Source organism: Ananas comosus, linkage group 11, assembly GCF_001540865.1.
Source record: "Ananas comosus cultivar F153 linkage group 11, ASM154086v1, whole genome shotgun sequence".
Taxonomy (NCBI): Eukaryota; Viridiplantae; Streptophyta; class Magnoliopsida; order Poales; family Bromeliaceae; genus Ananas; species Ananas comosus.
The window spans coordinates 12,103,845-12,175,834 of NC_033631.1; the positions used below are offsets into that span (position 1 = coordinate 12,103,845).

The window sequence follows — 71,990 nt, forward strand, 5'->3', positions numbered from 1 at the left end:
TTCATCACAAAACTAACCAACCTATATATGCACTTAAAATCAAACCCGGCCACAGCATGCATGAGCCATTAAAATTTATGTTTCATGTTTTTTTTTCCTTTTTTTGCTCAACTTTTTTGGTATTTTGAGCATTGTGTGAATGGTTGCATGGTGAGTCACAGGTGAAGAAAGATGAGATGATGAACAGGGCTTCTGAGGCTTGTCAGCAAGGCAAAGAGGAGGCAGGGGGCCTCATGCAGCAGAAAAGCTCATGTATTCTCAGAGAGATGCAATTTATGAGATGGTGATAAATATTTTTGCTGTTCTATTACAGACTGGTGAACAGGTGAAGCAGATGGCGCAGGGAGCAGCTGACGCGGTGAAGAATGCGGTCGGGATGGACGGCTCCACGACCACCTCCACCACCAGAACCACCACCACCAAGCCATGAACTGATCCCAGTTTCATTGTTTGCTTAATGTGCTTCCTCTCTGCTGGGTATAAATGGCTTAAGTTGCTTTACTTGTGTTCAATAATGTAATGTTGCTGCAAACTGCATTTTGTCAGCAAGTTTCTTGTTTTGTTTCTTCTCCTTTTCCTTAGTATGGAGATCATGTAATGGCCTGTTTCGGCCCGAATTTTGCAATGGATTTAGTTTAGTTGGTTTTGCTCTTTATGTAGTTGCTGAGTTATATGTCTTGTGAAAAAGTATTATTGTAAGTGCATAAATTTTACAGGAACCAACAAAAATATTGAACTTCTATAAACCAGTTAAATATATCTAAAAATATTGAACTTCGAGTGAGTAATAATTCGAAACTACGTAATCAGAAACGAAAAGAAAATCAGAACAGCGAACCGATGTCGATGATTTACTAGCACTTATTATTTTTGCAAAATAAATCAAATAATAATATTGGCACAAACAAAACATAGGCTCTAATAGTCTCTACAAACTAGTAAGAATTTGCTGCACTGAAGAGTAAGTTCCTACAACAGCAATAACCACTCCAATCACTAATATACCTACAATTGCCACAAACTCGACGGTACAAATCCTCGCGGCCTTATAAATCTTGAGGTAGCACAAGCACGGGAACAAGACGGTCGCCATGATACTCAGAAACGATCCGATGAACGCCATTAAGTAGGCGAAAAAAGGTATAGTCGATGCCACTACCACCGTGCTCATCACGATAAGAGTTCGTATTGAGAGGCTAGTCGATTTATTGCTAAAAGCGAGACCGAGCCGTTCTTCAATCGCTGTCATGATCGGGGAGACTACGAGAGCATATTTCGTGAGAGGATTGATTAGAGTGGTATATATTGCGATTTTTGTGTAGATTTTTCCTGTAGGAAGGTTTAGTGTTACTTGAGATTGTAGATCCTCGCCGTACATAAGGTACCCCAAAATTGCAGTTAATCCGTAGTTGAGAGTGCACAAAACAGATGAAATTAACAGCACCTGCAATAAAAGAATTAAACAGGAGATGGTAAAGTCCTGTTTCAGATGATTTTAACAATAATCATGTAGTAAATTTTTGGGGATTGCTGGCGATTTTGTATATATATCCTTGTAAAATCATCAAAATGGTTTGGCATTCAACATTTGCTAGGAAAAATGGTTTTGCAACTAAATAAATGAAGTTCTTGGATAACTTCAGGTTTGGCAAGTAATATATAATTAAGTAAACACTTTTTTTTTTTTTTGAGAGCGTGTACTCATTTGGTCCCGCTCCTTAAGCGATTTTTTTTTCTATATAGAAAGTACGAAAGTAGTAAGTACAATAGTAGTAGTCAGACGTTTGATCAACAAAAATGTTTAGAACTTGTGACTCAAATATAAGAAGCTGAAACAAGGACATTCTTAAACTTCAAAAAAGGAAACAAACATAATTAGAAGTTTCTGCTTCTAACCTAGGCAAAAAGCCACAAAATCATATCAACTTCAAAAACAAAAAAGAAATGTTGTGCTTTTGGAAAAAATCTCTATATATGCATGCATATTGCTTACCTTGGAGAAGTGATTTTTAACTCTCATGGAGGTGTAAATAGTAGGAAAAACTGCATGACCAGTGAAGCACACAAAATACAAGCCCACAGATGTGGGAATCCCCTTCAAGTTGAACAAATCCCCCTTGCTCTCAAATCCAGTTTCAGCAACTCCAGCCCATATCAAAGAACCCGTTAAGATGACCGACGCGATAACTCCCCCGGCCGAAACATAAGCTAACATGCCCAGATTCCGAAACCACGTAGACGGTAGGATCAGCGCAGCGGCAACAAGTATAAACAGTTGCTTCCCTTCTATTCTCAACCTGCTTATCTCAATAGTTATACCGGGGAGCAGCTTATCCAAGTTATCCCCCGCGAGTATTAGGAAGCTGATCGCGACGAGGTAGAGCTCGAGATACATGAAACTCGCTATGATGGCCTTTCCTTTCGAACCGAAAGCGTATTCTCCGATATCGGGATAGGTTCTGATTGTTGTATCGGCGTGCATGCACCGCTGGATGAGTATTCCGGTGTAATAGCATAGGACTCCGACGAAAAAGAAGAGGCCTAAGCTGAGCCATCCACCTTCAGAGAGCGCGTACGGCATCGACAGAACCCCGATACCTAGAACCGTTAAACATGCAAATAGTTCATGATCTGCTAACGCATCCAATCGCATAAAACTACGAAAATGATCGAATGAATGTTCTATATATATATATATATATACACACGCGCAGTGCCTATCATCAAAAAGAAAGTTTTAAAGCAGGCTTTCGGATAGAGGGGGAACCTGAGATGGCGTTGGTGAGGTTCAAACAAGTCCTCGAGAAAGACGTGCCATCGTTGTCGCGCGTAGAGAGCTCGCCGTCGGCTTCCTCCTTGGCGGTGAGCCGAGGAAATGTGTCGTGCCGATCATCATGGCCATGCAAGAGAGGTTTCTTTAGGGAGACCCCATGATGATCAACATGATCAACATCCATGATTATGGATACCACATGATCATGGCATGGTGGTGATGATGAGGAGCTGGTATTTGGAGAAGATGATTGGAGACGCATCCTAATAGATACTTGGTGAAATAATTAAAAAGTACTTCTACAAAATTGGCAATGAGGGTGGTAGCTAATACTTGGCTATATATAGAGGAGTCTACACATAACATACACCAACCAATCGTTGACCCGCGACGAACTTTTTTTATTTTGCTCTGGGATTTATGCCCTGACATTAATTATATAATTAATTTATTTTTGTCCGTAGTGCATAATTTGACTATGTTCTATAATTCAGTCCCTGTTGACCGAGAACGTAGAATAGGACCCGATTATTTGACTGGGTGTTTAAGTAATATATATATATATATATATATATAGAGAGAGAGAGAGAGAGAGAGAGAGAGAATTAAGCTGGAATACTATCAATAGCATCAAATTATTGGTGCTATTAATTTTTTAGCCCTTGGATTAAGAAATGTGCGGTTAGGATAATATGGCCCCTTAGGGTTGAGTGGATAGTTGGTTGAATAGTATAATCTAACGAGTAAAAATAATCAAAGGGATTAATCTAACGGCAGAAAGCTTGATAGCACCAAGTGTTTAGTGCTATCGATACCATTGCAGCCGGACTCTCTCTCTCTCTCTCTCTCTCTCTCTCTCTATATATATATATATTAGTGAAAGAGCCCGTACTTCGTAGCGAATAAAAACTATAAGAATAATTAATAATAAGAGAACATCAAATATTCTGTTATGTACCTTACTTGCTACAGTCGCGAAAGGACTCTCACTATTGGTAACAAGGATGAAAATGACGACAAGATCACTTCGGCCGCGGCGGAGGAGAGAGATGGGTGCACATTAGTAAGAGGAGGGAGGGAGCCGACAGTTTATGAGAAAAGATGAAGGAGAAAGAATTAATGAATTAATTGGAACCGAAAAATTTGATGGAGAAAAAGTTTGGTAGTGAAAATATTCAGATGTATTAATTAAAAATATTAATTGAAAGTTTGATGAAGAAAAAGCAGAGGGTCAAGTGAAGGACAACTTGCCATTGAAACTTTGATAATGGAAACATTTAGATGTATTAATTAAATACAATAATTGAAAGTTTAATTAAGAAAATATAGAAAGTCAAATGATGGTAAGAGTGAAGTGTTAATATACAGAGGATGAAGAATAATTTGCCACATGATAAAAAATATTGAAGATTCATGAAAATTAATAGATTAATAGATAATAGATAATAGATAATAGATATACACACACAACTTCAAGTACTCAACAGTGTCCACTTAATTATTAATTAACCTGTAGATCCCAATTAATGTAGCTTATATGATTTTATACGTTCATGTGTTTCACAGCTGATAACTAGTAACCTGTACCTTTCCATTAATATTTTGAGTGTAACATGTTGCTCACATGTTAAATTTTAAACGGGTTAATTACACCAGTAGCCCCCAATCTTTTCATTAATTTTCACTTGGGTCCCCAACCTTTTTTTTCTACAATTGAGTCTCTAATCTCTTGATTTTATTACAATTAGGTCCCAACTGTTAAAAAACCTGTTAAAATTAACGGAATCACCACGTCAGCGCCTATTTGGCATACTTTTGCATGTTAATTTAGGTTTCTAAACTTTGCACATTTTTTACTTTAGTCTCTAAAAATAAAAATTCAAAATTTTAAATTTAAAATAAAAAATAATATTAAAATTTTTTTGCAATCTGCTGACACAACGCTACAATGGTGCTGACATGGTGCCACCGTGGCGCTGACATGGTGCTGACGTGGGCATTTTCCGCCAATTTTAACACCTATCTAACGGTTGGGACTTAATTGGAATAAAATCAAGAGATTAGGTACTCAATTGTAAAAAAAAAAGGTTAGAGATCCAAGTGAAAATTGGTGAAAAGATTGGAAACTACTGGTGTAATTAACCCAATTTTAAACTATATATGGATATGTTTTCCTTAATTTAAAAAAATATGATGTCCTTTCGAGGAAGGAGATAGCCGAGAAATCGTGGACAAAACTGAGCCTAATCAACGAGACATAGACGTTGACCAAAATACGGAAACATCTATTTCTATTTCTTTACATTAAAGGAGTGTTTGGGGGGACCTTGGGGTGACACGTGTCCCTCCAAACCCCCCTTTACTCTCTCTCCCTCTCTCTCTCTCTCTCCATATATATNTATATATATATATATATATATATATATATATATATATATCAAAATTTAAAATTTGATACTTTCAAAATTTTAAATTTTAAATTTCAAATTTAATTTATAATATTTATTTTCAAATTTTAAACTTCAAATTTTAAAATTTTAAATCTCTAAACTCTATGAAATTAATTAATTAATTAATTTTATTAATAAATTCATTGTATATAATATAATTAATTAATATTATTAATAATACACGTAATAAATCGCATAATAAAATCTAATTTGATCGATGTATAAAAAAATACATAATTTAAATTTGAGGAGTAAGATTTTAGAAATATAGTGCGTATGTGTATATATATAATTAATTTTATTAAACAAATTCTTCCATTATTTTATTTTCCTTCTATTTATTACGCATAAATCTTTATAAAATAAGTTGTCGTTTTAATAAATTTTATTTAAATAAAATTAACTATTAAATTTTAGTAATTGGTCGATTAACCTCAAACACTCTATGAAATCATCTTTCCTAGCTGGATATTTAGTACAAGATAAGTATCGATTAAGAAGCGTACGTACACACTCAACATTAATGTTGTTATTTTATTTGTTTGGTTTGAACACTAAAACAAAATATATTTTAGACGATATTTTATATTTTTTAGCATTTTGATATGTGCCGATATCATGATTAAGTGTCGCCAATAAATATATTTTTATTAAATACTGACAAAATTTTTTTGACACTATATTAAAGTGTCTTCTGACATATTTTACTTAGATGACTCTTTACTCGACACTTTCACAAGCGTCGGAGTTATTTTTACCAATGTTTTAAAGCGTCGCTAGTTATTATTTAAAGTATCATTAAATGCAAAATTTATTGCGATATAACAAAAAGCAAAAACAATGTGCTTATTTTCGAGAATCTAACATGTTTCTCATGGAAAAAAAAGAGGGACACACACTGCAGGATACATATCCCATTCAATATAGAGTGCCTTTCCTTGAGTGTTTGAGGTTAATTTTATAGTCATAGTCATTGGTCTTTTTCATAATGGACAAGTCATCTATGAATTTTCTACTTAATTATAGTCATTTTCCTTTCCTTCATTTCCAGTGGACAAGATAAAGCAAAACAAGATCATTTGTAAGTTAGTGTACGAGAATTGAACCAAAGAATATATATAAACCCTTATATATAATTCATATTTTTAAATACAGAGCTTCAGGGTAATCACTACAACAAAAACGGTCTATAGCGACACTTTTAAATGTTGGTACATGTCAAAAAAGTGCCGCTAGCTAAAATAACCCACACTTTTAAAAAGTGTTGCTATATGTGGGGTCGTTAGGTATATAGTGACAGTTAAAGAGTGTCGTTATAACCTAAAAGAGTGCTGCTAATTTACCAACACTTATTTAAGCATTTAGCAACCGCCGAAACTCTATCGCGTTGGCTGCGGTAGCAGATGAGGACGACAGAAAAGGTTCTTCGTCTAGAATTTCAGTGGATTAAGTGAAGAGAGAAGAAAAGATGGTAATTGATTTTTTTTTTTTCTTTTCTGTTTGTAATCGGGCAAATGGACTGGGTGTGATGGGTTGAGTAGAATAATCTTTTATTTTTTGGTTGGATTGGGCTTTATATTTAGGCCTTAGTAGATGTTTTTTTAAGTTTTAGTATAAATGAGACACTTATTCAAAAGTGTTCCAAACATGTGTCCTTATAACCTAATTCTGTTGTAGTGAATACTTTAAATTAAGAGAAAAACATGGGAGAGCTTATCGATCCAGTTTGTTTGAAATTATTCAAACAAGATTTTCTTATCCTTTTGGTAGCATTTAAAATAGTATTTTCTCTTTAATTATTTGCCTTGATCTAATTACACTATTTTCTTTTCCATGAAATGGCTAAATATATCTTGATGTTGGATTTTTTTTTTATGAATGAAAAATTCATGCATTATGCATGCTTTTGTTTTAACTTTTATATTATTAGTAAAATAAAAACTATTGCATGACTCATTTAATAACAATTTTTCCTTCTATATTAGATAGAGAAAATCCAATCCCCAGCGTACATGCATGCATGATAACGTAAACGGTGAAGTAAACGGTCAATAAAAGCATGCTAGCCATATATAGTAAACAAATAAACGACCAATTTAACACGCATGGTTTTGATATTTCACGAATGGATAATGTTTATCCATCACACTCTTCACGATTTTAATATTTGGTAAAAAAAATTTTAAAAAAAAAATGGCAAAAACCCTCATCTTTTGCTTTTATTTCCCCATAATTCTATTAAAAAAAATTTATTGATTAATATATAACAGGCAATTCCTTATATACTCCTTAAAAGTTTCAAATTCTTATATTTACCTTGTTTAGAAACCTAATATAAAAAATATATTTTTAACATACCAAGTTTTTTCAGACATACTTCTAGAGTTAAATTCTACTAAGTCAACGGTTAGAAATTATTTATGTGAAATTACTATTTTGCCATTTTAAATTTATCCTTCTATTATCACTAATTTTTTATATTTGCCGTTAAGTTATAGGAAAAAAAAAAATTTAAATTTTTTTCGCTTTCAAATATACTCTTTTATCATCACCGACTTTTCTTATTACACTTAAGTTAAGAACAAAAGAGATATTTTGGACTCTTTTTAACTCTCGTAGAAATCTAATCCGAGTTTAATACGAGATGATTTAACAGATACTAACAATGGGATTATTTTTGAACAATGAAAAAATATACGAGAAATATATTTGAAATAAAAAAAAAGAGTATATAAGATATTTCAAAAGTTTTGAGAGATATGTAAGTAATTATAGCAAAATGTAACTATACGCTTTTCAATTTGCTCAATTTCTAGAAGTTGATGTCTTCATAGGCTCCGGCCCATTCTCTCCATGTCATAACAAGATCCGGCCCACCCTAGCCCCTTAACTTCTTTTTTTTTTCTTTTTTTTTTTCTTTTTTTTTTTTTCCCCTAGTGTTGGGAATCCGGTACTCGCCCCGATACCGGATCTCGTGAATCTGCAACCCGCTCTGATACCGACTGCTGTGGATCCGGTATCAATTGTTGGGATTCCGCAACGGAAACGTCAAATCGGGTTTTACCATAAACCCGTCTCCTCAGCAAAAGCTGATACAATCATAAAAAAGAGAAATACCAAAACAGAAAATATGCGGGTAAAATAAGATTCATTAAATAAATGAAGATTACACCTGACTCCTCTTCTGCAACAAAGTAGCTACAACCCAAGCCCTCTTTCTTGAATCTCTTCTATTCTTCTCTCGTCTTTTATAAACCTAAAAGACAATCCATCTACGTGCACCCGTGCACTAGGTGCACAAAATAACTCTCTCTTTCTCTTTTTCTCTCTGGTACGACACCCCAAGTGCACTTTTTTCTCTCTGCCGTACTCCTCCAAAAAAAAAAAAGACTCTAATGCATTATATATAATGCTCCAACTAGAATGTACCCAATTCTAGTATATTTAGGATTTCTACTCCAATTAATATCTAAATCTATCTTAATTAATCTCTAGTAGATTTATTTAAATATTAATCCTAATCTAGTTAGGTTTATCCTCTAATTAATATATAAATCTTAATTTATCTCCAACAGATTTAAATATTAATTATTATCCAAATAGGATTCAATAACAAATCTAACCAAATCCTAACAATCTCCACCTTGGTTGGATTTGTAATCTTCAACCGTCACGTCGAGCTCACCATGCAAGCTCCATCTTGAGCTTGTCTCCTCCGCTGGATGTCGCCGCATCCGCTGCTCCGTCTCGAGCGACTGCACCTCCGCGAACTTGTGGAACCCAAACCGTCTTTGCTTCCGTTCTGACTGTGCTCCCCTTCAGAACGTACAAGTTCCCACGCTTGTTCGCCTCGCACACGACCCGATCTCGTTTTCGGACCCTCATAGCTCTACCTAAAGCCGAAATACCGCAACCCTTCGAGTCCAATGCGCCTAACGAGATCAAATTTCGCTTCAATCCAGGAACGTACCGCACACCTGTCAGCGTCCTCACGACCCCATCGTGCATTCGGATCTTCACCGTGCCGACTCCCAAAACTTTGCACGTTGTGCCGTTCCCCATTAGAGCTTTTTCACCTTTGATCGCCTTATAGGTTGCAAAAGACTCCTTCTCCGGGCATACGTGAAAAGAACACGCCGAATCAAGCACCCACGCGTCATCCGAAATTTTCGCACCTTCGGTCACCGCATATAGCACATCAGAATCGAACATCTCCAACTCTGCCGTCTGTGCCGTCGCTGATACCGTCTCGTCCTGGTTCACGACAGTTTTCTTCTTCTAGCGCTTTAACTCCTTCAGATCATCCTGAAGTTTTCGACTGTTGCGCTTTATATGCCCTTTCCTGTGACAGTAAAAGCACTCCACCTCAAATAGCGGCTTCTTCTGTCGATCTCCGGTCGCTGATGTTGTCGGCTCCTTCTTCGCTCTCACCACCAAAGCAGTATCATGTCTCTACGTGCTGGACTCCTGAGTCATCTTCCACATCTCGTTCGAGAGAAGCGCCGCCGTGACCGTCTCCACGCTTATGGTCTCCTTGCCATAAAGCAACGTGGTCACCAGATGCTCATATGTCGCCGGTAGCGAAGATAGTAAAATCAGCGCCTTATCTTCGTCATCCAGATTGACTCCGATGCTAGTCAACTGGGCCACCACCTTGTTGAACTCGTTCAGATGATCATGTAGGCTTGCCGCTTCCTGCATCCGCAGCGTAAACAATCGCTGCTTCAGATATAACCTGTTCGTCAAGGATTTGGTCATATACAGATCTTCTAGTTTCTTCCACAACTTCGTCGGTGTCATCTCGCTGGCTACGTTGTAAAGAACCTCATCTGCTAATAATAGATGAAGCGTACTCAGCGCCTTCCGCTCCATTTTCGTCCATGCCGCATCCGTGACCTCCGCCGGCTTCGCCTCCTTCCCGTTCAACGTCTCGTCCAATTCTTGCTGTACGAGGATCGCTCGTACTTTAATTTGCCACAATCCGAAATTGTTCTTGCCGTCGAACTTCTCGATTTCGAATTTCGTGGCCATCTTCGTCGATCTTTCCCTCAGATCGGTAACCTTCGGCTCTGATATCACTTGTTGGGAATCCGGTACTCGCCCCGGTACCAGATCTCGTGAATCCGCAACCCGCTCCGATACCGACTGCTGTGGATCCGGTATCGATTGTTGGGATTCCGCAACGGAAACGTCAAATCGGGTTTTTACCATAAACCCGTCTCCTCAGCAAAAACTGATACAATAATAAAAGAGAGAAATACCAAAACAGAAAATATGCGGGTAAAATAAGATTCATTAAATAAGTGAATATTACACCTGACTCCTCTTCTGCAACAAAATAGCTACAACCCGAACCCTCTTTCTTGAATCTCTCCTATCATTCTCTCGTCTTTTATAAACCTAAAAGACAATCCATCTACGTGCACCCGTGCACTAGGTGCACAAAATAACTCTCTCTCTCTCTCTCTCTCTCTTTCTCTCTGGTACGACACCCCAAGAGCACTTTTTTCTCTCTACCGTACTCCTCCAAAAAAAGACTCTAATGCATTATATATAATGCTCCAACTAGAATGTACCAAATTCTAATATATTTAGGATTTCTACTCCAACTAATATCTAAATCTATCTTAATTAATCTCTAGTAGATTTAAATATTAATCCTAATCTAGTTAGGTTTATTCTCTAATTAATATTTAAATCTTAATTTATTTTCAACAGATTTAAATATTAATTATTATCCAAATAGGATTCAATTACAAATCTAACCAAATCCTAACCGTTAGTTCAGTGCCTAAATAGAATTCAGTGTCATTTCATCTGAATTCATTTAGAAGTTAAATTTTTAGTTTGGATTAAATTGGAGTTTACTTCAATGCTATTCCGTTTTGCTGTTTGGTAGAAGACGAATAATTATTTCAACGTGATTACTTTTTCTATTTTATCCTCGATATTAATTATGGTTTAATAAGGAGTGTTATAGGGTGGTTTCGATAAATAAAAGTAACTAGTAGTAAATTAATTAATAACTCTTACCAAATCCAATCTCAAATCACGTTAGCTGGATAGAATTTTAATTAGTATTATGAGAAATCCCACCAAATCCTTCCAAATGAATTGAATTTTTATTAACTTATGATACCAAATAATGTTATGGATTTAGGAAATTTAACTAGAATTCTAATTTTTTTGAATTCTAGAATTTAGGGCCAAAGTGGCTCTATGAGCTATTGATTAATTAGTTGTTAATTATTCCAGTTTCATTTTATACAAAGTAACTAAAAAAAATAATTTTAAATCATCAACGAATTTGACAAGATTTCCTATTAAATCAACCGATCAAAATCACTCATTTAAAAAAAAATAAATAAAAGATAAGTAGGTGTCAATCAAAAGGGTCCTTAATTACCATTTAGAGGGTTTCCATGCACACATGCATTTTTACCGTCCAGGTTTACAAAAGGCTAACAAATAAAACACATGTTAATTTAAAAAAACATAATTAAACTAATAGCAGTACAACATTCAAGCTAAATATATAAATATATATATAGAATTGGGCATTAATATACTAAGTCATTGGTGCTATTAGATTTTCAGCCCTTGAATGAAGGGATGTGTGGTTATGATGATAGTCCCTAGAGAATAGTTTGATCTAATAAATAAAAATGGTCAAAAGAGTAGATCTAAAGGCGGAAAATCCGATAATACCAAGCTCTTGGTCCTATCGACAGCTTAATACTATCGAGTTTTCTGCTGTTAGATTTATTCTTTGGTCATTTTCATCCGCTATATTATACTATTCAATCAACCATGCACTCAACCTTAGAAGACCAGTATCATCCTTACCAGAGACCACTATCATCCGATCCTAATCGTAAATTATTTCATCCAACGACAGAAGACTCGATAGCAACAAGTTCTCTGTGTTATCGATAGTATAGCAGCCTAATTTTATATATACAATCAAACGAAATAAAATATATATTTTTTAATAAAAAGGTAAAATATTGCGGCTTCATTCAATAAGAAGAGTCACATAAAAGGTTACAATGAGTTGACACAGAACTAACATATATAGACATATACAAGTGCAGACCCTACAATCATTGGCATTATTATTTGTGGGAAACTCACTGATTGATCGCAACAAAAGTAGTACGAGACATATTCAACAACCTAAATTTTCTAGCAACCTAAAAACCATGCATCATGTCATGATACAATAAATCACTGCCGCCGCCGCAGCGATCGTCGTTATTATCAATTATAATAGGCAGCATTTATCGGCGGTAAGACTCCGTCGAGAATTTCAATAACCAAATCGCGAGTCGTGAGCTGCGGGAAGTGGCCCCCCGCCTCGATGATCTCCAGCGACGCCTCCCGTATCTTGCTCTGCATGTACTGCCCGACGGAAACGGGCACCGCAAAGTCGTCGGTGGTTTGTATGATCGTGCAGGGCACGTCGACCTCGTCTAGAACATCTCTGTGGTCGCCGAGGAAGATGGTTCTTGCGACGGCCAATGCGACATCGGGCCTCATGGTGCAAAAGCTTCGACCCAGCATCTTGATGAAGACCGAATTGTTTACACCGATCGCGACCGGCACGAATTTCAGAGCCCAGTCCTGGAAATTGGTTTCTATGCTTGAGAGTATTCCGTCAACATCTTCTTTCTCAAACCCCCCTACATAATCTTCCGAGTTCAAGTACCTGTTGGCATGCAATTATTCTGGTGATTAGTCACGAGGAGGTAGATGTGGAATCATGCCCAAAATTTTATTTATTTATTTATTTATTTTTTATAGATGTGTAAGGTTTTATATATGTTGTGAAACAATCTTTGTACTCTAAAAGTTTAAGTTGTTAGAGAACGATATTTTATATATATACTTTTCTATTTAATATTCTTCTTCATGTCTGGGCTCGAGACTTTTCGTAGGCCCGTGACATGAACTTTAATTAAATGGGAGGAAATTAATTATGTCAGGAACCTGATATGATTTGAACTCAGGACTTTCTGCTTTGATGCTATATGAATAATTTTCTTTTTCATGAAAAATTACCGAAACTGCTTTACTTTTTGAGCCTAAAACACAAGTTCACTGGCTATCTCTAAACCAACAAAGTCTAAGTTTAATTCCTTTTTGTTCTAAAAAATTACAACTACTCAAGTAAAGAGCCAAATTAGACACGTAATAACATGCAATGAAGTTAATGATATATAGGTACATAAGGCACCTATTCTTCACACGATTTTTGGTGTCGTACTAACAATTGTAAGCCTACTAGAATATATATACATGAAAATTATACATGTGTATATATTTGATGTGAGAATATTAAGGTGAGAAACATATATCAATCAAATTCCATTCCAGGAAAGAAAACTAGTCGTACCAAAACCATATTAGACGTATCATGAATCGATTTTAAGGGTGGCTAAAGAAACAGGTAGCCAGAACTAGTGCTAACAAAGTACAACTACAATCACCTCGGGGACGCTGCGATGAGCACGAGGTGCGCAAAGAGATCCCGCCTCTTAATCGACGCAATGCAACCGATCATTCCCGCCATGGAGTGCCCGATGTATACGGCGTCGTTAAGATTCCTCTCATCCATTAGCGTGATTAGATCGTCCGCGTAGGCGGTGAAGGAGTAACTAGAGGGGTCGACGTCTGAGCCATTGCCTGAGAAGTCCCAATCGAAGAGTAGGATTCGATAATTCTTAGACAGATGAGGAACTAGGCCGTCCCAAACCGCCTGGTTCCCACCGTATCCATGCGCGAGCACTACTACCTTCTCCCCGCTCCCTACCATCGTCACATTCGTGCTCATAGCCGCCATGAGAGACAGACAGATAGGCAGACAGGTAGATAGAAAAATAGAGGAAGAGAGGAAGGGGTTTTGTTGTTGGGTATTAGAGGTGCTTGGACTACGTACATATAAGGAAGTTGGAGGCTTTAAATATTAATTGGTATGAAAAGTTCAAAAATGGGGAGCTAGCTAGCTAACTAAACATGTTGGAATTGGTTAATGTGTGGTTGTGAGAAATGCCCTTCTTATACAACCGAGAGGTATTGCATTAATATACATGACTCTTACCATGTATTTTTTAGGTATTGCATTAATATACATGACTCGGAATTTTGTGTTGTAGACATCAAGTTTTGTTTCTCCTGTTTGGATGTTTTATGAAACCAACGAAGGTGAATTTAATGGGCACTTTTTGAGGAAAATACACGTGGAATATGAGCAATTAAATAAGAGGAAATGATATATAGGACATTGAGATACGAAATCTTTTGAAAGGATTGTTAATTAGTGGTTATAATGTAGTTAAAAATGAACTTTTCTCTATCTCTTTTATATATATATATATATATATATATATATATATATATATATATTTGTTTTAAGATGAAGCTTATCTCATTTGAGCTTCTTTCAACGTCCAAAAAGGTCAGGCGATGACACGAGCAACAAGGAGAAGGAGACAAACCGCGAAAAGGTAAAATAAGTGCAGGTTCTGTTCACATGTCCTTGAACAAACAAAATTTAATCCCTTGGACCTGGTCCTCCATGGACCATTCTTCTAGAACTCAATTTTCTCAGGCTCTAAAGCGAAAGGTCTGTTCAAAACTTTCAAACTTAGAATTTTAGTACATTCTTTAATTTTATTGGTGTTCTCCGATAGCATACCAATAGATCAATTCACTTAATTTGCTGACAAAATTTGATCACAGTTAGCAAGTTGAATCTCTCTCTTAAATATATATGAATCATCTAATATCACTTGGCAAAAATATATATACAAACTAGTTTTTTGCTAACATGGCGTAATCTATTATCGCAAATTAAATAGATTTGAGTCGATTAAAAAAAGAGGAACAATCAACTTACGATATAAAATCTAATAGTGTACATGCACATAGAGATAGCCTCCTACGAATTTCGGCTGTGACTCAGCTCAACTCGGCCTCTGTTGCGCCAACACACGGCAGTGAACATGGTTCATAGAAAAATTTGTCCAATAGAGGTGGTATAAAGAAGTCGTCGGCCACATGGTGTACAGTAGGAGGAGTCCAAAAGTGACCTTTTCGCGCATTCAATGTCCACAGACACCATACTTTTATTAAATTAGCTGCATAATAAATAAATCTATTTTTTTTCATTTTTTAGTACCACTAATAATTAATTTAATTAATGTTGGCTCAACTATACATTGGAGGATTCTTCAATGTTTACCTCTTACGTGTCATAATTTGGAAAATGACATGAGGGCCCAGCGCATGCCAGATTCGCATACCAATTTGACTATTGGGACATGTAATTTTGTTGCTATAGTTTTTTTTTTTTTTTAATAAATAGATAGCAAACTATCTGTTTCATTCATTAAGAAGAAATAAACTAAGCATTACAGGGTAAAAACAGCTGGGGCCTCCGGAGAGAAAGTAAAGATAACAGAAGAAAAGATTAAGAAAGCAAGAACATTAAAAGAGAAAAAAGGAAGAAGGAAAACGAAACACGAAACTTGGAACCCAGATGGTCAGAGGTGCTCGGACCACCCGCACAACAAAAGTTTCAGCCTTTCGGAAGACTGGTTAACGTTATATAGCTTTGCCCTAAAAATGGTGTTATTTCTTTCCGTCCACACGACCCACCAAATTCCAGCTAAGCAGGTTAAGCCTTTTGATCTCAAAGTGGCGTCGATGATGTTGGTAATTTTGGCCTATAGTTTTTGGACATCCCCAAAAGCATCGATCGGTATAATATGTCCCTCTGTGGTAAGTAGGAGATAACGAATGTAGATGCAGTTGGAGAATAGGTGGTCGCAGTTTTGTTGCTAGAGTTATCCAAAATAAAAGCGTGATTTTGCTGAGGGCTTTTCAATAAGATTTCGTTAAAATAGTTTGATGAGCAGTAATTCATAAAAAGATTAATTAATATTGTAAGATAAGTATTTTTTTTGGGCAGATCTTAATTTTTTTATTGGACGGGGAGTTGAAAAAAGGCTCGATATATAAAGGAGAGAAAGGTGTTCCTAAGTCTCGTTTTTTTCTTTTTTATTTTATTTTTCTAGAACACTGCTCATATATTTATATACGTAATAAAATAATACATAAATTAATTTGTTGGCACATCCATTAAGGACTCTTTTGAAAGAATCCAAAGATATTATGTCCATATTGTACGTAGAAATTGTGATCTCCTTGAAGACTTTTTCAGCAGTTTTGATGCATTGTATTTCCCCCAAGCCACTCAACTGTTCTGCTGAAAATAGGAAACTAAAGTAATGGTATGGTACTTCATCTTTTTACCCAAAACACAATTAATGAATCAATTAACGTAAGCAATGTTTTTTTTTTTTTTTTTTTTTTTGAGAAAAAGGTAGCATGATACCCGCTTCATTCATTAAAATAATGAACTCAGCTACAGGAGTGAGGCAACACGGCCTCGGGGTGAGGGCGAAAGCGAAAAAAAAAAAAGAAGACTACAGTTTAGGGCTTATGATTGTACTGTCGATTAACGGTTACCAACAAGCCGCCGATTAGTTGAGAAAGAATGCTCCCAAAGATACGTCAGCTGTTTGATCTTGTTAATAGCAAGGATAGGATCCGACTGTTATTAATATAGAACGACCAATCATAAAGAATTTGATAATTGACACCCATGTTTTAGATCACAAGCTCGAAACTTAGTTGTTCCATACTTTGAATTAAATTTATTTCTTAAAAAAAAAAAATGAAATGAAGAACACGTTACCTTTCTCTTAAAATGTAAAAAATGCAAAATTAATTTTGACTAGCAAATATAATTATAAAAAACAAAATCTTATCATGTGAGATCACATCGTAACTCAAAACGTACATTGATATATGAACTTCAAAATAAAATAATCAGTTAGTGATTTAGTTTTTTAAAATTAATGTCGACACTTCACTGTGACTGGTGGGGTCGAAGGAAGGATAACTTTTTTTTAAAAAACGAAATAAATTATTTGTTAGGCCGGCCAAATGACCACTTTTTGGTTGTATTTTTAAATTACTATCTAAAGCAGCTTTTCGGGCACCAACAAATGAACGTGACAGTGATAGGCTATGGAAAGCAAGATTAAGATATATACTGATACCTAATTTTGTTGGGTCTACAAAGTCTAACCATCAAATTATTATATATATATATATATATATATATATATATATATATATATGTATATATATATGTATATATATAGGCCATGGCTACTATACTATTATGAGTAATGGAGTCCTCGTACTCATAAGTTGTTTTCAATGATGGAGCTTTCGAATCGACGATCCACTCCGTTAAATATGATCTAGAGTATTTGAAACTTCTAAAAAATAAATTTCGTAAATTTTCTAAATCATAATAAGGTCCATCAAGTGGACATAAAATGAACGGTCAAAATCGAACGACGTCCTAAAAAAGGATGATCGGATCTTTCAATTCAAGATCGGAGTTATTGATCTTTATCTATATAGTGAATAGAATTTTCTATCAAAAATTCAACAAATTTCGATTCTTTTACACCGTTAAACTAGCAAGTATCCCATACAGGCCGTTAAAAATTGTCAAACTTTTGACCTCTTGATCGTAGGTTAAATGATGTCGAAAAATTATAAAATTAATTCTAGAGTTTTAAATGCTGTAAATAATGTTTAACGGTGTTGGATCGTCGATTCGGAAGCTCTATCATCGAAAACAACTTATGAGTACGAGGCGATCGTACTCATAATAGTATAGTAGCCGGACCCTATATATATATATATATATATATATATATATATATATATATATATATATATATATATATAGTTGAGCTAGAATATTCTCAAAAGTACCAAAAGGATAGTGCTTTTGAATTTTAGCCATTGGACGAAAAGATGTAAGGTTGAGATGATGGTAGTAGGTGGTGGTAGGTGTGTGGTAAGTGGAATAGTTTAATCCAGAGCTATTAGTAATCAAGGAGTAGATCCAAGGGCTAGAAACTTAGAAGCACCAAGAGGTTGGTGTTTCTAAAAGTATTATAGCTCAAATTATATATATATATATATATATATATATATATATATATATATATATATATATATATATATTATATATATATATATGAAGGGTCTCTTTGTTGTACTTTTTTGAGAAAAAATGCTTTATATTGTCGGATCGTTGGCGCTAACCATTAATCCCAGAAGCTCGAGCTGTTAGAAATACGCAACCAATTCACTTAAAGAATACAGATACAGCGCCCACGGCTCTCGATTGTGACTCGTCCCAACCAGTCTTACGCCATTTCGAATATGACTCGGCCCAACCCAGCCTCACGCCATTTCGAATATGATTCGGCTCACATGGCCTTCCGCCACAGGACAAGATGCTAGCCCATTTAAGCCGCTCTCAATTGTGACTCGATTATGACTCGGCCAACCAGCCTTACACCATTTCGAACATTACTCGGCCCTACCCAGCCTCACGCCATTTCGAACATGACTCAGCCCACATAGCCTCCCGCCACAGGATAAGATGCTGGCCCATTTAAGCCAACAATCCCCCCTTCAGCACCTGTACATATATTTACAATATACGGGAATCGAATCCGTGACCATTGGCTCTGATACCACTTGTCGGATCGTTGGCGCTAACCATTAATTCCAAAAGCTCGGGCTGTTAGAAATATGCAACCAATTCACTTAAAGCGTACAGATACAACGCCCACGGCTCTCGATTGTGACTCGGTCCAACCAACCTCACGGCCCTCACACCATTTCGAACATGACTCGGCCCAACCCAGCCTCACGCTATTTCGAACATGACTCGATCCACATGCCTCCCACCACAGGACAATATGCTGACTCATTTAAACCAACAGATATTTTGTGCTATTACTCTTTTTTCTTTTTTTTTTTGTATTTCGTGGGTTGTTATGTTATATTTAAGTTCTGTTGGGCATGACTTCTGGATACATAACATTGCTATTGTTCTTAATATTCTCATGTGATTTGAGCTTTCGAAAAAATAAAAAAAAAGGTTAAAAAGTTATTGGCATGCTATTTTTTTTTGCTCACGTTTGTTACCTTATATATTACATACCATATATANTAGGATAAATCTTAACTGAGCCAAGATCAAACAGCTCGCAAGAGCACAGTACTTTAGATGTGTTACCATATATATTACATACCATATATATATTATATATGTTACCATATATAATATATATATATTACCATTTATGTTATATATATTACTATGTATATTACTTTCTTATTAGGATAGTATTATTTATTTCTTTGTATAACAGGATACAATCCTGTACTTCCATGTAAAGCTTTTTCCTCTCTCTATATAAGAGAATGGATTTAGATGAATAAGATACAGAAAATTTCTCAATTCTCGTGTTTCATGGTATCAGAGCCCTTCCAGGGTTTTATTCTCTTTCGACGACATTTTTGCTCATCTCCTCAGAAAGCGAATTGTCCGTCCAGATCAGCACCACGTCACACCACGCCCGAGGACGACACGATCCGGTTCGAGTGGTTAACTAGGGCTGCGATCGTTATCATCACGTCCGTGTGGTTGCGCATCGTACCTCGACATACGTCTGACCAAGTCATTTCTTCAGATTTGTCTATTCTATCTCTTTTCTTTATTTATTTAAGCTATGACATCTTCTACCAATCAATTTCCACAACTAGATGTCAAATTATCTGGTTCTAATTACCGGGAGTGGTCGGTGTCTGTAAAACTTTTACTTGATGCTCTAGATTTAACAGATCATATTAATGACACTAGCCCTCCTGCTGATGAGAAGAAACTCAAAGAGTGGAATAATGCTGACAGACGTACTCGTGGAATTATATCCACCTCTGTGGAAATTGACATCAGAATGCAGTTGGTGAGTTTCACTAAGGCTCGGCAAATGTGGGATCATCTTAAAAAACTGTATGAGCAATCTAGCCATGCTCAATCTTATGCTGAATTCCAAGAGATCACATCGGCTCATCAAGGTGAACGCTCCATTCAGGAGTTTTATAGCTTTATGCAAGCACGGTGGCGCCAACTATCCATCATGGACGAATCATTATGCTAGACTTGTTTGGCTTGCACTTGTGCTACCAAACAAACGCAAATTCGTGATCAGCAGCGCCTTTTTCAATTTATTATGCGTCTACGGCCAGAGTTCGAGGCCTTACGAGGCCAACTTCTTCATCGATCTCCGCTACCCACCATTGATGCTGCACTTGCAGAGCTTATTGCAGAGGAAACTCGTCTTCGAGTATTGCATTCCTCCAGTCCTTCAACACCGACTGTACTTGCTGCTCCTAACCAAGTTCCTCCTGTTCCGGTTGTTTCGTCATTTGAGCCTTTGAGTTCTACTAATTCGTTTGTTCCTCGAAAGAACAAACGCAATATCCAATGCAAATATTGCCAACTCTGGGGGCATCATATTCAAGATTGCAGGAAAAAGAAGTGGGCTGATCAACATCGACATTCTCCACGTGGTTATCCTGCTGCTGCTTCTACTTTGCAGATCGAGCATCCTTTCAATACTTCTTCTAACAACGTAGGACATCACGCTGCTTCTACTCAACTCAGTTGGCCTCAACTGATGCAGCTACTCCAACAGAGCAATCTGAATAACTCGACTCCAAAAGAGCCAGAATCCAGTCCATAGACATCATCAGCACCACCAGGTTTTGGTTCCCTTTCAACACCTAGCTTTAGAGGTAATTCTAAGAATTCCTGGGTTCTAGACTCAGGTGCTTCTTTTCATATGACTCCACATGATTCATTACTTTCTTCACCTTCCCTATTGTCTTCTCCGCTCAATATTTTTACTGCTGATGGTACACCACTTCCTGTTACTCATTATGGTACATTATCACCTACCATTAGTAATTCTGCCAAATTTTATGTGCCCTCTGTTTTACACATATCAAAACTTTCTTTAAATATTTTATCTGTTAGCCAAATTACTGATCATGATTGTACAGTTATATTTGACTCCTCTTCTTGTCGTGTTCAGGATCGTCGAACAGGGACTTTGATTGGACAGGGCCATAGGCGTGATGGCTTGTACTACATGGATCATCTACATCTACCATCCAACCATAACTCTGTTAACGCCACCACTACTTCAACCATCTCTAGCTCTACTTTATGGCATCGTCGCTTAGGTCACCTTTCTTTCGAACATCTTAATGTTTTAGTTCGTCGTGGTGTATTAGGCAAATTTTCTGTTTCCAATAATCTTAGTTGTATGGGTTGCAAACTTGCTAAACATACTACTCAACCTTTTCCTGCTAGTAACTCTGTCTCTCATGCTGCTTTTGATTTAATTCATTCTGATGTTTGGGGTCCTGCTCCTATTTCTACACGTATTGGTAATCGATACTATGTGATCTTTGTGGATGACTATTCTCGTTTTACCTGGATATATTTTATGAACAACCGGTCTGAACTATTGCAAATATATAAAAATTTTACAGTTATGATTCAAAATCAATTTGGCACAAATATTAAAATTTTTCGTTCAGACTCTGGTGGTGAATATATCTCTTCTGAATTCAGACAAATTCTTGCAAGTCAAGGCACCTTACCTCAGCTTTCTTGCCCATATGCTCATCAACAAAATGGGGTTGCTGAAAGAAAGCATCGTCATATCATGGATACTGCTCGGTCTCTTCTTTTTGATAGTTCTGTTCCTTCACAATTTTGGGCTGATGCTGTCAATACAGCTGTTTACTTAATCAACATTATGCCTTCCAGTGTCCTTTCAGGTGTCTCTCCTAGTGAGCGGTTGTTTGCCAAGCCTCCTTCATATGATCATCTACGAGTCTTCGGTTGCACTTGCCTTGTTTTGCTACCTCCTCACGAACGAAATAAACTGTCTCCTAAATCTGCTATTTGTATCTTTCTAGGGTATAGTCTTGAGCATAAAGGGTATCGTTGCTATGATCCTAACACGAGACGTCTTCGGATTTCTCGTGATGTGATTTTCTTTGAGCATCTTCTCTATTATGCCCAACCCACACCAGCCACTGCATCTTCTTCATCTGCCCCTATCGATCTTTCCTTTTTGCATGATTCTTTTCCAGAGCATTCCTCTTTTCCTGAGGACTCTATCTCTCCTAATACCTCTCCTGCAGATGAAAGTGAAGTTCATGCCTCTCATGATGGTCCTTCTGTCGAAGCTCCAACCGACGATCCTCCGACATCCGTGCGTCGCTATCCCCTTCGAGAGCGCCAGCCCAAAAGGTTCTTTGGTTGTGTTACCTCACATTCTCTTTCTCCCCATTTCCATTCTTTTCTTGCTACCATCCATACTCACCAGGAACCACGAACATACCGCCAAGCTGCTACCATTCCTGAGTGGCAAGATGCTATGTCTGACGAACTTAAGGCTCTTCACAACACCGGTACCTGGACGCTTGTTCCTCTTCCTCCAGGAAAGGTTCCAATCAGTTGCAAATGGATCTACAAAGTTAAGACGAAGTCTGATGGTTCTATTGATCGATATAAGGCTCGCTTGGTTGCTCGCGGCTTTACTCAAGAGTATGGCATCGATTACGAGGAGACATTTGCTCCGGTTGCCAAAATGACCTCTGTTCGCGTTCTTATTGCTGTTGCTGCCTCTCGTGGTTGGCCGTTATATCAACTTGATGTTAAGAATGCTTTTTTACATGGTGATCTTCACGAAGAAGTTTACATGGAGCCACCTCCTGGTCTTAATCATCCGCCTGGTCATGTCTGCTTACTTCGCAAGGCGTTGTATGGTCTTAAACAAGCTCCTCGTGCTTGGTTTGAGAAGTTCTCGACTGCCGTTATCTCTGCTGGTTTTCGTCAGAGTGAAAATGATCATGCATTATTCATTCACTCTTCTGCTCGTGGTACTACTGTTTTACTTCTCTATGTTGATGATATGATTATCACTGGTGATGATCCCGATTTTATACATTTTATCAAAGCTTTCTTTCAACGTCAATTTGAAATGAAGGATCTCGGGCTTCTCCGTTATTTTCTAGGTATTGAAGTAGCCTACGGTTCTAAAGGCTATTTGCTATCTCAACGGAAGTACACAGCGGATCTCATCTCTCGTGCTGGTATTACTGACAATGACACAGTCAATACTCCTATGCAACTTCATCAAAAACTGACTCCTACCATGGGTGAGCCACTTTCAAATCCCACGCGCTATCGGGAGTTAGTTGGAGCTCTTATTTATCTCACTATCTCTCGTCCAGATATTGCTTATGCTGTCCACATAGTAAGCCAATTTGTTCAGGAACCAACTTCTGTTCACTATGCTGCTGTTCTTCGCATTCTCCGCTATCTTCGTGGCACTATTAACCAGAGTCTTTTCTTTTCTTCTACCTCGGAACTTGCACTTCGAGCTTATTCTGACGCTGATTGGGCTGGGGACCATACTGATCGTCGATCCACCACGGGTTATTGCATCTTTCTTGGTGATTCGCTTATTTCCTGGCGAGCTAAGAAACAGAATATTGTCTCCAAATCTAGTGCCGAAGCTGAGTATCGTGCTATGTCTGCTACAGCATCTGAGATTGTTTGGCTTCGTCGTCTTCTTGGTGATATTGGCATTACTTGCTCTACTCCGACACCTCTGTATTGTGACAATCAAAGTGCCATCAAGATTGCTAATAATCCGGTATTTCATGAACGCACTAAACATATTGAAATTGATTGTCACTTCGTTCGGCATCATTTTCTTAATGGCACACTGGCCTTACCGTTTATATCTTCTCGTCTTCAGCTTGCCGACTTCTTCACAAAGTCTCATACCACACAACGTCATCATTTTCTTTTATCCAAACTCTCGGTGTTTAACCCACCTTGAGTTTGCGGAGGGGTGTTACCTTATATATTACATACCATATATATATTATATATGTTACCATATATAATATATATATTACTATGTATATTACTTTCTTATTAGGATAGTATTATTTATTTCTTTGTATAACAGGATATAATCCTGTACTTCCATGTAAAGCTTTTCCTCTCTCTATATAAGAGAATGGATTTAGATGAATAATATACAGAAAATTTCTCAAATCTCTTGTTTCAATGTTTACTTGATTACACTTTCTCTTATATTTCTCATGGATCAGAATTAAGTTCTATTATCTCCAAATTTCAAGGTTTTTTTGTTGTTATTATCATTTTTTTTTGCACCAACTTAATTTGCTTGTGCTATGCATGATGAGCTTAATTAATTCTTCGAAGCACTGTAACATATTTACAGGTTGAACTAATATTTTAATGCCATTTGGTTTCTGGAAAGGCCCTATCCATCCCCAGTTTCGAAAAAGAAAAAGAAAAAACAAGAAAAAGAGGAAAAAAAATACTGAAATATAAAACGAAAATAAAACTTATGATTCTCTCTCTCTCAATTCGAATTGAAGATGAGGAGATGCATGCTTTGTAGCGAACGACAATCAATGAGTTGCATGTAAAACGTCCTCTTCACCACTAATCACAGTTCAACTACATACATCGAGATTATAAAGAGTCGGTGCAGATGATCACAACTATGAAAACGACCCGATAACACTATCTGCGCAAGATCAAAATAACATAATATGACACGACATGACACAAATGGGAACAAGTACTGTATTCCTTTGATTATTTTGAGGATTGTTATGGTTAGCACTGACACAACAATTAAAGATAAAACTAGTTGTCCCTTTTCTCACATTATGAACACGTACCACAAGTTGATTCAGATGATTCCATCGGATCTTGACCTACTAAGCACATTGGGTCCAATCCATGCATTTTGATCCGATTCGACCTGATTTGTGAACAATATTAAAAAGGAGTTAATCAGGTCGGGTTCCGTTTTGGACGGATCATATCATACTTGCAGTGCATGCGCATTAGATTATGCTTATAATTAATCACACATGTTTAATAAACAATCTTACTATTTCATGGTTTGAAAACTATGTTGTTTCGCATGATATAAAGTTTTATTTTCTATTCCATTTTTTCTTTCTTTTTCCTTTATATGAATGCGGAGGTTGGGTTCCTTTATAAAAAATTTGAAAAGGGACATCAAAAAATTTATTTATTTTTTTCTACGAACCAATCAAAAAGAAAATACTTTCGAATCAAACAGGAATATTTTGCACAAAAGCAAACACCCCAAGAGGGAAAAAAAATCGATCACATGACGTGGTTAGACCATATATAGTGTACATATCCGTGCATATTGTATCCATATTTAATACCCATGTTGCAATCAACCAGCTTTTCCAAATAAGATCCAACTAGAATTTTGGAAGACGGAAATAAAATTCAAATATGTATCTAGTCTAGGATAGGGATGCAAATGGGACAGATCCGGAGGCAGGAGGGTGAAGATTCAAGGCTATTCCTTTCACACTGCAGTACTCTCACCTCCCGCTCCATTTCTTGCCGGGAGGGATTATTTTTTATTTTATTTTTAGCTCCCACTTACCGTCCCATTCAAGGGAATCGGGGGAGTGAATTTTTTATGGATTTTTTACGAATCGAGACAAATTGAAGGAAGAAAAAGGCCTCCCGCCTCCTGCTTCATTTACTTGACGGATTGGAACGGATTCGGAACGAATTATATTTTTCTATATTTTTTGTTCCCACTTACCGCCCTATTCGGGACGGATCGGAGCAAGAGCTCCACCAATCCAGATCCATTTGCATCCCTAGTCTAGGGCAGGCTCCACGAAGTTCATCTGAAAGAGAAAATCTGAATCAAGAATTAGAAAAGTATGATCTTTTCGGATCCATCATATACAACTAAAGAGTTGTCTACCACTCATTATGATTCCAACCTGATCATTTAGAAATTTTCTTTTAAGTGATCCCATTCTTAAATCATTTTTTCAGATTAATCAATTCATTTGTAAAAAAAAATGGTCCTTTAAAGAATTCTTGTGAACCGAATAAGAAATGTGCTCACGTCCATGAGATTAAGATGCATGTGCTTGTCCAGTTTGACACGCAAACTCTATCGTCTAACCACCACCCGGAAAAAGTAATGCTTTGGATATCCTTTATTCGACCCGATAACCATTTTAGATACACGCTTAAATAATGTATTCAATGCATTAGTAATTTTCGAGAGCAACTTTGAGACTATTCGAGACAACACTCTTTTTTTTAAAAAAAAATGTAAAGTTTTTTATTTTTTAAAAAATAGTTAGCAAGCTACCCGTTTCATTCATTCGAAAAAATAAATTAAGCTTACAAAATAAAAGCGGCCATGGCCTCCGAATAGAAAGATAGAGGAATAAGACAAAGGACTCCAAAATACATGAGGAAGATAGAAGAAAAGAATAATTGCAAAAAGGAAAAAAAAAAAAGGTGGAAACGAAAAACAACAATGAATTAATGGAGCATGTTCTAGGTGGCCGTTAGAAGTTTGACACGTTCCAGTGACCGAAAAGGGTTGGGGAGTTTCGCTTGAAAGATAATATTGTTCCTCTCTGTCCAAACAACCCACCAAATAGCTGACAAAAAAGTTAATCCTTTTAATCTCTTCTTAGCGTCTCCAAAGTCCCCTCACCTCCTTCGAGGGTTCCATCAGTACTTCCGATCCTACCGCACAGAGGAGTAAGTATCGAACGAAGACACAGGAACACATGAGGAGTCTGCCAGTACTTCCGATCCTTCCGCACAAAGGATGGAGTAGGTATTGAACGAAGACACAAAAACACATGAAGACTCACTACAATAGAATTAGGTTATAGGGACACATGTTTGGGACACTTTTGAGTAAGTGTCCCATTTATCCTAAAACTTAAAAAAATATCTACTAATGTCTAAATATAAAGTCTAATCCAACCAAAAATAAAAGATTACTCTACTCAACCCACCACACCCGGTCCATTTGGCTCGATTACAAACAGAAAAGAAAAAAAAAAGAAAAATCAATTACCATCTTTTCTTCTCTCTTCACTCAATCCACTGAAATTCTAGACGAAGAGCCTTTCCTGTCGTCCTTCTCCGCCACCGCAGCTAACGAGATAAAGTTTTGGCGGTTGCTAAATGCTTAAATAAGTGTTGGTAAATTAGCAACACTCTTTTAGGTCATAGCGACACTCTTTAACTGTCACTATATACCTAGCGACCCCACATATAGCAACACTTTTTAAAAGTGTCGGTAATTTTAGCTAGCAGCACTTTTTTGACATGTACTTACATTTAAAGTGTCGCTATAGACCGTTTTTGTTGTAGTAACTCTACCAGTACTTTCGATCCTACCGCACAGAAAAGTAAGTATCGAACGAAGAACGAAGATGCAGGAACACACGAGGTGGTCGCAGCTTTAGGTAAAAAAATGTGAAGTTAAACGTAGCTTTTAGCAATAATGATGGCTTTTTCTTCTTCCACCTAAGCCCAAGCGTGACGACAACTTGGCCTAAATTATTGTGTCCTATCTATTAACGTTTGAATTAGAAACCACAAAGTGTACTAGTGGACTTGGTCATTTTTGGCAGGTTTGAAAGAGTTTTCACAGCACCGTACGTCCTCAAAAATTATAAATGTATTAACACGAAGACTCATACAAAGTTTACATAGATTTAAAAATACATCACAAATCAAATAACTCGTGAGACATACTTCACGATACGTACAGAGCTCTCACTTAGAAACTGTTGATTTGATTTGTCAACACACGTGATTTACAAAGCATTGGTTAGTAGTCTAAGATGCCAAATAGATTTGTCAACATAGATTTATCAATTTATCGACAACACAAAGCATTTTCCTTGGTATTATTAGTGGGGTGGAGGTGTAGGTGGGTGAACGCAATAAATGAAAACGACCAATTTAGGCAACAGAGGTGCCATGCACTATTATTGTCTTCTAGTTGCACATAATTATTATGATCATTATGATAAGATGTTCAAAAAATGAAAAAAAAAAAAAATAAAATTAATTATGGTTGGATTTGAAGTTGCTGGTCTAATTAATGGATCAAAAAAAAAAGGTGAATGCGCTGCGTGATCTATTTTGTTCTAGTACCATTTTGACATCAGGTTTTTACCAAGCTTTACTTTCTCCCGCTTTCATAGAAAAATAAATAATATTATATTATTATTAATTTTTTTAGTGTGAATGAATACTCATAAAACCACTAAATAATAAATTTTAGATAATTAAAAGAATATAAAAAATAATAATAATAAGTTATATTTCTTTACTATTTATATCCTAGTCCCAAAACCTAACCTTTTTGAGGCCTATAAATGCTATGATAATCTCACCAAGAGCAGCTGATAACGTGGGCTTCTGGGTGTTTTTGGGGGGACCTCAGAATTTAATTAGTGTGGCCCGGGATTGTAGTCTATAGAGTAAGAGAATTGACATTACCAAAAGACGAATTTTACTATTACTAAAATAGCTCAAATTATAAATAAAAAATATTATATATTCGCTTCAGCAATATCAATACTTGCTTCGACAAAATCAACTATCTTAAAAAGATTAAATTCATTAAAAACTCGACCAAAGAATCAAGTTTAATGCACTGTCGATAGTGACTATAATCGTGGAAAAAACAGAAATATCTGTTAATTTAGAAGGATACGACGGCTGCTACACCAACCAAATTTGTGTCAGGCGACTTGGAAGTCAGTATGAAAGGATTTGTGTCCAAACTGCAGCCAAACAGAGCTAAAAGATAAATCCAGCGCCGTCTTGAAGATGCAACCTACATTTATATGTTGCCGTCGAGATTTAAGGACGACGAAGCGGCTTGCGAGTCCGCATAGCCGAACAGAGCTTCGCCACGGATCAAACTTTCACACAATATGAGCCTTAGCTTTCTTTAGCTATCATGTGGTGGCAAGTATCATTTTCAGTTTGAGAAGTTTGAGAAGCTTCTGAAACAAGAAACATGTGAACAGCGCTACCGAATGAGGAGACGCTTCTTCAGTTCCGCAACCAGAAAACGCCGTAAAGCAGATGCCGACCGTTGCAAAATGAAGTAGCACAAGAAAAATAAGAATTTGAATGCCATACCTTTCATTCTGCCGCTCCCGGTTGAAGCAGGCAGGAGAGCAGTTTCTCTAGCGGAAGTTCAGCCCAATAGTGAGTGACTAGAAAAGTAGGTTCATATTATGTAATAATAATTGATAAGCATCGAGTCGGAGATGAAAATATGAGAGAATGCATTGTTGAAAGGTAACAAAATGGGAGTGCAATGATAATCATCATGAACAACATTACAGACGAATTAATAATGTTCTGCTTCGTGTTACTAGATTGACCGGCATCATTGAGGCAGCAAAGTTGAACTATACGTAACTGTGGGAATAAGTAATGACAATGTTTTACTGTGAAAGAGACAAGAGAAACCCCTGTTTACCGAACCACGAAATCCAAGTCCTGCAAAGATTAAAAAAGGTGTGTCACTAGAAAGACCACATTAATCAAGTAACATCAAATACGCATTCGCATTTATAAGCACCAGCAGCATCGAGGAATGGTAGTTGATACTCTCATGCAACAAAATCGATCATGACTATGTACAAAAAAAAAAACAGCTCAGAACATGGCTAGGTATTAGCATGATAAAGCCATCAAATCAAGAACAGAGTTAATTACTTTAAATACTTGGCAGAGCCAACTTCAGACTTTTCTCAAATATTACCTAAGACAAAGCAAATCTGAAAACAAAAATATATTTGAAAAAAGAAAAATTGTGAATTGCATTCCTAGACCAATAAGTGAATTGGGTAACACTGGGCCATCTTACTCCCCCATCAAAGAAGGGTCGGTTAACTACTAGTAGAAATAAAACTCTGTTTCTGACAACAAGGAAAAAGCAACAAAAAACATTAGTATCCTAAGAAGCAACAAGAAGAACATAAGTCCATAAATAAAGTGCATCATGTTTCACTGTATAAAATGGCAAACACTACAACATAATTCATAACACATTAGCACCACGCACATAATATTGACGCTCAAGCATCTCTGAAAGCGTTGGTTTGGGGTTTAACATGCCAAACCTAGACCAGATACTCGGCCAAAAATGAACTTGCTAGATAGAGAACAAGAAGGCTTGTGTGCTCGGTTACTGCAAAGCATATCTCCTCTACAGTTAATAGCGTGACTACCCTCAAGGAATCATGCTAGGCACACTGACCTTGAGTCCAACTCTCATACCAGCACAATTGTAAGGGGTCAACATGCCAAACCTAGACCAGATACTCGGCCAAAAGCGAACTTGCTAGATAGACCGCAAGAAGGCTTGTGTGCTCGGTTACTGCAAAGCATATCTCCTCTACAGTTGATGGCGTGACTACCCAGTACCCTCAGGTAGTGTTTGGTTCGAGTATAAGCAAGAACTAGCTATTACAGGGATAGGTACAAGTATGGGGATAAGAAAAATAGCGTTTGGATGAAAATTGGGTTGTTCCCGGAGATAAGAAAAATAACGTTTGGATATATAATATGGAATAAGAAAAATAGTGGGTAATTATATATAGAAAATGGAGATGTTGGTGGAAATAGTTATACTAGCTTATTTCAGATACCCGAGAACTACTATTTTCGGATAAAAAATTAACGTTTGGGTATAAAGCGGGGGATAAGGGGTTATCTCTCCCCTTATCCCCAATCCAAACACTGCCTCAAGGAATCATGCTAGGCACACTGACCTTGAGTCCAACTCTCATACCAGCACAATTGTAAGGGGTTAACATCCCAAACCTAGACTAGATACTCGGCCAAAAGCAAACTTGCTAGATAGAGCACAAGAAGGCTTGTGTGCTCGGTTACTGCAAAGCATATCTCCTCTACAGTCGATGGCGCGACTACCCTCAAGGAATCATGCTAGGCACATTGACATTGAGTCGAACTTTCATACTAGCACAATTGTCTGGGGTCAACATGCCAAACCTAAACTAGATACTCGGCCAAAAAAGAACTTGCTAGATAGAGCACAAGAAGGCCTGTGTGCTCAATTACTGCAAAGTATATCTCCTCTACAGTCGTTTGACTACCCTCAAGGATCATGTTAGGCACATTGACCTTGAGTCCAACATCCATACCAGCACACTCGTCTGGATATATCCATATGCTATGCAATTATGGGATGCTTTTGATCTAAGGAAACCCAACAAACTGCAAGGAGTCCAGCACTCCAGCAGAGAGAATTTATGAATTATCAATGCCGGCCTGACGCTGGACCACATATTTCATGCTAGTAGTAGGAAAAGGGACCATTTTTTTTTATACTTTGTCTCTGCCTATATAACCAACAGTAATTGCACTAGTTATTAGTGATTTGTCGTCTCATAAAGGGCCCAGTAAATTCACCATACAGTCTGAAGCTATGGCAACCAAAAGGCCACTGAAAACCCCACCAAAGCACATGTTTCTGTATGTACTAGGCATTGAAGGATCCTGAGCTCCTGCAATCATGTGATACAACTCAAAATGGACTCAAAACTCCACCTAATCCCTTAAATCACTTAGGAAGCATCGTGATCCCCCAGTTCTATAGTTTTGATTATCCTGCATCATTTTCACGACGGCTTGGGTGATAAGAAACTCTTTTAGAACAAGAGATGCCCGTCTCCTAAACTCAAAGTGAAGGCATGAAAATCTCGAAGTGATGGCATGATAATGCTAAGAGCAGCAAATGATTAGAGAAAATGAAAGATATATTAGAGCAAAATCTATTGTTAAAATAGGTTGGCGTCCAGCCGTTCGGTTCTATCCAAATGATTGTGATCAGTTCCCTCCACCTATTCCTCCCATTCCTCGTCCAGAAACAAAATCATGGATGAATTGGCCTAGCACTAATACCAATTGCTAGAATTTGAATGCTCTTCACATAAGTGATGGATCTTTCCTCTTCCAGAGGATAAATGTCTTCCTGAGCTAGTTCACTTCACTAGAAATGGCATCCCTTTAGTACAACCCTTATCTACTCTCTTCATTTTGCATGTGGCCAATCTCCCTTGTATAGCCATGCCCCTAAATGAATCCAATTGTAATTACAGCTCATAAAAAATTAAGATAGATCCCGAATTAATCTGAAGATCTGTAATATGAAAACTAATACGCATGTCAACTGCTTGAACATGAGTGTCAGACCAGGTGATAGTTTATGTCCACCTCAAACTCCTCTACCTCAGAGTTATAGAACATGATGTGTTTGATTAAAATACAATTTTCAGTTAAAAAGTAAACGCCATTTTTTGGACTCAGAGCGTAGCATACGATCATATAAAATTAATCTATTCTACGGAGGCAAAAGCTCAGAAACATTCTTAATTGATATGAACCGAGTCAGCTGAGCAATTACGTACATATAAAGCAAAATAACATTAAAGTCAACTCTTTTCTGGAGAAGGTGAAAAGAAGAACAGAGATCGAAAGCCTCAGCAAACAAATTGAACAGTGTTTAGTGTGTATATATAATCATGGTTAGATCAACAGAGTGAATTTATTGATTAAGAAGTCGAAACTCATTAACTACAATCATAAATCTAACACGAACTAGACGATCAACATAATAGAAACCCTAATTCCAGATCCGAAATCAGAACCTTAGACGAGGGATGATCGGCCCTACCTCAGGACGCGGCCTTGCTAGGGTTTCCGCCCTCGCACTCGGGGCTCTCGTCGAAGTTCTTCGACGGGTACTTCGCCGAAGCGACCCCGACCTCGAAGACGAGGTCGTCGCCGGAGGCCCGGATCGCGGTGATGGACCACCACCGGAAGAAGGCCCTCACCCGGATGCCGTCGAGGCCGGAGATCCGTCCGCCGGAGAGATTCCCGGTGATCCTCGGGGAGTACGCGGCGAGGTAGTTGTCGGGGGGGAGGGTGATGCGGCAGCGGTGAAGGAGCTCGACGGAGAAGTCGCCGGAGGTGCGGTTGAGGGAGTAGCCGCGGACGTTGCTGGGGAGGAGGCCGATGGGGAAGCCACTGAGCCTGAGCTCGTCGTAGGCGGAGATGCTTTTAGGGTTAGGGTTAGGGTTAGGGTTTTCGGAGAGGGATGGGAGGGAGAGGGAGAAGAAGGAGACGACGAGGAGGAGGGGGAGAAATTTCGCCATTGCTTTGGGTGAGAAAAAGGAGCGATTTTTGTGCGAGATAAAACAAAAAGCGGAGTTGCTGTAAACGTCGTTAACCTTCACTTGATATGTGTACTCCACTTTTCGAAAGCTGTACCCCAGTCACTCTGAATTTTGCAGTTTGCCCCAAATATATCCTCAATTTACACAATTAATAGTTTTTTGGACAACCCTACATACATTATTCGATCATTTGCTTCTCTCCATGTCTTAGGGGATGTTTGGCCTAGCTATTCAAAAATGATTTTGAATCCAAAATCACTTTTGAGCTCAGTTGAGTGTTTGAAAATGACATTCTGAAAATCTGATTTTGCTTTTTAGAATCAGAAAACTGATTTTAAAGGCTCCAGAATTATAAACAGAAAAAAACTGCTTCTCCAAAACTGATTCTGATTTTGAACTCAAATTCTAACTTTTATTTTTATTTTAGATTCAAAGTACAAATTTAACATTAAATTTAAAATTTGAAATTTTAAATTCATATTTGAATTTTTAAATCTCAACTTTTCAATTTAAAATTTAAACTTTACATTTAAAATTTAAAATTTAAGTTTCAAATCTCAAATTTTGAAATTTTAAAATTCAAATTTTAAATTTCAAAATTCAAAATTTTAAATTTTAAATTTTANTATTTTAAAATAAAATTCAGTAAAAATATTAATATATGCAAACATCAAAATTTTTTTGTCAAATAGTTTTAGAAAATCACTTCAGAAAAATCACTTTTTTCTAAATTCAACCAAACGCTCTACAGTTTTTCACCAAAATCAATTCTCCAAACCAAAATCACTTTTACAGAAATCACTTATCCAGAAGCTAGGCCGAACAGGCCCTTAATACGTGCTGATAATTTAAGCATCCGTAAAATCATAACAGATGATATAAAGCAAGGAGTCCATGTAATCTAGTGCCATGTTCATGCAGAGAGTTGAGTTGGCATACAATATTAATAAGCATTATTAAAATTGATTATATCTGAAAATTTAAGCTGTCAAAAAATAATATTTTAGCAGTGACTAAAAATTTGATAGAATTTAAATTCGAGACCTCCTACTCAGACACAATATAAAATAATTTTTTGTCTCTTAAAATGTAATTTATTCGAGAAATATTTTTTCGATTTGTTTCACACCCTCTAAATATTTAAAGCCAACTTCCAAACAAATGGATAGTAAAATTAAAAATTTAAAAGATTAAGCATCCAAATCATAGTCCGCAGTTTAAAACAAATCATGTGCGTTTTCACCAAATATTTATTTGCCAAAATAGTAATGTTTGGGGTACAATTTTTTCAAAAAATTTTACACCAGAATGGTACTACGCTGTAAATAAACTAAAGTACGAGGGTTCACGTGCAAAAGTCGTAGGCCGATGGATGCGACGGAGCGTGCAAATATCAGCTGGAAATTGGATCGGTCGTGGTAGCGGGCGCCGATCCACAACACGAAAACGACTCGAACTCAAAAGCGGGTTCGACTTCGACGGTTCGACCCACGAAGCGGCGGCATCTGCGCGATGCCAACGTAAAAGATTCGAGCCTATTCCCTATTCCCATGTCCGTGCAACATCGTTCTCCTTTCTAATCGTGACACGTGGGACTTCACGAAACACGAGGGCCACTCTCCCAATGTCCACGTGTCTCAATACCAAAAATATAGTTTGTTGACTGAAAATTATTATTTTATCTTATCTAATATAATTTTTTACATTTTTTTAGTTTTCTGATTTTTTTATTGAAAAAAATTCTAAAATAATATATTTTCTATAAAATTTTTATTTATAAAAAATTAATTTTACAGAGCTTTTCGGAAACCACACACACTCCCTAATAAGAGCATCAATTTGGAATTTCAGGAGGAGAGCACTATAAAAATACAGTAATACAATTATCATATAATTTGTGTTTCTATATATTTTTTGTCTAATATTATTGAAAATTCCTTAATACTAAATGGATCTTTAATACAATTTTTTAAGCCTTCTCTTGTGGGGATATATATGGTAATTTTTCTTTTGCTTTATGTTTTTCATTTTTCGTGTGGCAAATAGAGTGCAAATTTTGGAATGTGGGAGGCGTGGGACTAGCTTTTGTATCATATTATTTTGAAGATCAATGTAATTGAAAATGATTCAATATAAACTAGATTTTGGATCTTGGACCTATCGATTTAAATCATGATTTTTACTCATTTATAACATAAGATGGAATGATACGTAGCCACTAATATTAACAGGATTTGTTATTGGTAGAGAATTCAATTATGTGCGATAGATACATAGTTATGTTAAGAACCATCTTAAGCGTAATTTTAAGATGGCAACTGAATTTTAAAATGGATAGCAAAGTAAAACAACATTTAAATTTTTTGAATCTTATCTTAGTTTATTTTATTTAGTGGGTGCCACGATCGAGAAACGTAGTTTACAATGCAATTTGTTGGGCCAAGGCCTAAGACCGAAGTTAATGTGGGCCTAGGCCCAAACATTTCTATGAAACTTAGGTAAAAATGCATAAAACCACCTATTTATGCACTACTTTGTAGGCTAGGGCTACTATACTCTTATAAGTATAGAGCCATTCATTCTCATAAGTTGTTTTCAATAATGAGTATTCCGAATCGACGATCCACTCCGTTAAATATAATCTAGAGTATTTGAAACTTTTTTAAAAAAAATTTCGTAATTTTTCGAAATCATAAGAAAGTTCATCAAGAGGGTGTAAAATGAACGGCCAAAATCAAACGACATCTTGAAAATGGATGATCGGATCCTTCAATTTAAGATCGGAGTTATTGATCTTTATCTATATAGTGAATAGAATTTTTTATCAAAAATTCAACCGATTTCGATTTTTTACACCGTTAAACTAACAAATATCTCATACCAGCCGTTAAAATTTGTCAATTTTGTGACCTTTTGATCATAAGGTAAATGATGTCGAAAAATTATAAAATTTGATTTCTAAACGTTTTAAGTACTCTAGATAACGTTTAACGGTGTGGATCGTCGACTCGAAAGCTCTATCATCGAAAACAACTTATGAGTACGAGGGTGATCGTACTCATAAGAGTATAGTAGCCGGACTCCTATTTCGTATTATTGTGTGGTGAATATAATATCAACAAAGTATTTTTGCTATTTGTTAAGATAAATTCTGGGCCATTTTTTATTATAAAATTGATCTTTTGAATAGTATTGTCTCAAAACTAGTTCTAAACTCTCTTCACCATGTACGCGACCAGGAGCGTTTAAACGAATATATAGTAAATCATTTCTTACTTATTAATTGCTCTTTTGTGTAATACTTACTACTTAGGAGATTAAAAAAGTATAAATTAATTTTGGCAAGATGTAATATACGTGTTCTGTGTAACATTATTTAACAGTGACATTTGTCCCCCATTTTAATGACAAACTAGATGCCCTCTATATCTAATGGAGACTACATTTTTCTTCGAGATGGGGGCTTCTTGCATCGAATGATGCAGAAATTTAGTATGTACCATAAATAAATATTGTACAAATAATATTGCAGTTACTTACCCGAAATTTAAAAACAAAATACGTAGATTAATTAAGAGATGAGACAAGTGTACTTTTTCTATTTCCCAGAGAAAAAGGTGAATTAAGAGGAACATGATGTCAAAGTGTGTAACTCGATCACTAAATGGAGTGATATATCCAACAAAACGCACAAAGTGATAAGAGATAAGAGATAATAGAACATGGGGATGCATAATTAAACACAATTAATGCAACACTTTTATAGTCATATATAAGGATAAGTATTGCTTTCTCATGAAGTTAAGAGAGAGAGAGAGAGAGAGAGAGAGAAAAGGCAGACCATTTTTTGAATAGTAAGTAAAACAAGTAGATATATCATTGAATGGTTGAAGGTTAAATTCTCTTCTTATAGATGATTTAAGGGGCTACCCAAATCTCCGCAAATTTCACCTTTGAGATGCTCTCAAGAACTTCAAATGGGGTGATGTCTCCCATCACAACCACCTTCTTGTTCTCCAAGTCTACTTCAAATGATGTCACTCCTAGAGTTCAAGAAATATTGTTAATTAGTGATAGGAGAGAGATTTTATTATATATATATATATATATATATATATATATATATATAGAGTGAGGCTACTATGCTATCGGAAGTATGGAGCCTTCCGTGCTTCCAGCTCGTTTTCGATATTACGACTTTCGAATCGTCGACCGGCTCCGTTAAACTTGATCTAGAGTATTTGGAGTACCTAGAAAATAAATTTTATTATTTTTCGATATCACTTGCCTAGTGAACGAAGGGGCTCAAAATCAACGGCTGAAAATAAAAATCTTACAAAATGTAATAATATAACATTAAAATTTTAAATCAAAGATATTGATCTTGTTTTATATAGTGTAAAGAATTTTCTATCAAAATTTCACGTGATTTGGATATTTCTACACCGTTAAACTTGCAAACTGCTCACTACGGCTATTGAAATTTGTTGATTTTGAGCCCATTCGATCACTGGACAAATGATATCGAAAAATAATAAAATTTATTTTCTAGGTACTCCAAATACTTTAGATCAAGTTTAACGGAGCCGATCGACGATTCGAAAGTCGCAACATCGAAAATAAGCTGGAAGCACGGAAGACTCCATGCTTCCGACAGCATAGTAGCCTCACTCTATATATATATATATATATATATATATATATATGCTATTTACTTTGCCCTATTTTGCATGCATCTCTAGCTCTCTACAAGTATGTAAAATTATGCGTATATTTCTGCAAAATTGGTATTCATGTGCTGCCCATAAAACTTCATTATTTGAACACATATCCTGCCAAAAGGTAGCTAGGCAAAACACTTTTTGCATAGAAATCCTCGTACACGCATGTGCGTAGATTATAAAGGTTTTCAAGCACACGCATACAAATACCAGCTCCGCAGAAATATTATGCACTTTTGCATATTCATAGGGTTATAAGTGCAAAAGATGCTGACTGTATCTCCTACAATATATTTCTTGGATAAAAATGTGGGAGTTGCCAAAGGTCCAGAATAGGCCCACACATGTTCATACTACCACTGATTCAAGGAGCTTACTTCTCCATTCCCTATACTTAAAATAGTCTAATTGCTTCTATATATATATATCTATATATTATTAATTTACTGCATTTATTCCAATGGTATTTAATACTCTATATCCATGTGACATTATCTAGGTAAGAGATGATTAATTCTTTTTTCCTTAGGGAATTAATTAAGATCCATATATATGTTGTATTAAAATAAGATCTCATGCCAATCAATATAGCTTCTTGGCTAAATTACAAATGTATCTGGTTTTATTTCTGAAGACCAATTTGGATGTGACATTATATTTGCTTAATATGAAGGCAGAGACAGACTATATATTTTACATAGTTGTTTCAGACATGCAATTATACAAATGGATAGAAACTACATTAGAAACCAAGTAAAATAGAAAGTTTACCAAAAAGCATGTAGAAGATACTTATATATATCCATGTGCTACAGCATTTTTTCTCACAACATTGTTAAACATGTGAAAATTGATTTATACTGGGGTAGAATATTAACGTAAAAAGGCCAAAGCATTTGCCTATAATTCCATTAAGGGTCTGTTTGACTAGACTTTTGATCTGCTTTAGATTCCCGCGAAAACGTAGCACTTGATAATATAAATTGCTTTACAACAAAAAACCAAAAAAACAGAAAAAGAAAAACAACAAAAGGAAGTGAGAATTATTGAGTCTCATGCATTCATACCTGAATTAAGCTTATTTTGTTAATATTATTGCTTTTGAAGAACTACTAATATTCTGTCCCAATTAATATGGATGAACAGTTCTAGCAACTGTTTTTATATGTAAGGTTTTATCAGTTTGGAATTCCTTCCTAATTAATTTAATTAGAAGAAACATATGAGTTACCAAAGCCACCTTGTTTCAACAGTAAACTCTTGATAATTTTTGCAATATAGGCTATACCCACTGCTGATTCGAAATTGTTCATTTGTTTTTAGAGCAACCCAATAATTAAGCAACTAAAATTAGTTATCTAAACCAAAGTTTTTTTTTTTTTTTTTTTTTTTGAGAGGAATCTAAACCAAAGTTTTAACACAAAAGAACACTTAAAATTATATAAAGAGAAAATTGCTTCAGAGGAAATTAAAACAAGGATAATTAATTAAAGCTTGCTCATACCTTCCATCTTTGAAATGTGCTTCTGAACTTTCCTTGCACAGCCATTGCAATGCATAGACACCCTCAAAACCACAGTCTACATTATTAAATAAATAGTAGCAAACACTTCATCAATGAAATAGTAAAAAATAGCACAAAAACCTATAGTATCATTTAATTGGTTGTAGCTATACATTCTAAGCATAACAAAGTAGAGAAAACTAATTAATTTACCTTGGGTTCAAGATGAAAAGCAAGTGTCTTTGTTCCATCAACTATGTCTTTAAGCTTTAGCATCTGGTCAAAATGGCTTTTCAACAAAGCCTTTTTCTCAGCATACTCCTCTTCTCCTTCTTCCACAGCATGAACACACACACAGGAATTTGGAGACATTGAAAGAGAGAAACATTCCAAGACCCTATCTAAACCTAGTCTCTTTCCCATTTGGTGTTTATAGCACTACTATTATACACACGCACAACACTAAAAAGATCATGTACCACACACTCTTTCTCTCTCTCTTAAAAGGAAAGAAAAAAGGAAAGAACCTAACAAAACCTAAAAGTAGCTAGAGAAAGATCTCTTGATACCCATGAAGCATATAAGGAGAGGTTTCAATCTACATGAGTAAGAAGAGAAAGAAGTGGTGAGGGAGTGGTGCACCTAAAATGGACTTAAGATGCAACTTTAATAAGAAGTGGTTCAATTACCCAAAATAGGGTACATAACAACTTTATGATATGGCTTAGCTTCATGTGACCATGCACCCTCCCAGGAAATAGTTATTTTCTTTCCTAATTCTAAGGCAAGTGTGCTAGGAGTCAAAGTTTAGTTGACAAGGACAAGTTGGTGAGCTCCCCATGTGATGAGGTTTTAAGGGTAATATTAAGGGAGGAGAGGGTGGGGTACTGGGGAATGAGTATTTATTTAAAATGCCATGAAATTAATTAGTAAGCCATCTAGTTGAACTATATATTAGATCTACCAAATGGCTAAGATTTGGTGTTTTTTGGCTTCATGCATGTCATGTGGGTGGTTAGACCACTTGAACATGCTTACATAGGGTGGGTTTGGATAAGAGTGAAGGGGATTAAAACGAGGATAAATGATGCATTAATCATATGTAGAGGTATGATCAGTTAAAGATGCATAAGTTGGATTTTCTTTTTCTTTTTTTTGTAATTTCTGTTGGTGTAAAATTAATCACATGTACTATATTGGAGTTTCACATATGAAGCAGGAGATCAATTAAGGAAAAAGAATGGAACAACAAATTGATCAAAATACTACTAAAGTATAAATTATTAGTGACAGATCAAATACATTGAGTCCAATATATTTTGCCGTATTAACATTGACCACCACCTTCGAAAGTTTTTACCAATACTAATTTCTAGCTACTTGTTTGTATTTCTACCTGTAGAGAAATAAAAGTAACATGGTTATGCCACAATTTCCTGCTTTGGTGTACTGAACATATTGATTTTTTTTTCCCTTTTTTTTCGTTTCTTAGAAGAGTAGGTATATAGGGCTCTATTAATATTGTTATGAATAGTACGTAAGCTAGAAGTGCATAGTGACCCGGCCTTAGCTTATTGTACATCATGACCATTATATGATGGTACAACACCGTATTAATTATTAATTGATTGGTAACAAACAAATATTGTTACGTCACATCAAATTGACAGGCTCACAATTTAGACAACAATAATTTGTTCTAGACCACCGAGCCACGAAGATAATTTTTTGTTACAAAGCAACATCATAACATTTGTATTTGAACAATGACAAAGCATACAGAAAATATAATAATTATAAGTCTACTTCATAGGGGTATGCGTACATGCATGCAGCTGTGGCACACAAAGTTTAGTGACATAATCAACACACTCATTGTAGGCCATGCTTTGTGAGTGGGTCATTAGTTAACTTCAACTTTTCCATGCAAGGAAGCATAATGCAACAATATATATATATATAAAATTTATAGAGAGTCTGGCTGGGATACTATCGACAGCATGAAGTTATTGGTGTTATTAATGATATTCCAACCTAGTTCTATATATATATATATATGGTTTATTCAAATCACCACACATGTTAAGGGATTTTTCAATGGTTTGGTGCATTGTTCCAGGTACCACTGCTAGATGAGACTGTTGTTCCAAAACGCACACCAGAAAAGTGCTTGCCACGTTACACAATGATGATGAACACCTAAGGGATGCATCTAATTAACGTGCACATATTGGCGAACAAATACATCCTGGAAATGCTGGGGTTGGTACTACAGTACTATTCCTTTCCTCAAGAGGACAAATATATGTTATAGTTGCGAGAGTACTAATTAAGTACTCGAAAAAACAAAAAAAAAAAAAACCATGTACTGATAATTAACTTTGCTAACTAATAACTTTGTCTTCTAGATATTTTTTCCTTTCTAGTTCTTGCTTCTAAATAGTATGGTATTAGAGTCACTCATAAGCCTGAATTCAAATATCGTAACTCTTCTGTTACCTATTCTATGATTTCTATCATGCGTATGAGCACGCGCCGGCCAGATTACCTCCAACATGCATGTTTCCTCTCAGATAATCTCCTAATTGAGCAATATTTACCGCAGTCAAAATTTCGAACTCCTTTTGTTTGTAGCGTACGTCTGGATGATGCTTACTGGAGTAGAGAAATTAAATGTTTCGGGTACGAGCCCGACGAGCACGCGCAGTTGACAAATCAGTTTAGGGGTCGGGGGGATGCATTAATGGATGGGCAGAGAAGGGAGGGGAGGGGATACAGCGGGTGTGGCCACTGGGCAGTGATGGAGAAGCCATGGGAGGGCCACTGAAGGAGAATGTGACCTGGAGCAACTTGCGCGAGCACTGTGGACAGCACACATACGAGCATCCTTTGTCTTCGATATGTTAAGCACGAGGACAAAATGTGGGGTCTTGCATTTTGCTTCTTTTTTTCTTTTTTTTTTACAACTTTCAAGTAGTACATATCTTTAAATGGTTTCGTATCGTTCAATAAATAAGTCTAATCTAGTTTTTTTTATTCTTATTTTCAATTATTTCTGCTAGAAACTGGAAGTAGGGTCTGCGTGCGTGTCAATATTGATACTTATTGGTGGGTAGTTTTTTTTTAAAAAAAATAAAAAATGTGCGCGTGTTTGTGAAAGAAGCGGGTGCCCGTGTGACAGAAATCATCCGGTGCATATTGAATATCACAAGCATCTGGCGAAGATGGCAAGTTTGACTTAACAGTTCACTTTGTTTTCTTCTCTTTTTGATGGCTTATTAGCTTAGCTTCACGTGAATCGATTTGAGGTTCGACCCCGTGAAACTGCGTCGGTAAGCATCCTTACTGTTAAGGCTCAGTCTAGTATTACAAAAAAATTGCATTATATGTGACAAAAAATACAATAGACAAATAAGCAAGACGATCAAAACTAGACTTTGAATTTCCAATTCAAAGTCTAGTTACTTCACATTTTTAGTTAAATTTATTTTAAAAAAAAATAAGCAAGACGAGCAAGTTACTATCTCTCTCTCACACAGAAAAACAAAATAAAAAAAGAGCTTTTCAGTAAAGTTAAAACCAAAAAGTTTTCAAATAAAACTCCAGCCGTTTGAGCACCGAAGCTTTTTTTTAAACTAGACTTTCTAGTAAAAATTTTTCTGCAAGAATATTACTACGGAAGATTTATTCCTACAAACTCCTAGCAGTTCCATAACCACCACGGCAAACTACTTGGAAAAGTAACACAACAAAGAAAAACCATCACCTACCAATACCATCCCCAGCGCAAGTGGCAAAAAGACTTGGTGGTTGGTACCCGAGACCTAAGTTCGAATTCTAGTTGATTCACATTTCCAGCTAAATTTATTTCTAAATGAAATAAACGAAGCGGGTAGCATGCTACCTTTCTCTCTCTCAAAAAAAAAAAAAAAAAAAAAAACAAACAAACAAACAAACCATCAACCCACCCTCTTTATCTCGAAACGGAACATGGCAACCACGGCTCACAAGCTCCACCACCACCGCCACTGCCATGAAGCACTATCTGCAAATTCATAACTCCGCTCAATCAGTGTTCATTTTTAAAATTAGGTAACCAACATCCCGCCGTACAGGATAACTAGTAATTGTCTCACCATAGCTCTCAAACAAGAAAATGTGCCAGCCCAGCTGCGTAAATTGTCTCCTCACATGACTGAACAGCAAGAACAGGTGTTATTATACCAGCAAAAGTCACAATTAAGAGCAATCAGATTGATATAGAAAACTATTTGAGTGAGTAATCTAAAGGCGAAAACAATTGATAAGGTAATTAGATTGTTGCTTGTGCTAAAAGCCGATGTGTCTCAGTTCAAAGGCCCATTGTGGAAACCAAGAATTGTGATACAGACCTGCAAAAGTATGATGACAATGTACAAGTATATACCTATCATATCGAGGGACACTAATAAGCCCAAAGCGCTCCAGATTAGATGCTGAAGGTCACGAAGGGCATGCCATGGGAAACAGCCTGCACATAATAGGAATGAAGAAAAACGATGCAAACAGATACGATTAAACAGAAATAAATATGGTGGTGCACTTACCTTAATCTGCTCATTGAGACATGCTCATTTTATATCCATATTTCGCTGACCAAAGTTTATTTCTGAGTATCTGGTGAATTATTAGGAGAACATAGATAAGGAAACAAAAGATGCAAGCTGAGACACCATATGGTGCAAAAGTTAGAAAGATTAAAAGTATTCAACTTGATATCGCTGAGGATCATTAGTTCATTACTAACCTACGAGGTTTGTTCTGCCGTCAGCAGCATCTGAAATATAAACAACGAACAAACAGATAGTTACTAAATACAGATGATAACAGACACAGCTACAAATTAAATTTTTTATCAACTCATCAGAACATGCAATTTAAATAGGCGTGTGGTGTTTACCAGGTCTTTCCAGGGACTTCAATAATCCAGTAGCTTTGGTTGCACTAGTTTCCCTACAGTGACAACAAATTACGGTCAGGTTCAACAGTAGAGCATGTCAAACACATTAATAAAAGAAAAAAAAAAAACCTTCCTCAAAGGACGAGAAGCCAAATAAAAAAAATTGCAAATTTTGAGAAGGCGCCAAAGACCTAATTTAAGCAAAAAGATATTATAAATTCATTTTCTGGAAAACCCAATAAACATAGCTAGATTGACTGAAGAAAGAAAAGAAAAGTAATTAAATGTAGAGGAAAAAATAACAGCAAGCTATATAAACATTAGAAAATTTACCTGGAAGAAACAGATGAGGATGTTTGTCCTGAAGATCGCGTGTAGCAGCTACCGTCAAGAGCTATGTATGGCGGACAATAAGAAGCTCTTAGAGCCCCAGCTGCTCCTGCTAATACTGGCAACCTAACTTCAAAATTGGCAGAAAAAGAAACTTATAATGCGGTTATTGAAAGCATGTATTATAAGTAGCCTAAATTGTCGCTGTTATCTTAATCTCTAGAATTTCAATTTTCCAAATATAGAAGTCGTGAGTCTAGGAGAAAAAGGAGAACTGATTCATTACCAAGTCATTTCAGAATTGCCAAAACCAAGCTGAGGTTGAGCAACATATCCTGGCAGGGCCATACCAACAGTAGGAACACCATGATGCTGACCACTAAACTGCAAAACTGTAACACCAGAAGACAACCAAAAGAAACTGGAATAACTACCGAGTACATCCCCATATAGGTTCTCCACACAGTAGTGTCTTCAAAGAAGGTAAAGTTACAGGAAGCTTCCAACAAGCATCTAGAAAAACCTGGCAGGAGGCTGGAGTTCCAGGGAATCCTTGATCACCAATAAACTGAGCTCCACTGTGTAGGAAAGAGCCCCTTCCAGTTCCTTGGCTGCTAATTTTTCCCTTTCCAGCCAAAGGAGTCTTCAATTTATCTGACCCTGTAAGTGGGTCAGCTTCTTCATCTTCAACCAAACTTGTTGAGAAAGGTTTTGTAGGAGATGACATCTGATTTCCACCATTAGATTGCTGACTAAACTGCTGGGCAGACTTTCGTGATGCAAGCTGAATGGGTGGTTGGACTGGTCTCTGCCGAACAATTGGGACTTGACTTTGCAGTGCTTTACTGTTAGGAGACCCTCCAATGCTAACACCTCTCCCTTGAACCCTTAAATTCAAAGAAGATTGACCACCACAGATTGACGATAAAGTAAGCGCTGAAGAATACAGTAGTAAGCCAGCCATATTTTTCACACCAGCTGGTCAGAGAGAATCATCTACGTATAAACTACTGTGACAAACTGAATCAACAATTGCTTTCCCTCTCTGCAAGGAATCATTCAACTGCACGGAAGGTGAAGGAGCCCTGTTGGTGTTTCTACTTTGTGCAGTCTTTCTAAGGAAAGTAGAATCTGACAGAATTTCTAAAACAAAACATAACAAGTGGTTAGAAAGTGCAATCAATTTTTTTTCTGATGTTCATGTACCCATTTCAAACTAAGCTATAATTCAGATAAGGTTAGTACATTATTACCAAGAAATTATAGCCAACTCACTGCTTGTGTTGAGCTGCAGGAATCTTAGGGTTCTTTTTTGCTAGAGGTTAGTAATGCCTGGGACCTCTACCCCTCACAGTTTTCGAAGCACAGTTTTGACCGTTGCCATCGTTATAGTAACTGCGAGATCTGCTTCTGCCTCTGAAATACCCATCACCAGTACCATGTGTTCTGCTGCTGCCTCGGCCTCTAAACCGATCTTTCGACCTTCGCCTTTCCTAGTAAATAGAAATGATCTGACTGCTTTAAAGAAGCCAAACAGGAAGGTAATTTGAAAAGGGCATATCAAATGTTTGAAGAGAAAACCAATTAAGGAGCTCACTTCATCACAATGAGGATCCTACAAATTCATCTCTTCAAACCTATCATGAACCCAAGCATGTTCATCTTCCAAATCCCGTAGTTTCTGTTCAACAAACATTCTCCTGGTATAAGTGAGAGGAAAAGAGGGTCATTACACGATGTAGGTCATTCCGAGAGAATTTGCTTTCAAAATAGCAACTATCCCTGTTCTTTTTCTTTTATTTTCCTTTACTATGTCAAGCAGAGTAAAGTGGATAAGTCAAGTATTTCCTCTGACCTCTGTTATTCCCCAACATAATTGTGCGAAAAATCTAATAAATGATGCAATTTAACAACCCCGATCTCTCCACGAATGCTTTGAGGCTCACATCACAAGGATACATAAATTTAAGGAGACTCATTGCACAAAGAAGCTTCTTCAATCAAAACCAATTTGAACTAATGCTTATTGCTGTTTGATCATATAAGTATGAAGAGTATGATAACAATGCTATAGCACCGAAGAATGTGATAAAGCAATTGAGTTTTCCATCATCACCTCGCTGCAGCTCAAAGACTAAAGCACAAGCTTCAACAATACATACTACATAAAAAGATTTGCAAAGAGGGAAAAATCAAATCAAAAGCTGCAAAACTCGGAGGAACTCACCAATGCCGCCCCCTACCCTTCGCTTGAAATCGATCATCATGCATGTAGAATGCTCCACTAGTGGAGTGGGCACATCATAAGGCTCATTCTCCTTCTCCTCTTCCACCTGGTCGTTGCCTCGATCACCAAACTGTTTCCCATCTGAGCTCTCCCCTACCAATTCCAAACCCTCTCGCACATTAACGTGAACCCTTCCTTCAACACCGACACCGACAACGACACCGACACCGACACCGACACATTCTTCGTGCTCAGCTTCTTCTTCGTCCCCCTCCATTACTAGCTCCAATTCCTCCTCCTCCAAGTCGTCCTCATCCTCGTACACCTCCGCTTCCCCTTGCCCATCGGATTCCCCCTCAGATACAATCCCAGCTCTCGGATCCTTCCGCGCCACCTCCCCACCGTCCGTTCCCGCGCCGTCCTCGTCGTCGCTCGCCTCCCGGCGCCGCATCGACGGAAGCCGCGCGTCCTCGGGGTCGCTCTCGTACTCCACCTCCTCTTCCTCGACGGCCATCGATTGGTTCACGAAACCCAAACCCTAATCCAATTCCGAAGCAGGGATTGCAACACCAACCTGAGAATTCAACCAGAGACGGGTTCTACCCCGTCGATCGAGACAGGTAGGTGGAGTACGAAGCTACTCTAGGGTTTTGAGAATCGAGAACGGTGACTCCGAAGGAGCGAAATGGGAGAGAGGAGGAATCGGAGAGAAATGGGAGAGAGGAGGAATCGGAGACCTTGAAGAAGTGGAATAATAGAGAGAGCTGTAGTTTTGGAGCACAGCTGAATAGGAAAAATAATATTATAATAATAAATATAATAAGGCACGTTCGCAAATATTCTATTGTTGAGGGGGTTATGCGAAAATTTTAACCAAAAGAAAACTATGGTAACAACGAAGCGACCGCGGAGGAGAAAAGGAGTCTCTTTTCCATCGCATTTTTGAGCCTCGCTCGCGCCGCGCCCTCTTTCCTTCCCCTCGCTCAGGATGCTTATCTCCATCTCCTCCACGAAACCCTAGTCGATCGCATCTCCTAACCCGCCTCCATTGTTATGTTAAGATCTCTTCTCCGTGCCACCTCCTTTAGCTCCACACTCGCATCCTTCTCCTCCCACCTCAAACCCACTCGAATTATCCGTTTTAGAGCCATAACCTCTCTCAATCTCAACAAACACAGCGAATCCAGGAAACCCAACTCGAGTTGTGGCACCATGGCCGAGGTTTTGGAGATTTTGGGCCCCTTTCACCTCATCTTCCCCACCTCCGAGGTTCGCCTCTACGTGCGCATGCTTAGGAAATGCATCAGATCCAGGGATTCTTTCATGGGTAGTTTAGTTCACGCGCATGTGATCAAGCGCGGATTCAATTCGGATTTACTTGTATCGAATGTGTTGTTGGATATGTACGCCAAAGCTGGGACCTTGGTTGGTTGTGACAAACTGTTCGATGAAATGCCGGAGAGAGATTTGATATCATGGTGTACTTTGATTTCAGGTTTTGTTAATCATGGGTTTGATTTGGAAGCATTTCTGATCTTCAGGAGAATGTGTAGTGGCAGTTTGAAGCCGAATCGTTTTGTTATATCCTCTGTTTTAAAGGCGTGTGGGGGATCCAGAATTTTAGAACTGGGCCTCCTAGTTCGTGGGATAGTCATTAAATCTGGACTATTTGTTGATAGATTTGTAGAGGTTGGGTTTGTTGATATGTACGCTAAATGTGGAGATGTGGAAAGCGCTCTCAAGTTGTTCTATGAAATTCCCATTAAGAGTCCAGTTGCTTGGAATGCGATGATTTCAGGTTTTGTTCAGAATGGATATTTCATTGAGGGTGCCAAACTTTGTCGGGATATGTGCCGTGTTGGGTTATTCATGGACTTGGTCACATTGAGAATAGTTGCAAACATTGCTGCTGTTCTTGAGATGTTTGAGTTCTGCAAAAATCTTCATGTTTACGCTATTAAGGTTGGATTGAGCACTGATAGTTTTGTTGTTGCCGAGCTGGTAAAATTACTAACCAATGTAGGTGAAGTAGAATATATGGGAAAGCTTTTCAGTTTGGTCAAAAGGCCTGAAACATCCTTGTATTCTTTAGTTATCTCAGGTTACCATTTACACGGCTACAGGGAAGAAGCTGTAAAACTTGCAGAAGCCCTTCTTTCATTGGATCCTAATTTAAGGGAAGGGGATTCTGTTGCAGTGCTTAATCTGTGCCTTTCAAAAGGGGAGATTATGCAGCTCCATGCTCGCGTATTTAAAGCCAGGCAATTCTCTTATCTTTCGGTCGGCAACACTTTAATCTCTTTGTACTCCAAAATTGGGGAGATGACGGATGCTGGTGAAATTTTTAGAGAGATGCCAGCAAATGATGCCATTTCATGGACGACAATAATGGCAGGTTATGTTCAGAATCTTCAATTTGGAAAAGCACTTGATACTTTAAGAGCTTTCAGAAAAACTGGAATACAGTTAGACCAATATTGTCTAGCTACTATCATCAATACTTGCACTGGACTACAAGATATAAGTAAAGGCAAACAGATTCATTCATTGGTCATTATACTTGGATTAGCATTCTCTGATTTTATCACAGCATCTTTACTTCACATGTACGCAAAATGCGGGTTCATTGAGGTCGCTGCTAAGTTGTTCTCTTGCTCGTTATCACCACAGAATATAGTCTTGAAGAATATAATGCTTTCTGGGTATTGCTGGAATTCTCAGCCAGAAAAGGCCGTTCTGCTTTTCTTCAGGGAGTGCCAGTCTGGTCTTGTTCCTGACCAGTTCACTTATTCTACTGCTCTCAATGCTTGTGCTGATGTAAGGGCAAAGGAGGCTGGTGAGCAGATTCACTGCTGTGTGGCTAAGAGTGGTTTTGAATCTTCAGATGTTATAGTTGGGAATGCTATTATAAACCTCTATATGAAATGTGGATGCCTCGCTAATGCTTGTAAATTTTTCTACAGCATGAAAAGTTGCAACACAAACTCATATGCAATGTTAATGTTAGGTTATATACAGAACAGATGTAGCAGCGAAGCTCTCCAACTGTTCTCTAGGATGCAACAAAGTGGCTTGCGAGCTAACCCAGTAGCTTTTGCTAGACTATTAAGGGGTTGTGCTGATTTATCAGCTATTGATCTTGGAAAACAAGTACATGCTTCTATTATAAAGATGGGTATGGTTTCAGATGTCTACATCGATAATGCGCTGGTGGGAATGTATGCAAAATCAGCAGTTAGGGACGAAGCACTAGAAACTTCAGAAGAGCTGTCAATGAAAGATGATCAAGTTTGTGATTTAATAGATAATGAATTTTCTCAAGCTGAGGAAACAGAAAACAACCTCAAAGCGTTTGGACTATTTACATTGCAGGAAGTGGAACAAAATCATGGTTGCAATGAAGATATCACAAACCATAATTCAAGTGTCACTTCAAAGATCTTCGAAACATTTCTACCTGTGACTGTGATTCGAAGGAATCTCAAGTTTAATTCGTCAGTGGTGAACATAATGAATAAAGTAAATGACGACTGTATGATTGAAGAGAATAATGTCTTTGACAAGATATTAGCTAAAGAAGTCGTTCTCAAAAACTCTACTGGTTTGGAATGTGCAGGAAATGAGCGTGCATCTGTTAATTTCTTCAACATTATGCAGGAGGATAGTGTCATTTCAGATCAAATTCTTTTAGTTGTCTTCTTTGGTGATAGCTATCTTAAGATGTTCGAGAAAATTAACAGTTTGAAGATTTTGAAGAGATCAGACTATAGAAATAAGGGCTTGTTTAGTTCGGTCAGGGGTTCTGCAGTGACTGCTGTTTGAGTTGTGGTATTTGAACAAGCATTGACAACTTTTTTCATTAAAATCCCCTAGGAGTTTCCTGCCACACCAGAAGCAAAAGCTTCAAAATGGAGTCCTGCATTTGGGATCTCTAAGCTGGTTTCAGCGTTATGTCATAGCAAAAAGCTTTAGACTTTTTGTTTATCAAACACCTAGCTGCAGGCTTTTGGAAGTTGAGAAGTTGTTCCAAAGTCAAGCAATACGGGCACTTTATGGAGTATCACTATGCGGGCTTGCTTGATGACAATAAACAGCAGGAAGGCATAAAGGCCGTTGAGAATAAATGCCAGCAGGAAGGTGAGAAAGGCCATGTCTGATCAAATGCTTAAGTCTATCTCTGCTCTTTAAGAAGAAGATACACTGAATCTAGAGCGAAAGACGACTTTGCGTGTCCCTTATGAAGATGAATAGATGGTATATAGGACAGGAAAAGAAAGGAGAACACTGTAGTTTGTCATGGATAAAAGAGGGAATGGCGTGCATACTTGTGAATTGAGAAAAGGAGTTCTGGAAACTCCTATGTTTTGGCGGTTATTCATCCTTGGCAGGCTAAATTTGATTGGAATTGGTCAACAAAAGCAAACCCAAGCAAGTGCGAAATAGTCTAACTGTTGATTAAGTGCTACAACTCCTTTGTTTCACAACTGGATCTATGTTTCTTTCAGGCGCGGATGCAGCATTGAAGCTGTGGCACGTAGAGGTCTTTCAATTTATAGCAGACAAATGGCTTCTGAGAAGCTGCTGCAAGCAACCAAGCACAACCGACATTGGCTAAGTTAATGGTATTCTAAGATAGACAATCTACTATTTTTAAATGCTGATGTTGCTCTATAAATGCTCTAATTGTATCTTTGTAATGGCTCTTTTTTCTTTCGGGGTAGAAAACACACTTCCTGTTTTGCAATTCTTATCAAATGCAACTAAACTGCTAAATGGAATTACCGGTTACCTGAGCTATTCACATAAAAGATGTAGGGACACCAAATATACAGAAATGCAATCGACAAATATCTTCCTCCTAAATTCTGTATATAGATAGTGCACCGTCACTCCATTAGATTCCATATGTTTCGGTTGGATTGGTTGTATAGCTCATACATGAGTTGGGTGTGGCATGTACTCGCAAATTCTTAGACTCTGCAGTAGTAGTAATGCGGTACTCTAATTTGTCTTTCTGTCGCAGGTGTGGAAATCATGGCTTAGAAAAGAAGCAAAAATCAACACTGAACACAGGCACTGGAATTGGAGGCACCCCTTCCCTAATTGTCATTACTGACTCGGACATGGTTTTACTAATGAAAACTTAGTAAGATGCCGTATTGAAGCCTACTTCTGCAATCTAAACAAACATATGTTTTAGTTAATCAAGTCATTCGCTGCTTTTTTTTTTCATTTTCTGAATCTGCCTGCTTTTTACCAAAAACTGAGCTTCTCAACTTTTTGATTGTGGTTAGAAGTAATTCATTCACTACATCAGGATATTTCTCCTTTTGTTTTCTGAGCATTGAACTTGGTGGCATCATATGTAGAGTGGATTGTTGCTACCTCCAGCTTATAAACTCCCATTATTTTCGCCAGTATTCTTTCTTATTCTGATAATTTATGGCTCTTGTGCTTTGACGCAGGTGCCGACTCAACAATCTGGGCCAAAAGTTCAAAGAATCATATCAAGTTCAATATGTAGTTTGAGTGTGTGATCGCAAATGCTTCGGCGCCGCCTTGCAATAGAATTTTCTGTGTCTAAAGACTATTGTTAGCTAATAATGACATTGTTTCTGTAGTCTCTCAATGGACAAATCTCAATTTGATTATAATCCACATGAAATTTGCTAGTTATTTTTTTTATTTTTTTCATTTTTTTTCTTTGAATGCCTTGGGCCAGAGTTTTGGACCGTCACGTTCTTGGGCCTGAAAATCCAAAGCTGAAAAGAATTTGGACCCGGCCTATAAACTGATACTGATTTAAGGTACAATATGTGTTGCAGTTCCACGTTATTGGGCCCGAAAAGCAAAGCCGAGTATATTTCGGACCGGATCTATGCGTGGACTCTGTGGAACAGTATATATAAGTCCGAGTCCAACATGACCTGAGTCACACAATCACTAGATACACAAAATAAAGAAGGAAAAGCACTTCATTTCACAGCAGAAATCATCTTCTGCATGTGGTGATAAAGCAATGTTACAGCTCTCTTATCTTTGCCTTCAAAGGTAGGTACAGTTCAATGACGTGAAAAAAAACAATGGCACAATTGATGGAGATTTTGCACTTGAATCCAACAATTTCCAAATCGATAAATATTCTCGAATATGATCGAATTACGTCCGAGGAGCAATAATACCCTTTCAGCCCAAATCTCCCATCTCAAAATACCTCCTCATTAGAAGCTGAACTGTTGTTGCAGAAACCGATATCTCCGTTATGGCTTCTTAAGTTCGCAATTGTTTTCTTTCAAATTATTGTGGTGAGATAACCTGAAGATATCTTCTCAACTTAGAATGAGATGTGCCCCACCCAAATGTGCTCTGATCCACACTAACAAACCTCTTATGATTTTGATCTATGCTCGATCCTCCTTGTTTCTTGATTCTTGGAGATTAAACCGGCACGCTGTTACTGCATCATTAACAGAGAGGAAAACCCAATCCTGTCCGACTAGTTCGATGAACCCGGATGACATTAACTTATCTGCGACCTCTAGCCTAGGATTCACTAAAGCCATCTGCATATACAAAGAAGTTTTACTAGTTTGCGTAAATAAATATACATATATATATATATATATATATATATATTGTTTTAACACCATTTTAGATTCACTTCACTTTTGAATGTATATTTTTACCTGGATCCCCCTTCTATCAAGGTTTGCGTGGACTTCATTTAGCATCCCAATACCAGAGTTGTCGATGGATGTCACACCTGCACACCACATGTCTTAAAATGTTAAGTCAAATGAAATTCAGGGATTGAATTATTAAAATTTTAGACTTTGAGAAAATAGGGTCAAAATTTGAGGGACTATTTAAATCTAATAAACAGAATCAAGAGTAACAATGCTGGTATTACTTTTTAGATGCTATTAATTTGATTAATTTTGGTACAAGCATGTGCTATTAATTTTCAAACTTTGTCAAGGTAAAAGTAGGAACAAGCAAACAAAGTTTACCGCCGATTTCAACAATAACATGATGTATATCTTCTCCATTCTTCTTGCGAACGCTCTCTTCGTCTTCTAACCATCTTGTTATCCTGACATATTTATGGGACAAAAGATGATTTAAGAACTTAACAAGAAATAAACTTTGAACAAAGTTACAGCACTTTTTTTCTTTTACCTTTCCCTTAAATAACCAGCATTTGCAAAGTAGATAGGAGAGCCCAGTTTCAAGATGAGGATATTTGGGAGACTAAGTGAATCAGGATATTGCTTTGCATCGCGGAACAATTCCGTTCCTCTTATGTTTCCGAGCCTGCATGTTGTAGGTCTAGCTACATATAACAATGCCCTAATTATCGACAAACCTACCTGTCGAAAAGAAACACAAAATTGATTACTATACGACATCGAATAAACCGAACCATGTACCCAAATCTCCTGCTTTGGTTGTACCTCTAAGATTTGTAGTTTAAACTTTAAAATTATGAGCAGGGACTAGTCCTTACCGAAAAACTGAGACCGATAACCATAGAGAAGAGCACGACACCGAGAAAGGCAACCATGCATATGCAAAAGTCGAACTTGTCCACTTTGAAGAGGCGTCGGAACTCCTTGATTTCGATAAGCCCAATCATGGCGACAACAATGATCGCAGCGAGGGCCACCAAGGGAGTGTACTTGAAGAGAGGAGCCAAGAACAGCAAAACCATCATTATGCATATCGACATCACCACATTGGACATCGCGGTCTTACACCCCGCGTGGAAATTCACAGCCGACTTCGAAAAGGGACCTGAAAAAATGCTATGCCTGTTTGAATGAGTAATAGAGGAAATCACATAGATGACTACATTCTGAAAATGAATGAGCATCAGTGACACGAACAGCTTAAGAAGAAAGAGAACCATTTTCGATTCACGGGGAAATAAATTTGGCAAATTAAGTACCTGTTGTGAGATAACACGAAGTAAAAGAACCGACGATGTTCATGATCCCGAAAGCTACCATCTCCTTGTTCCCGTCTATCTGTTCATTTTTCATCAAAGCTAAGCTTCTCCCCACTGCTATTCCTTCCTGAAATAGTTGAATAATGCGGTAATCATAAGTTTTTATTACAAAAAAAAAACTTAAAAAATGCTTAGAAATGTATTATAGTAAGGAACCAATCGAATTTCTGTTCTTACCGCGAGAGCTAGGAATCCTGAAAGTAGCCCTGCTTTTATGGCAGTGGTAAGGTGGCGAGATTGGAAATTCAAGTCAGAAATTGAGATCGGATTAAGCCCTTTCTTCAGATCACCAACCTGTCGAAAACATTTATAACATGACAATCAACATTGATGCCCAAAACTAGGTTTGCTTCAATTAACAAGGATCATACAAAAAATTTCAGACCAATATAGCACAATAACATATCATCTACACAGATATTTGTTTGATCCTTTTAAGCTAGTCCTAAAGTCACCTTAATCTAGGCACATCAAAAATGAAACATTCTAGGTGTAACTATTAAATGTTTAAGCTCTGTTGCAAATTCTACATAACCACCAACTCAAATCCATGTTTTTTTTTTTGTGACAAAGTAAATGGCACTTCAAAGTTCCAAGGACCACATTTGCATTGTCATTGTAGCCAGTGGAAATGTAAAATGTCACCAACTAAAGTGCCTAAGAGCTATGTACACCCTTCCAAAACATTCAAAAAGGCAAAAAAAAAAAAAGAAAAAAAAAAGAAAAAAAAAAGGAAATAACAAATAAGAATATACTTAACTATAGGGATCCCATGTTCCTCTCCATGCACAAGATAAGCAAAGATACCACCAATTACAACAACCAGTAGAGGGGCAATTGCTGACACCCAGAATAGCTTTGGCACCTTTGTTTTCTGCATTTATTTATTCCCAAAACCATTAAATTTTTCCATTTTAAACTCAACTATATAAGATGAGGCTTAATATATGCTTGGTAGATTCAAAATCATTTAGTTTTTTTTATAGAAAGGAATATAGATGATTTGGTAGGTTTAAACATAAAGAAAAAGATTATTATTATATATATTAAAAGGAGATTTATGTGTTGAGTTGGATTCCCCACTTACCAGGTGCCGAGAGAGGAGCAAAAAGAAGAGGAAGCATATCCCAAGAACGAAGCTTTCCCATCTCCACTGCAAATAAAAAGGGGGGGAAAAAAGAGAAAAATAAGGTTAAAGTAACAACTTAAAATTGGAATTATTCACACTTGACATATCAGTGTAATCTCATTCCTTTTACAGGTTATTTAATTCAAATAAGAAGCGCATTAACTCAGTGTGGATCACTCGGATAGTAGGTTAATTTTTTATTATTTATTTACTTGTATTATTGAGTTGTCATCTGAATTTTAAAAATAAAAAATACCCACTTAAACAATATGACTTTGAGATCAGAAACAGCAAATAGAAAATAAACAATTCAGATAGTTTTGTATTACGTTCATAACTCACAAGGTAATCTCAAAATAAGGTATTCTCAGCTCAAGTTCGTCGTCTCGATTCAACATTAACTATTTCATAACTTGACTCAGATCTGAGTACGTCTTATGCAGCCTCTCTCATGTACCAGAAATGTGATTTGCAATTAGTATTTTGGACGCATGCATGAACCAATTATATAATTTTATATATATATATATATATATATATATATATAAAATAATTAGCAGTATATTAGCAACTTTTATAGAAACTCTTTTAGGGTTGACTTAGTCTACTTGGGTCAATAAGTGGGCCGAGAATCTAAGACTCGTGGCGTTGACATAAACATCAACAAATGTACACCAACATCAATGGGCCCCACAAGTTGCTCTAGATTACGACACGGCTATTATACACCGTACTGGCCCGCGTGGAAGCCTCACACCAAAGAGCTGCATTTTGATTCAGGAGAAACTGCTTATGCACCAAGTGCACCTGCACCGTGGGTCGCAACTCTCTTAACCTTTAATTCTACCAAATACTTTTATTAACTCACTCCAATTTAGAAACTTAAGCCATTAAAATTGTACCAAATATATATTATTCAATATCTATTTTAATTATTATGACATGTGAAACTAATATTTATTTCGATAAACGTACTAAAAAACCTTCCTCCTATATATTTTAATTTTTAATATATACTTATGCTCATTTGCAACTATTATATTTTTTTTCTACAGGTAAATTGCATTGTTACCCCCTGAACTTTTGGCGAAATTTTACTTTACCCCTCAAACTCCTAAAATGGACATCTAATATACTAAACTCTAAAATTTCATTCGCTTTATCCATTCCGTCAGTTTTCGGTTAACAGAGCTTGACGGAAAACTAACGGAAGGGATAATATGAATGAAATATTAGAGTTTAGAATGTTAAATATCTATTTTAGGAGCTCGAGAGGTAAAGTGAAACTTTGTCAAAAGTTCAGACGGTAACAATGCAATTTACCCTTTTTTCTAAGGTAACGTAAAATCAATATCTGACTTTGTGATGAGAATACTGATCAATTGCTCTAGTCGCAGTTTCCTCAAAATCTACATGAATAAATTTCCCTCTCAATGATAACAACAAGTGCAAAAACTTGTAAAAAACATCAAGGAAAAAGTAGATAAGGGCTTCTCAACCACCTCTTATCAGGAAAGAAAAATATATGGGAAACTACAATTGGGCCAAACAAAGCACAAAATTTTTTCAAAGTTTGTATAGTGCAGAATCGTGTGATTGATTAGAACCCATTTGAAAAGTTGGTCTTGTCTTTTGAAAGTTTGTATATATATATTGTATATATATATATATATATATATATATATATATATATAGAGAGAGAGAGAGAGAGAGAGAGAGAGAGAGAGAGAGAGAGAGAGAGACGTGTGACTATAATCCAATTGAAAATTTGGACCCATTTCGTAATCATCAAACTCTATACTGCGACCAATTCTACAACAAGGATCGCGGTCATTGATTTTTTCTTTTTCTTTCCATCAGCATCTTCGTTAACTTTTCGTTAAACCATATACAAAAAACTTCCACATAATTCACGTATACTTTATCGAACATCTACTTTAGTACATTGTGTTTTACTGAGTTTTCACTTTAATATCTTACAGTTTTAATTTTGTCACTAATTTAACGAAAAAATTAACATAAATAGTAACGAAAAGAAAAAAATAAAACCACAAGTAAAAAATTACAGGAATGATATTTGAAGAGTTTTCTATTATTTACGAATATATGAATAATATAACAAATAAAGGAAGTTTCTATTTTGGGTAGATACGGGGTATTATACTTTTGTATGACCATTAATAGCAGTAGTAGTGTGTATAGGGGTAACGTTGGACGGTTGTAGCGCCCCCCGTACGCCGCTAAAACAGTTACTTTGTACTTATCCAAAACACCCCAAAATACAAATAATATCAAATTAACCCCCGAAAATGAGTTAATTATAATTAGGCATTATATAATTTAGAATAACCAGCAAGGAAATTAATAATTGAGAAATCCCGGGTTATTAATTATTGAACTTACCTCGTGTCTATAGAAGAAAATGGAGTGCATAACCGAAACCAAATCCGTTTTGGTGGTGAAATGCTTCATCCCAAGCATCCCCTTCAACTGCTGCAAAATTATTATCGTCGCTGTCCCTCCCATAAATCCCGTTATCGTCGAACGGGATAAAAAATCCACCAATATCCCTAACCTTCAATTATAATAAAATAAGTAATAATTATAATTATGATTGTGAAAGGGTAAAGGATTTAATTAATAGTTGATATATATTCTGAGATTTCAAGTTTGAATCTTAGCTGATTCATATTTACAGTTAAGTTTATTTCTAAAATTATAATTGTGATTAAGTTAATTAATTACCTGTGCTAATTAAATTAAATATGTTCATGACCCACCTGAAGATCCCTAACACGGCTTGCATAACTCCGGTGAAGAACGCCGCGGTGTAGAACGTGTTGAGGTACAGCTGCGGGTCCTCCGCCGCGGGCACGTCCGCGCCGATGATCGACGCGAGGAGCAGCGACGCCGCCGCCACCGTCCCCACCGCCAGGTTCTTAGAGCTTCCGAACACCGCGTAGATCAGCGGCGGCACGAAACTCGAATCTATTACAACAATCATTTCGAATCCGTATGTATGTTATTAATTATTACTTTGTTATTGTCAAAGTTTTCTATAGGACGCGCCCTACGTGTGCAGTATCATATATATGGCGGCATTTCAATAGCGTGACTTACAGAGGCCGATGATCGGCGGGAGGTTGGCGAGGCGGGCGTAGCTGATGCCCTGGGGGATGGCGAGGCTGGCGATGGTGACGCCGGCGAGGAGGTCGTAGCGGAAATTGGAGAGGGTGTACTTGGGGCCCCATTCGAGGATCGGGACAAAGTACTGGAGCACTCTGAAGACCCGGGCGCCGGCCGGGAGGTCGCCGAGCCCGCCGAATGGGTTGTCGGGGAAGAAGGTCTCCGTAAGATCGGATTTCAGGGCTTTTGCGAACGGCCGCTTCGCCGACAGGTTGACCCACTGGTGGGGATGCTGGTGATGATCTCCAGTTGTTGTTCCCATGGAGGAGAGAGAAACAAGAGAGAGAGAGAGAGAGAGAGAGAGAGAGAGAGAGAGAGATGGTTACGGAGAGGTGGGTGGTGTGGGGGTGTTGGGGTGGGAACGTATGGGATATATATAGAAGGTGGAAAATTGATGGAGACCCCCTCAGATATTATACAATTTTGAAGGGTCCATCGTAACTGTTTAAGTCTTTTTTTGGTTTTTTTTTCTAAAAAAAGATTATCAAAGTTATTCAAAATTTTATCATATCTCATAACATACTTGGGACATATAAATAAATAAATAAATAAATATATATATATATATATATTTCAAAATGGCACTTTATCAAGGGGTGGGAGGTGGACACGTGGCCGTGAGAGGGAGGGGCAAACCCCGGATTAGTAGAAGAGCGCGCGCGTTTCCCAGTATAGGTTGAGAGAACCGGATTTGGATAAATATGGATAAAGAGGGGGAGAGAAGGATGAGAGGGGATAACGCATGACGTACGTCATAATGTACCCAATAACGTCCCCAACGCTCACAAATGTTTCACTCGTTTTGACGGATAAGGAACCAAAATTTTCATTTCATCCACACTTTAACCGACTAAATTATGGGCCACATTCGAATAAATTTGCTTCTTTTGCCTAAATTGTCTAAAGAATCTAATTTTCCTCCTATAAATTATATATATATATTAAAAAATAAAAACGGTATCTATAGATGAACGCAGATAATTTAAGCTGTTTGGTTCTCCAAAGTAATGACATAACTGTGAGATGTCTATCTTTGCAAAGTCTTAATTTTACAGCAAGGCGAGCAGTGGTGGCCATTTTGGGGTGTCTGAACCGAGACTCATGACTCCAGCCCATGACCATCAAACTCAAAAACTTTCCAACTTCAGGCATTTTTCCTTGAGTGAATCCCCCCAATATCTACAATCATAAATTCAATTGATCGAAGAGAGTTTTCCCTCTTGTGTAGCAACTTGGGACAGTGGCTCAGGACATCTCTCTTTCAAGGAGGCAGCGGGGATTCGACTTCCCCAGGGTGTAGGGTAATTTGAAAGAAAGTTCTTATTATAGATATAATTTGTGACGCCTCACTTCGCAGAGAGTCATCCATTCTAGTATCATTTTAGTCCTGACACACTTAACTTTCTTAAGCTTTTGGACCTAAAGGGTTAGCCACCGTCTAAAATACTATAGCCGAAATGCTATAGCCGGATTAAAAGTTTTTAATTCTATTATATCTTATATATAGGACTATCTGGGATCTCCCATTATTCCCATTTTAAGTCTCGACATCCTCAAAAAAAAAAGTCTCGACATCCTCATCAGGCTCAGACTCACAAATACAAAATGATGTGAGATTCGTCTCGCTAGCCTTAACCGACTTTATGGAGGAGCCGCGCTCTACCCATAACAGTCATCAGCATGAGAATCTCGCTCTTCCCGCTGCATAACTTGACTCAATCGAGACTCATCTCACACTACCGGCTGATAATTGGCTCTGATACCAATTGTAACGTCCCACTTCCCACTGAGTCACCTATCCTAATACTACTCTAGCCCTAACACGCTTAACTCTCTTAACTTATTGAAACTAATCGTCATCCAAAATAGTATAACTGGGTTAAGAATTTTTAGCCTCATTATATCTTATATAACGACTATCTAAGGTCTCATAATAATTCTGTCCTCTTGAGATCTTGCCTACCTCACTCTACATAGCTAAATTCATATACTTAGTTAATGAATGAAGCAGGTAGCATACTACCCTTCTCTCAAAAAGAATTCTGAATATAAAGTATACGATATAAATAGTTGTCACATTTGATCACCACTGAGAATAAAAATACCAATACATTATTGGTCCTCAAACTATGAGATTCACGACGGTTTGATCTCCAAACTTTATTAATACATCACTGATGCTGTAATGATATGACATCTTAATTACAACTACTTAATTCACCAATCACAATATTATCACATCGCTATTACAACAGTAATGCGTTATTATCCAGTCAATTTAATTAGACAAAATAACTTGATTACAACAATCCAAAACATCACGCGCCTCATATTTTAAGAATGGAAGTTGTAATTTTGCCTCCTCCGGGAAATATCTACTACTGTTCTTACTCTATCCCGCCTGATTATTACCCCCCATAATTAACACGTGGTTAATTATTCAAGTTCAACAAGTTCAAGAGAAATGGGTACAGCACTAATCGTACATTAACAGTGAGACGCAGCACAAAATCAACTCCCGGTGAAGGGCGTAACTGTGTTGGGGGAATAACTTATCCGGGGTAGGGAACTACTCAAGGCCCCAACAAAGGAGAGGATGATGATATGCACGCACAAACACATACACATATACATTGACATTTATAACAAAGAGGGAGAGAGAGAGAGAAAAGCAATAAAGGAAGAGTAGTGTCCTGTAGTAGTGTTGTTTCGCAGGTTACGTCGCCTTCATTTCAACTTTTGTGTTACAGTTGAAACAGGCATGGTCTCCTGCTACTTGCTGTTCAAGTGGAAACTGACTCCATTATGGAGTTTTATGCACATCCAAGAGTCATCCTTTGTGAATGTTGAGAAATTATTAATAAGTTAGCTTTCTGATGCGTAGGTCTTATTCGGACGTCAGTATAAGATATCCAAACAAAAATATAATAGTTAGTGAAAATTTTACAGTTTAGGACTGACTACTACCCAAAAAATAATACACGGACTAATATTTGTCCAAGCAATAATCATAAAAGCTAAACATCCCCGTATTAGACAGAAATCAACCCAAAAATCTATTAGTTTGTCTCGGACGCTTGACCGCATTAGAGACCTCCTGAACGCGTGGAAAGAACACTGCTGCTGCCCTTTCTCTTCTCGGTCTCTCTTTCCATATTGCCGCTAAACACCCCCGTTCTGTCATTTTTCTTTTGTTTTTTTTTTATGTTCTATGTTTTATATTTTTTGCCTTGCAATGGCTCTTTCTAGTTTCGAAGATTCAACCACATTGCTAAATTCATTTTTCCTAATAAATGAAACGAGTGGCCTGCTATCTTTCTCTCGAGAAAAAAATCATGAAAGCTAAATCGATAACTAGTTTTTGCGTATATATTTTATAACGTATTTAAAATATCATTAATAAGTCAGCTTTATATGTATGTCACCGGATAAACTACTTATTAGTAATTGGAATATGAAAAGTTAAACTTGTAGCTTGGTATATTTTGGGGCACATGAAGCACTACTCATCCATGTGAAGTACTCATCCACGGAAAGAATCTAAAGATTGACCTCTTTATTGGACTATGCAATGGGGTCGAAGTTATGTAATTCCCTCTTCAGAATAAGACACACTACCCTCCAATATTTAAAAACTAAAGATCATGACTAGCTAGATGGCGAGTCTGAAGGATTTTTATACATGATAGCAAAATGTTATCTACCAATGTCTCATTTGAGGAAATCATTGCTTCTAGCTAAAATCTTCTTTCGACCATTGTCTTATGTCCAACAAAGATAGAAGCTAAGAATAATCCTCCTTAGCCTAGGGATGTTGTACATATTTATATCGTTTTCTACATCTAAAAATCATATAACCTATCCAAATAAGAAAAATGCTACATGTACACTCCTTTAGAATTTACTAAAAAAGAAAAATTAATAAGACAGGTGAGTTAGTTAATACTGAATACACAACACAAAAAAGTCTATGAGTGTAGGTTTTACACTTACAGGTAAAGTGTATGGTTAGCATTACTCTGTAAATAATGGAGCTAACACTGTCATAGATATAAATATCCAACAAGATAGATATCCTTGTATACAAATCAAGTAGAGTTAAGAGTACATGCTAAAGGATCTTCCTAAAAATAAAAGTTAAATCAAGTATGGGGACGACAAGTGCCACATCCAATTAACCAAGCTAAATAATTCAACACAGAATAATTTGTGTCATTTATCAAGCATAAGAAGCAACAAGAATAAAACTAGTAATTAAAAAAACTAACTAATGGTCTTAAAAGATGAAAAAGAAAAAGGCTTGGGATGTTCTTTCAACACAGCATTGGCTTCTGAAAAGTGAAATTACCCATTAACATAGCCTAACTGAAACCAAAAAGAAAGATTTATGAACAGCTTATCATGAAGAGCATATCCCAGAAATTAATATGTAACTAATCAGAAGCCCTTTAATTTCTCTATCTTATCCCCATCCCTTTGGGAGAATAAAAAAAAAAGAAAAGAAAGAAAAAGTAAATTCTCCCAGTTCCAAGATACTTTGAAACACATCTGGACTTCATATTGATCCTTGCGTGGCATATAACTATGTTTTTATTTAATTATGAAATAGCAGCATATTTGATAGAGACAGAAAGATAGATATAAGAGAACTAGAAAATTAAGATTGTGGCAAAAGAGATATCCACTTTTTACTCTTAACACACTTTTGGGCATTGACTTTTGAACAGGAAACTAGAAAAGCATGTCTATCATTTAGACTCTGTGAATCTCATAGCATACTTTACCCAGGAAAAATATATTTATATAAATCTAAACAAAAAGAGAGACACTTTTCAGTGACTTTGTAAGATATCATTTGTCACTCACAAATAGCACCTCCCTCAATTAACCAAACACTTCCCACCAAACCTTCCTAAAACTCTTTGTGGGATTTGATTGTTCAATAGAGCACCCTTTCGGCTATTAGACATACCGGAGACTAGGGTAGTTGCAGTCACATCATAAGATTTTCCTTGTGAAAGATGTGAGCAAATTCTACTGAGAAGGTTTCATGTTCAGATTTGAAAATATGGATCGAGCTAGAATGAGAAGATAACATAATAAGAATTATTAACACATGGTTATTTACCTAGTCCAAATTCCTTTCCAGCAGTTGCTGATGTCGCTGTAATTAGAGCTATCAAAGACCTTATCAGGTTTGGTCAATCAATATCATTAGAACGCGTCTCACCGCGTCTAACGTAGACTGCAACAAAAGAATGGCTTTCATGAGGGTACGTCCTTCTGCACACGCCGATGCTCTCAAACAAAGCCAAAGTAACAATGTTATTCAATCAAGCTCAATCAATTCAGAAGCATTTATCATTGACTACAATCCGAATTGGGACATTTCATGCTTAATACTATCACCAATGAGCCACTATTGGGCAAAGATACGATCGAAATTTTGCAAACAAAACGTCATCCTCTATTAAATTTAGTCACAAAGAGAAAGAAAAGAAGACCATTAAGAGAAGGTTGGTGGATCAGAATCCTATTGTTTCCCGTTTCAAATATACGAAAGCAGCAATCAAGTATAGGATAAAAGGTGACCAAAACAATTACGCAAGCGAATCCGCTACACCGCCACGCCAAACATGCCAGGATTTTCTTAGGTTAGAAATCTAATCTACCTTTACTAATTATCTCCTAGTGAAATAATCCCTTGTCAGCGTAATTTGCTCTTAACAACTGTGTCAAAACAATAAAAATTAGGATAGAGTAAAAGGACTACCTGCAACATTAGAGTGAGGAAAATCAACTGAGTTCTAGAAATTGAGATATCATTTGAAGCCAAAGAAAGTTAGATCGAAAGGAACGCCTGCGCTGGAACGGCATCGTTGCAATGTCGAGGATAGGCTAACGATTTGCATGCAATCTCAAGAGAGTAAGTATCAAAGGACAAGAAAGTAAGAAATCCAATGAATTAAAAAGGAGATGAAAATTGTTTACTCGAATGTTTAGTTTGTACATGGTTTAATATTTCAGAGTTGTGAAATACGCTGGAGTGGCGACTAAATGACCAAACCTGGGCCTAAAATACTTGGGGGCTGAACCTGGTTGCGACGTGGAACACTTATTGAGGATACGGTCCTCTGCAGCAAAATTACGGGTCATCGACGAAAATGCACTATCCTGGGTTACGAGAAGTACGGAAACCGAAAAAGAACATTCTCATGCTTGATGTAGGCTGCAGAGTTTCTAGAAGTCTCAGGAAGCACCAAGCCTTGACGCCTCTACCTCAAATTTAATACTAGGTATAATTCGATTCTGCAATCCCTGCACTTTTTAAGCGATTTACAGTACATGAATTTTCTTAAAATAAATTGAGAGAATGTATCAAGTCTTTCGTGTTTTTCACACCAGAAACGAAGTAGAATTTTTCCTTCGATAAATCTAATTGGAAATACCTGTTTAACTGCTCGAACTTGGCGCAACCAAAAGGTATGAAGCCCCAAGTATGCCATTAAAACACCACTCGAAAGCTGCTTAAATTACAAATAAATTTAGAAAAAGTCGGGACGCACGTAATCTTAAGAAAACGAAGATTCACGCAAATCTATTTGTCAAAAACAAGAAAATGAAACTGATTCTCATTGTACGAATCATATATATTTTCAAAGCTTTTTTTTTTTTTGAGAAAAAGATAGCAAGCTACCTGCTTCATTCATAAAGTGGGATGAATTAAGCGTACAGGGTGGAAGCGACAATGGCCTCCGAAAATGGCAAAAGAAGAAAACAGAGATAAAGGAAAGGAAGAAAAGAAAGAAGGTGAGAATAGGAAGAGAGGGTGGGGGGTTTAGCTAGGTGAAGAGCGAGGTCGGGTCAGTATACTCCGGTCACGAATCATACTGTTGATGCGTACAACCGATTGGACAGCGTTTGGGGGTGTGTCTCGAAAGATGACAGAATTTCTATCTGACCAGACTGCCCATCAGGTTGCCACCAGGTGAGTTAACCCTTTGAATTTCTTCGCAGCGTTAGGGGTTTCCGATACTTTGGTCCAAAGCTCGCACGCCGCTCCCGTGGAATCAGGAAGATCATCGAGGTCCACCATAGAGAGTAAGAGGAAGCGAACAAATATGCAGTTAGCGAAGAGATGGTCACAACTTTCTGGGAGGACCCCACATAGCACACAGAGCGGATCTACGGACATGCCTCTGGTGAGCAGCCTGTCAGTAGTGAGTAATCTCTTTCGAAGCAACGTCCAGATGAATATCTTAATTTTGGTTGGTATCTTCAAGGTCCAGATATGCTGATTCCACCGATCTCTACATCCGCCGTCTGTGATGAACTGGTAATGGGATTTAACTGAAAACAGATGGTTGGTGGTCCATCGCCATCAGAACGAATCTTGGCTGTTGCACGGGTGGCTACTTTGGTCCAAACAGATGGTCGGGTCAGTATATATTTTCAAAGCTAAGGCACTAAAACAAGTATCTAGCTAAATAACCGACCGTCCCTAGCACAAGTAGCAAAGGACTTGGTAGTATCCGAAATCCCAAATTCGAATCCTAGTTGAGTCACATTTTCAGCTAAGTTTATTTCTAAAAGAAATAAACGAAACGTACAGCATGCTACCTATCTCTCAAAAAAAAGAAAGAAAGAGTATATCCAGCTAAATAAGAGTTAGATAGTATCACAGTACTGCTGAAATAGATAGCAAAGAAGTTAACTCAAATGTGACACATGTATTCAGCAATTATCCTGATGATTCAAATTTCTGAAGCAAATCCAAAAAGTCACACTGGACTCCCCTCATATTATGACAAGTGTTTGACTCGAGAAACTCAAGCTGCTACAGAACAGTATTTTAATTATTTATATCCAATGCTTTCCCTCGCGGATAGGAAAAAATTTACTAAAACTAGCAACTTATTGGAATTCGAACTCAGAACCTTCTATGGATTCCATATGAAACAATCATTTGTCTCTATAATCTTACCCTTACTTTCACAAGCAAGATTAATCTCAAATGGAACAAATTTTAAAAATATATATATATAAAAAATCCTGTACCTTTTTCTCAAGTCACGAACATATCCACTGTAGTCAATGGCTGAATCAGCTATCACTCGGATTTCCACAAATCACTACAAAGATTTTAAATATATATATATATAGATTAAAAAGAGAGAAAAAGGAGGAGATAAACTCTGTTAGTATAATCGTTTACGGAGCGCAGCAAAAGAAGAACTCGAACTGTATCAACAAATAATATATGAAAATATAAATGTAAAACTCAAAAAAATAAAGAAAAAAAAAAAGGGGGAACCTCACAAATCACAATCGCGTTTCTCAACGACGCATCCTCTCCCTCCCCCACGGGTCTACGACGATGGATGCTTAATTTGTATACTCCTACGTCACTACGCCCTATTTGGGCCTAATCATGGGCCTGGCCCCAAAAAGCGATTCGGCTCTTTCGGATCCTGTTATACCCGAAATTATTTCGGGCCGGATCCAAATTGTTTGGGCTCTACCGGGTACGTTCCACACTTCCACCAAATGAATACAGAAAGGAAAATAGCAAAATTATCGCATGCACCAGGTGCACCGTGCACCCCTCGCCAAAGAGCCCACAATGGAGGTCCCAAAACTCATAATTTACTTTGTTGAATGTATTATATAGGTTTCGTTTGAGATTGCGGAGAGATTACGTTATGTACAGTAAAAAAGTAAAATGGAAAAAATACTCTATTTATTTTCGTACATAATATTGCGTTTCACATATCGCGATGAGTCGATTATGATATTTTTTTGCTGTCCCACTGTAAAATGTACAAACATATTCTTATATGCATTTATCCTAACTCCACTTTATCTAATAGCGTTAAATGGACCTCAATATCAAATAAGCCTTAGTTGATATATAAAACATTTGCATACCAAAATTAAAAAATTATACAGGATTTTTTTTTTATTATTTTTTTGAGAAAGATGTAGCACGTTACCCGCTTCATTCATTGGGAATATGAACTAGACTGCAGGGGTGAGGCAGCTAAGACCTCGAGGGGGGGTTAAAAAAAAAAAAAAAAAAAAAACTTAAGAGGTCCGCCTTGCTAGGATAAGGAGGTCCCACTCCCTCATCAGCTGCTTAAACAAGTGAGTTACGTGCATCGGGTTCGGTTGAATATTTCTAAAAATGGTCTCATTTCTTATCTTCCAAACGGACCACCAGCATCCTACTAATTCGGAGAGGCAGCTTCTTGTCGTGTGTCCTCCTTTCCTAACCCTCCACGTTGCCCAGACTCGATTTACGTCACTTCCCAGGTCCCTCGCCTGTATGCCGTTCACTCCTATCACGATAATAAACTTAGTAAAAACACACCTCGTGAACAGATGATCCACGGATTCATCCTTCGCTCCACAAAGTGCACAAGTGGTATTTCCCGCCCACCCACGCTTCACCAGAAGATCGGTTGTAGGGAGCCTTTTCTTCAGAGCGAGCCAACAAAACACTTTAACTTTCAGGGGAATATAGAGTTTCCAGATCGTATCAAGGCCCAGATCCCTTGTTCCCCCATCTGTCAACGCTAGATAAATTGATTTCACCGAGAAGAGTCCGTTAGGTCTCCATTGCCAAGTTAATTGGTCCGGGCTTTGAAGAATAGTGAAGTGGGAAATCCTATCCTTGAGCTCTGTAATGTCGTCATCCATCCCTACAAGGATTTCGGGGTCAGTGCCGAAAATCCTATCCCAGTTCCAACCGTCGGCTGCTAAGGCATCGTCGACCTTCAAATTGTTTCGGTTAGATGCTTGGTAGATCGTCGGGAGCGCTCTGCCTAGTGTGGTTTCCCCACACCAGCAATCTAGCCAAAAATCGATAAAGTGCCCATTGCCTAGTTTGTAATTGGCGCCCCATTGGAATTTTTTTTTTATTATTTCTACGAATCGGACAATGTCATTTTCTATTCTATTTTGTCCACTTTCGAAGCTACAAGGTACGTACATAGGTGATGAATTTTCAAAACTTGTAACTTTTTCTAAATAGATAAGTCTTTAAATTTTCTAAATCATGCCAGTCAGATTATATTTGAATTTTAAAAAATTAAGTTTCAACTACCGAGCACGATGCATGAAGTACAATATATACCAAACGCAAACAAATAACTTTATACAAAGGAGTACAACATGATCTGGCTGATTATTGGCGCAAATCATGAATTCTAAAAATTCGAGCCGTCAGAAAAATATAATTAATTAACTTAAAATGTATAGACATAACGCTCATGAATCTCGATTATAATTCAGCTCAACCAGTCTCACACCACTTTGAACATAACTTAACACAGTTTTTCGCTACAAGGAAGGATGATGACTCTTTTAAGCCAACACCCTAAGCTACTACTAAGCTCATTAATTTCTGCACAAGGGATTGATCTCGCTGCTCACTAAAATAAATTTAATCTCGTGCATAAGCTTGTAAAAAATATAGTCTTATATAGATTTGGGTCTGACATATAAATCCTATTGAGGCGGGATAATATCTCCACTTAGAGGCTGTTTGGTTTCCGTAAAATGGCCCCGAAAAAAAAATTTTAGTGGAAAAGTGCGATTCTAAACGTTTGTTTGTCCGTAAAAAAAAAAATTTTCCCGAATACAAGGAAAACAGAGGTTTTCGTTTTCTGCTCACAAAGAGCGGAAAACGAAAACTGGGTTAGGAGGGGCGGGGTTCACAAGGGGCAAGGTCACGAGGCACACTCCACCTCGTGGACCGCGAGAGAGAGGTCCACCGGTTGCGGTGGACCTCTCTCTCCCATCTTTTTTTTTATATATATTAATAATAGATATCATATTTATTAGAGTCTGACTCTATGTATTATAGCACGAGCCACTTGGTGTACCTAAGTTTTCACTGCCGTTAGATTACCATTTGATCATTTTATCATGTTAAGATTTACTAGTCAAACCACTCATCAACTAAGGGCCAACATCATCCTAAAGCATATCTTATAATCATGGCCAAAAAACTTGGTAGGACCAACGACTTGGTGCTATTAATTAGCATGTAGCATAGTTTGTATATTACTAAATATATATATATATTATATTATATATAATATACTACTATATATATAATATTTATATATATATATATTTAAAATAAATTTATTTTATAATGATATTTATTATTATAATATTTTATATGTAGTAATTAATATATTATATAATTTAATTAATTGCATAATATATTTTAAATATATTTTATTTATAAATATAAACTATAATACTAATATATAGAATATGATAATAATTATATATTAATAATATAAAATATGAAAAATAAAAAATATATATAATAATTTTTATTTATAATTTTTTTCTTTTCAACCAAACAACCATCTCGAAAAATTACTTTTCTTTTCCTACGAACCAAACATAAACAACGTAAAATATTTTTTCCACCGAAAACTTTTTTTTCACAGAAAATTTTTTTTCCACAGTTTTACGTGGAACCAAACACACCCTTAGCTTTAGATTTTTTTCAAATTCCAAAAATATAAAGGATTGTTTTTTCTTTTATTTTCTATTCTATAGAATAGAATAAGGCTTCATTTGTGATTACAGAAAGATTGCATTACGTGCGATGAGAAAATACCCTTTTTTTTCGTACGTAATATTGCGTTACACATATCGCGATGAGTCGGTTACGATATATTTTCTGCGGTCCCATCGGAGAACGCAGAAGCATATCTCTATATATTTTTTTCTCAACTCCATTTTATCTAATAACGTTAGATAGATCTCAATACCAAACTAAGCCTAAGAGCTTTTTCTGAAACACAATTCCGAAAATAAAAGAGTGATTTAAAAAAGAATCAATAGTCTAAAATTTTAAATATTAAAAGAGAAGATTTTTTAAATTATTATGGCGAGGCGAATGCGACATTGGAGCTATCACTACGTCTCATTCGATATAAATATATTTTGTGGCCAAAGTCGGTGTAAATCAACTTTAGAGATTTTGGAATAAGACATGTTACAACGCGCAAGCAAAGCTTCTTTACGAGTGAATTGACATGTGTAAATTTTGCACCGCAGGTTTGAATTTAACGGCTACGAGGCTGACGTGGCTGGACAACGAATTGTGGACCGTATTTTTTTAGACCAAGGCTACGGCCTACGTGCCTACATAGCTTACGCTATTGCACGTGTCACAAATATGGGCTAACTGTTCATACATTTGCTCCACTTGTACACAATCATTAATTTGAGACATTATTATGACTCTTTGTTTTATTCTATTGAATTAAGAATTTATTTTGCGTCTAAATCGCAATTTAGTTTATGCGTCCTAACACACGTACGTCATGTGGACGGATTACCCGAGCAATTAATTAAAGAGCCTAATCTAAAAATGGTGAGCAATACGTTGTTATATACATTTGGTCTACGGATTTGAGTTCCTATAGAAGTTTTGAATCGTCTAAGAAAAGCTGTTTTTGAGTACCCATATAATTAACCTAGGCTCATAGCTCTATTCGGCTTTCTCTCAATATAGAAATGAGAATTTCATAAGTGTAATAAAACTCATGATTTGATCATCTAACTTAAT

General features: G+C 37.0%; 7 protein-coding genes and 1 pseudogene across 8 annotated transcripts in view; 2 read left to right on the forward strand and 6 right to left on the reverse strand.

The window, feature by feature from the left end:
- Positions 1-659, forward strand: part of LOC109717047 (late embryogenesis abundant protein 29-like) — a 1,110-nt gene extending 451 nt beyond the window's left edge. Inside the window, exons 2-3 of the mRNA XM_020242704.1 lie at positions 162-239; positions 311-659. Of these exons, the coding sequence (XP_020098293.1) occupies positions 162-239; positions 311-430 (198 nt within the window). The 3' untranslated portion in view covers positions 431-659. The remainder of the gene's footprint in view (positions 1-161; positions 240-310) is intronic.
- LOC109717674 (vacuolar amino acid transporter 1-like) lies at positions 904-3,066 on the reverse strand. The gene is made up of 3 exons (XM_020243545.1): positions 2,768-3,066; positions 1,994-2,598; positions 904-1,444 (listed from the first exon to the last, which is right to left on the reverse strand). The coding sequence occupies exons 1-3, from the start codon at positions 3,033-3,035 to the stop codon at positions 929-931; spliced, it is 1,389 nt and encodes a 462-aa protein (XP_020099134.1). The 5' UTR covers positions 3,036-3,066; the 3' UTR covers positions 904-928.
- On the reverse strand, positions 12,222-14,233 carry LOC109717231 (probable esterase KAI2). Its single transcript, XM_020242901.1, has 2 exons — positions 13,713-14,233; positions 12,222-12,931 (listed from the first exon to the last, which is right to left on the reverse strand). Exons 1-2 carry the CDS (start codon positions 14,063-14,065, stop codon positions 12,484-12,486), a joined length of 801 nt encoding a protein of 266 aa, XP_020098490.1. The 5' UTR covers positions 14,066-14,233; the 3' UTR covers positions 12,222-12,483.
- Positions 29,353-33,376, reverse strand: LOC109717862. Its single transcript, XM_020243809.1, has 2 exons — positions 32,847-33,376; positions 29,353-29,644 (listed from the first exon to the last, which is right to left on the reverse strand). The coding sequence occupies exon 1, from the start codon at positions 33,325-33,327 to the stop codon at positions 32,848-32,850; it is 480 nt and encodes a 159-aa protein (XP_020099398.1). The 5' UTR covers positions 33,328-33,376; the 3' UTR covers positions 29,353-29,644; position 32,847.
- On the reverse strand, positions 37,062-40,274 carry LOC109717069 (protein SODIUM POTASSIUM ROOT DEFECTIVE 2). The gene is made up of 3 exons (XM_020242733.1): positions 39,787-40,274; positions 39,574-39,649; positions 37,062-37,391 (listed from the first exon to the last, which is right to left on the reverse strand). The coding sequence occupies exons 1-3, from the start codon at positions 39,994-39,996 to the stop codon at positions 37,267-37,269; spliced, it is 411 nt and encodes a 136-aa protein (XP_020098322.1). The 5' UTR covers positions 39,997-40,274; the 3' UTR covers positions 37,062-37,266.
- LOC109717195 lies at positions 43,215-47,836 on the reverse strand (annotated as a pseudogene).
- Positions 47,932-52,754, forward strand: LOC109717219 (putative pentatricopeptide repeat-containing protein At3g25970). 2 transcript variants are annotated; one of them, XM_020242891.1, is made up of 4 exons: positions 47,932-51,501; positions 51,575-51,691; positions 52,093-52,215; positions 52,535-52,754. In XM_020242891.1, exon 1 carries the CDS (start codon positions 48,123-48,125, stop codon positions 50,889-50,891), a length of 2,769 nt encoding a protein of 922 aa, XP_020098480.1. In that variant the 5' UTR covers positions 47,932-48,122; the 3' UTR covers positions 50,892-51,501; positions 51,575-51,691; positions 52,093-52,215; positions 52,535-52,754. The 2 variants fall into 2 exon arrangements, with proteins under 2 accessions (XP_020098480.1, XP_020098479.1); XM_020242890.1 differs by having other exon boundaries at positions 47,932-51,691.
- Positions 53,027-59,743, reverse strand: LOC109717221 (probable sulfate transporter 3.5). The gene is made up of 12 exons (XM_020242892.1): positions 59,327-59,743; positions 58,987-59,194; positions 58,610-58,781; positions 56,165-56,230; positions 55,838-55,951; positions 55,255-55,371; positions 55,018-55,144; positions 54,577-54,863; positions 54,249-54,439; positions 54,080-54,162; positions 53,756-53,832; positions 53,027-53,632 (listed from the first exon to the last, which is right to left on the reverse strand). The coding sequence occupies exons 1-12, from the start codon at positions 59,652-59,654 to the stop codon at positions 53,471-53,473; spliced, it is 1,932 nt and encodes a 643-aa protein (XP_020098481.1). The 5' UTR covers positions 59,655-59,743; the 3' UTR covers positions 53,027-53,470.

Excerpts from the sequence above, each read along its gene's own strand:
- LOC109717674 (XM_020243545.1), bottom strand. The coding sequence starts at position 3,035 with ATGCGTCTCCAATCATCTTCTCCAAATACCAGCTCCTCATCATCACCA. Across the intron at positions 2,599-2,767 it reads CCTCACCAACGCCATCTCAG|GTATCGGGGTTCTGTCGATG; the intron begins GTTCCCCCTCTA and ends TAACGGTTCTAG. Across the intron at positions 1,445-1,993 it reads TTAAAAATCACTTCTCCAAG|GTGCTGTTAATTTCATCTGT; the intron begins GTAAGCAATATG and ends CTTTTATTGCAG.
- LOC109717231 (XM_020242901.1), bottom strand. The coding sequence starts at position 14,065 with ATGGCGGCTATGAGCACGAATGTGACGATGGTAGGGAGCGGGGAGAAG. Across the intron at positions 12,932-13,712 it reads CTCATCGCAGCGTCCCCGAG|GTACTTGAACTCGGAAGATT; the intron begins GTGATTGTAGTT and ends GCATGCCAACAG.
- LOC109717862 (XM_020243809.1), bottom strand. The coding sequence starts at position 33,327 with ATGGCGAAATTTCTCCCCCTCCTCCTCGTCGTCTCCTTCTTCTCCCTC.
- LOC109717069 (XM_020242733.1), bottom strand. The coding sequence starts at position 39,996 with ATGGGAAAGAGACTAGGTTTAGATAGGGTCTTGGAATGTTTCTCTCTT. Across the intron at positions 39,650-39,786 it reads CTTTTCATCTTGAACCCAAG|ACTGTGGTTTTGAGGGTGTC; the intron begins GTAAATTAATTA and ends TTAATAATGTAG. Across the intron at positions 37,392-39,573 it reads GCACATTTCAAAGATGGAAG|GAGTGACATCATTTGAAGTA; the intron begins GTATGAGCAAGC and ends CTTGAACTCTAG.
- LOC109717219 (XM_020242890.1), top strand. The coding sequence starts at position 48,123 with ATGTTAAGATCTCTTCTCCGTGCCACCTCCTTTAGCTCCACACTCGCA.
- LOC109717221 (XM_020242892.1), bottom strand. The coding sequence starts at position 59,654 with ATGGGAACAACAACTGGAGATCATCACCAGCATCCCCACCAGTGGGTC. Across the intron at positions 54,864-55,017 it reads TTCGTGTTATCTCACAACAG|GTCCCTTTTCGAAGTCGGCT; the intron begins GTACTTAATTTG and ends GCATTTTTTCAG. Across the intron at positions 54,163-54,248 it reads GCTGGTTATTTAAGGGAAAG|GATAACAAGATGGTTAGAAG; the intron begins GTAAAAGAAAAA and ends TAAATATGTCAG.